The following is a 64405-nucleotide window of genomic DNA, read 5'->3' as shown; positions in this document are numbered from 1 at the left end:
GAAAATTTACATCCCTAACCACAACAGAGCGGTGCTCATCCGTTTTCTCAAGTTTCAAGATCAAGGGAGTTTGTTTTTGCAATATCAGCCACGACGAATCCAAACTGTTCTTCGCCCAGGATCTTTCAGCAGAAACGATCTGACTGAGACGTGAGTTCAACAACGTTAAAGGATTAGTTCACTTTAAAAAAAACTTTTGCTGATTTACTCACCCCCATGTCATCCAAGATGTCCATGTCTTTCTTTCTTCAGTCGAAAAGAAATGAAGGTTTTTGATGAAAACATTCCAGGATTTTTCTCCATATAATGGACTTTAATAATAATAATAATAATAAAAATAATAATTCATTACATTTATATAGCGCTTTTCTTGGCACTCAAAGCGCTTTACATAGAGGGGGGGGGGGGGGGGGCAAATGGGCCCCAAACGGGGTTCAAGGTCCAAATGACAGTTTCAGTGCAGCTTCAAAGGGCTTTCAACGATACCAGACGATGAATAAGGGTCTTATCTAGCGAAACGAGCGAACCCCCCCTTCTATGTAAAGCGCTTTGAGTGCCAAGAAAAGCGCTATATAAATGTAATGAATTATTATTATTATTATTATTATTAAAGTCCATTATATGGAGAAAAATCCTGGAATGTTTTCATCAAAAACCTTAATTTCTTTTCGACTGAAGAAAGAAAGACATGGACATCTTGGATGACATGGGCAGGGGCGGATTAAGGTTGTCAGGGGCCCCTAGGCTGCTCTTTGTGTGAGGCCCCCCCCTCACTAAAAATGTATTTAGTGCCATATATGGTCCATACGCAACTACGGTGAACTGGCATACACACACATTGAGACAGCTAACACGTTCGTTTCATCTTCTTATGGAGCCGATCACACGCGTTGTTCAGGTTCGATAACACAGAACGAGCACTGCGCTGCGTTTTTATGTTGCTAGGCAACCACCGAAACAGCTGTCCTGTCAGTCAAGTAAACGTCAAATCAGCCTTTTAAATTTCGCGTAGTAGCCAGCACCCAAATATATTTTTAGGTCGCACAGATTATATTGCATTAATGTTAATTTCGAGCCTTGATGTTTCTTGTAATGTTAGCCATAGTTATTTATTTCTAGATTTTTGGTCTCTGCGTTTTTTAAAGCCATCTCCCGCGGACGCAGTGACATTTTTAAGCGCGAACCCGAATCGCCGTTGCTAGGAGGGCGCCAGCGCCTCTGCCTCTCAGCGCCTCTGCCTCGTGAGTGGATGATAGCCCTGAAGACACCTAGCACCCGAATCTTCCCGCGAGCTGTTCGTTTAATAGTCGACTCGGAAGAAAGCGAACATTTTGACAAAAATAAAAAGCGAGGCGGAAGCTGCAGCCTATGTACGCCTGTGCATTAATCCGCGCCTGCACATGGGGGTGAGTAAATTATCAGCTTTTAAAAAAGTTTTTTCAAAAGTGAACTAATCCTTTAAAGGGATAGTTCCCCCAAAAAATGGAAATTAGCCCATGATTTACTCACCCTGAAGCCATCCTAGGTGTATATGACATTCTTCTTTCAGACGAATACAATCATAGTTATATTAAAAAGGTCCTGGCTCTTCCAAGCTTTATAATGGCAGTGAATGGCTTTCTGTCTTTGGAAGTCCATCAAAGCGCATCTATTCATGATTAAAGTGCTCCATGCGTCTACGGCCTTGTCCACACGGACACGGGTATTTTTATAACCGTGACTTTTTTTACGCGGTTCGGCCGTTTGTCCACACGGAAACGCAGTATCAGGTCACTGAAACCGAACATTTTTGAAAACCCCTGCCAGGGTGAGGATTTTCAGGAACGTGTGTAACCGGGGTTTTTGCCTTGCAACGTCAGAGTGTGCGCCGTTATCCGCAGTGTTTGACGTCCGAGTGTGTGCCGTTATCCGCTGTGTTTGACGTCCGAGTGTGCGCCGTTATCTGCTGTGTTTGACGTCAGAGTGTGCGCCGTTATCCGCTGTGTTTGACGTCAGAGTGTGCGCCGTTATCTGCTGTGTTTGACGTCCGAGTGTGCGCCGTTATCTGCTGTGTTTGAGGTCAGAGTGTGCGCCATTATCCGCTGTGTTTGACGTTAGAGTGTGCGCCGTTATCCGCTGTGTTTGACGTCAGAGTGTGCGCCCTTATCCGCTGTGTTTGACTTCCAAATGTGCGCCGTTATCTTCTGTGTTTGACGTCAGAGTGTGCGCCCTTATCCGCTGTGTTTGACTTCCAAATGTGCGCCGTTATCTTCTGTGTTTGACGTCCGAATGTGCGCCGTTATCCGTTGTGTTTGACGTCAGAGTGTGCGCCGTTATCCGCTGTGTTTGACGTCAGAGTGTGCGCCGTTATCCGCTGTGTTTGACTTCCAAATGTGGGCCGTTATCTTCTGTGTTTGACCTCCGAATGTGCGCCGTTATCCGCTGTGTTTGACGTCAGAGTGTGCGCCGTTATCTGCTGTGTTTGACGTCAGAGTGTGCGCCGTTATCCGCTGTGTTTGACGTCAGAGTGTGCCCTGTTATCCGCTGTGTTTGACGTCAGAGTGTGCGCCGTTATCCGCTGTGTTTGACGTCAGAGTGTGCGCCGTTATCTGCTTTGTTTGACGTCCGAGTGTGCACCGTTATCCGCTGTGTTTGACGTCAGTGTGCGCCGTTATCCGCTGTGTTTGACGTCAGAGTGTGCGCCGTTATCCGCTGTGTTTGACGTCCGAGTGTGCGCCGTTATCCGCTGTGTTTGACGTCAGAGTGTGCGCCGTTATCCGCTGTGTTTGACGTCCGAGTGTGCGCCGTTATCCGCTGTGTTTGACGTCCGAGTGTGCGCCGTTATCCGCTGTGTTTGACGTCCGAGTGTGCGCCGTTATCCGCTGTGTTTGACGTCCGAGTGTGCGCCGTTATCCACTGTGTTTGACGTCCGAGTGTGCGCCGTTATCCGCTTTGTTTGACGTCAGAGTGTGCGCCGTTATGACCTATGTTTGACGTCAGAGTGTGCGCCGTTATCGGCTGTGTTTGACGTCAGAGTGTGCTCCGTTATCCGCTGTGTTTGACGTCCGAGTGTGCGCCGTTATCCGCTGTGTTTGACGTCAGAGTGTGCGCCATTATCCGCTGTGTTTGACGTCAGAGTGTGCGCCGTTATCCGCTGTGTTTGACGTCAGAGTGTGCGCCGTTATCCGCTGTGTTTGACGTCAGAGTGTGCGCCATTATCCGCTGTGTTTGACGTCAGAGTGTGCGCCGTTATCCGCTGTGTTTGACGTCAGAGTGTGCGCCATTATCCGCTGTGTTTGACGTCAGAGTGTGCGCCGTTATCCGCTGTGTTTGACGTCAGAGTGTGCGCCGTTATCCGCTGTGTTTGACGTCCGACTGTGCGCCGTTATCCGCTGTGTTGGACGTCCGAGTGTGCGCCGTTATCCGCTGTGTTTGACGTCCGAGTTTTGCGCCGTTATCCGCTGTGTTTGACGTCCGAGTGTGCGCCGTTATCCGCTGTGTTTGATTGAGTGTGCGCCATTATCCGCTGTGTTTGACGTCAGAGTGTGCGCCGTTATCCGCTGTGTTTGACGTCAGAGTGTGCGCCGTTATCCGCTGTGTTTGACGTCAGAGTGTGCGCCGTTATCCGCTGTGTTTGACGTCAGAGTGTGCGCCATTATCCGCTGTGTTTGACGTCAGAGTGTGCGCCGTTATCCGCTGTGTTTGACGTCAGAGTGTGCGCCGTTATCCGCTGTGTTTGACGTCAGAGTGTGCGCCGTTATCCGCTGTGTTTGACGTCCAAGTGTGCGCCGTTATCCGCTGTGTTTGACGTCCGAGTGTGCGCCGTTATCCACTGTGTTTGACGTCCGAGTGTGCACCGTTATCCGCTGTGTTTGACGTCAGAGTGTGCGCCGTTATCCACTGTGTTTGACGTCCGAGTGTGCGCCGTTTTCCGCTGTGTTTGACGTCAGAGTGTGCGCCGTTATGACCTATGTTTGACGTCAGAGTGTGCGCCGTTATCCGCTGTGTTTGACGTCCGAGTGTGCGCCGTTATCCGCTGTGTTTGATTGAGTGTGCGCCGTTATCCGCTGTGTTTGACGTCAGAGTGTGCGCCGTTATCCGCTGTGTTTGACGTCAGAGTGTGCGCCGTTATGACCTATGTTTGACGTCAGAGTGTGCGCCATTATCCGCTTTGTTTGACGTCAGAGTGTGCACCGTTATCCGCTGTATTTGACGTCCGAGTGTGCGCCGTTATCCGCTGTGTTTGACGTCAGAGTGTGCGCCGTTATCCGCTGTGTTTGTGTAGTACTCCCTTTAGTGATAAATGAGAGTAAGAGAGACAAAACTGTGTTTTATTCCAGTGGTCCTCTCTGTGTTGTTTTATTTAATCATAGTTTTCAATACCATGAACTCTCAATAAATAAATAAACAAATATACACACTATCAAACAACAACTATAATAATAATACAATAGTTCAGACTCTCTCACAGTTGTTTCACACAGATGATACACTAACAGACTTTTCTATTATAACTATACCAAAATCATTTATGAAACAAACACCCAATTGAACTAATATAGTAGACGCATCTGAATAACTGTTGTTTTCTTAAATTTGATCATTTTTACTAACCTTTAGTGATAAATGAGAGTAAGAGAGACAAAACTGTGTTTTATTCCAGTGGTCCTCTCTGTGTTGTTTGAGGATGCGCCACAGTCGTCATGGCAACACTCAACTCCCAACTGTCACTCAGAATTTAAAAAACGCAACTGGACTGTTCAGTGCAAACTGATATAATTAAAGTAATTTAAATAAAACATATATATACTGTAAATAAATTGAAATAGACATATATAAATATAAAATAAAATATATACAAATACTTAAATATTTCGAGACCCAAATATTCTGGGTGGTCACACTCTCCCCAACAAAATAAGATGTCGTCCCGACATCAATACACACAAAATCATAAACCAGTCCACCCATTTAGTTTCACTTCACACTCAGATAAAAGTAACAGGTCACATATAATAGTTTTGCAATGCATATTTTCTCTAAGAAATGCATATATTTGATATAGGCTACATGTGCCATTTTCCTGTTTTACAGACAGTCCTTGTTGGCTGATTCACAGCTTTTCTGGGTTAAAGTCCAATGAGCTAGTGCCTCAAACTACAGTCCCATAATCAAGGCACTAAAGAAAGTTCATTGAGAACGAAAAAGTCCATACAGAAAACAGTCAAGTTCAAGTCGAAAAAGTATTCCTATCCAGGCCGATTCCTTGCAAAAACAAGTGTTCCAAGGAGTGTTCATTCCAGTTTGTTAGGCCATTAAACAGTCCATGTTCTCTCAGCCTAACAACCGTTTTATCTTGTGTGAGTCCAACAGTCCCTTGTTTGACAAATTAATTGCAATGAATTAAAGCAGTCAGTGAAGGTATGATGGCAGTTTGGGTCATTAGCATCCTGCAATGCCATTGCCCGAGACCTGTTTAAGTGAAAGTTCATTCAGTTTCTTTACTTGACTGGATAACTGAAAACTGGGGGCTGAGAGTAGTAAATTGACATTGGTACCCAAGAATTCATATTTGGTGTCCATGTTTGTATGGTGTGTGGGTTAAAGTAATTTCTCGCATTTTGCACACTGTAGCATGTAGGAGTTCCAAAGTTTTCATATGTGAATCTTTTTGGTGGCCGTCGTTGTCGAGCTCCAGATGGTTCCTCTACAGGATTCTTTTGCACAGTTAAATTTTGATCAGGTAAACGTTGCTCGTCAGCAGGTACGTTTTGTTCAGGTAAATATCGTTCAGGTAACTGTTGTTCTTCAGTAGATGTTTTTTGTTCTTTACTGGGTGACTGTTGTTCAGGTAAGTATTGTTCAGGTAACTGTTGTTCTTCAGTAGGTGTTTTTTTTCCTTTATTGGGTAAGTCGACATGTGCTAGTACATCTTGTTCCGATTCAGCTAGATGTGGCAACTGAGTCGAGTTAAACATTTGTTCTGACTGCTCTGATGATTTTTCACAGGTGTGTAACAGTTGTGGTGTGGTTTCCACTTCTATCTGGTTATGACTATTTCTTTGGGCCCTAAACTGATAGGGCTTTACTTGGACATAGTACTCATCGTCACTTTCACTGTCGTTCTCTAGCTCATGTTCCTCCCTTCTCTTGGAAGGTGAAGCTGCATGTTTTTGTTGGTGTTTCCGCTTCGGTGTAGTGTTTTGAGTCTGTGTAGTAACCAGAGGTAAGTGATCACAGGGGAGAAGATGATTTCGATGCAACACTCTTGCTCTGCCTTTGCCCTGTTCTGGTTTCACTTCATAGATTGGAGTATCCTCAGCAGCCTGACGGATGACAATATGGACTTCATCCTCCCAGTAATTTCGAAGTTTCCCTGGACCCCCCCTTGGAGTCATGTTTTTCACGAGAACTCTGCTGCCAGGATATAAATTTGTACACCTTACTTTTTGGTCATAATGTCTTTTGTTTCTCTCAGTACTCTTTTTCACATGTTCTCTGGCAATCTCATAGGCCTCTTGCATACCCTTTGTCCACCTCTCCACATATTCACTTTGGCTCATGGAACTGTTATCTGAATTGAGGTCAAACAATGCGTCAACTGGAAGTCTTGGAGAGCGACCAAACAGAAAGGTGAGAATCCAGTCACTTCGCTTTTAGTACAATTGTAGGCAAAAACTAACTTATTCAATGCCTCTTTCCAATTCAATTTCTGTTTCTCTGTGAGAGTTTTGAGCATCTGCAGGATAGTCCGATTAAATCTTTCTACTTGTCCATTTCCCTGCGGGTGGTATGGGGTCGTCCTGGAGGCAGTGATGTCGCTGTATTTTTGGAGCTGGTCGAAGAGCTGATTTTCGAATTCCCTGCCTTGGTCATGGTGAATTCGTGAGGGAAACCCAAATCTCAGGGCAAAATCATTGAACAAACGGTCTGCTACAGTTTTTCCTGATTTTGAAGTTGTAGCATACACCTGCACGAATCGAGTGAAATGGTCGATAATAACAGGATATACTCGTAACCCCCCTTGCATTTATCCAGGTGAAGGAAGTCGATGGATACTAACTCAAATGGATGGGTTGTCTTAATGCTCTTGAGAGGTGCCCTTGTCTCTCTGCATGGTTTTTTTTGTTTTATGCATGAACAGGTTCTCAGCACATAGTTTTCGATATCCTTTTGCATATAGGGCCAGAAAAAACGATCTCTAATGAGGCTAGTTGTGCGGTCAAGGCCTTGGTGGCCCATCTCGTCATGCAGTTCTCTCAAAACAGTTCTCTTAAACTGGACAGGCAACACTAGCTGCATTCGCTGTGCTGTTTTGCGGTACATTATGCCATGCTCGTCCAACACCAGCTTGTCCCACTCACGCATTAGACCTCTTACTGTAGGATTGGCTGACTGGCACTGTTTGGAAGAAGGTCTACTTTCTGACTGTAAGTAGTCTATAATTTCTTTGACATCCTTGTCGTCCCTCTGTGCTTGTCGTATCTCCTTTTTTGATAGTGATTTGTAGGGTTCATCACCCATCTCCAGACATGCTTGTGTACACTGACAGACTAATGTAAGGGGTGGATCTGGGTCATTCTGGACCTCCACAGCTTGGATTGTGGCTCCCACACACTCTGACAAGAGCTCCTCTGTACATTCCCTCATTACTGTCTCTACATCTGTTGGCATTCTGGATAGTGAATCAGCATCCACATTCTCTTTACCTGGGCGATAGCGAATGGTGAAATGGAAGTCTGCAAGTTCAGCAACCCATCTGCATCCGGTGGCATTTAACTTTGCAGAGGACAGTACATAAGTGAGGGGATTGTTATCACTGAATACGGTAAAGGTAGGTGCATAATAGAGGTAGTCTCGAAACTTTTCTGTGATAGCCCATTTGAGGGCTAGGAACTCCAACTTTCCGCTGTGCAAATGGTAGTTTCTCTCTGCAGTCGTCAAGGTCCTTGAACCATAAGCTATCACTCTTAGCTTGCCATTCTGGTGCTGATATAAGACAGCACCCAGGCCTTGGTTGGACGCATCCGTGTGAAGCACAAATGGTTGTGAAAAGTCTGGGAACCCCAGTACTGGAGGCTGTACCAAGCAATCAATCAGTTTTGACAATGTTTCTTGGTGATACTCCATCCACACAATTTGCTTACTAGATGGCACCACATGACTTTTTCGGCTGGCTTCTGTTCTGCCTCTACTCTTCTTTGGACCCTCTTCTCTTTCAGTAGTGACTTTTAAAAGGTCGTAAAGGGGGTTGGCAATCCTTGAAAAGTCTTTGATATACTGGCGATAATAGCTCAGTAGGCCTAAAATCTTCCGCAACTCTCCCACAGTGCTTGGCCTCTTATCCTTAAGTGCTGTTATGGCAACAGTGTCAGCGGGGTCTATTCGACTGCCTTCTGCAGAAACAATTCGACCTAGGTAACGCACCTCATTCTTGAACAGCTCACATTTCCGTGGTTTCAGCTTTACTCCATGGGCCTTTAACCGTTGCAACACCTTTCTTGTCGCTTCAAGATGTCTGTCAAAAGTCTTTGTGAAAACCAGGATGTCATCCAGGTAAGGTACACAAATTTCATCCCTTAGTCCTTCCAAGCACTCCTCCATGAAATGCTGAAATGCCGCAGGTGCATTCATGAGGTCGAAAGGAATACGAACCCACTCATATAAACCCCAAGGTGTACTGAATGCTGTCAAAGGTCTGCTTTCTGGGGACATAAAGCCTTGGTGGTAAGCCTTGCCCTGATCTAATACAGAAAACCATGCGTTACCTCCTAAACTGTCCATAATGTCTTGTACTCTAGGGATAGGCTGGCGATCAGGCAGTGTCTTCCTGTTGAGATCTCTATAGTCGATACACAACCTAAGGCTGCCATCCTTCTTACGAACACATACGATTGGCGAAGAGTAGGGAGAATGGGTTTTCTCAATCCAGCCCTGGGCAATCAAGTCATGCAGGTAGTCCTTCATTTCCTGATACAGTGGCTTAGGAACTGAAGTGTACATGCGGACAACAGGCGTATTGTCAGTCAGGGAGAGATCTAACTGAAGACCCTTGATACATCCAATATCGTCATCTGACTTCGAAAACGAATGACACTCTTCTCGCAGCAACTGTTTAACTTTGTTTTGCTGGTGCATAGGTAAGTGGCTTACATCAACAGGTGGGTCCCACAATTCTTCACTGTCACCTATGTAGCTGGTGGCTTTTTCACCATCACTGATAATTGCAGTTGTTGCACAATGTGATGCTGCAGCTGGTAGTACAGACTTTATTGACTGCATTGTCCCAAGCTCAGTTTTTCCTGCAAGCCTAATATCATGGTCTGTGATGTTCTGCACACTGATCGTAACTACTGGGTGACTTCCTTTTTTCAGAGTTAGTAGAGTTTCCATGGGTTCAAGGCCATCTGGACACTGTGGATCTACATGTGGTTCGAACAGGAGAACACTGTCTTGCTTCATATATGACATTTTAACTTGACACTGTATCTGCATAATTGTGTGTTTTGGTATGTTCACCGAGTTTTTTGTCGTTTTCACCAAGAATTCACTCGGATTCTCAGCAGTCACAAGATTAATGAAGCTCTGTATCTTATTTTTCTTCATGCCAGGGAAGGCATACTTAACAGTCTTCTGCAAATAGTCTTTACTCACTTCACTGTTTCCATTAATTTCACTCTGCCTCATTACTTGTTCAATCACGTTGTAGCCAATGATTGGCTTGGATAACCTTTGATCTTTTAAAACAAGGACAGGAATGATTAACTCTTTTGCATTGTCAACAGGGGAAGCCAATTTGAAGGTTATCTCTACCCATCCAACATAAGGCATATTGGTCCCGTTGGCTGCCACAAGCTGAAGGCTATCTGGAGCATCTGTTGCCTCAGAAATGTCTTTCAGTTTCACCTCAGGTATGTACTTGTTCCTCCATTGTTCGTCTACAATACATACTTGGGAACCTGTGTCCCATAATGCCTCAGTTTTGTGTCTTTGTAAGTAACAGCTTACCAGACATTGTTTGCCGACAAGAGAAGTTACCGGTGAGTATTTGTTAACTTGACATGTAGCTGTTAGGATGTTATCAAGTGAAGGAAACTCAGAGTGTTCTTGTGAATTTTCCAAGTGTTGCCTTGAACGTTGGTGGGACATCTTGGCTGTCTGGGTCACTCCCTGTCCCGTGGAGGCAACCCGTTCCCGTTTAAAGGAGTTCTATTTTGAAATCTTGTCCCTCTGGTTCTGCAGCCTGCTGAAAAGTGCTCACTGCTACCACAACAATAACAATGAGTACATTGTTCCTCTGGTCCCCTTTGCTGGCAATGGAAACACTGTCTTGTCCGTAGAGGACGTGACTGTCGAAACTGCTGAGGGTACTGTGGTGGCGGTATTGTTGAGGTAAATTGCTGGGGCACTGTGTTTAGCTGGGGTGGGTAAAACTGTGGTGAGGCATATAGTGATGGTTGAGCCGCATACTGTTTTGAAACTGGATGTTGCTGGGGCTGTTGTAATGATATAGAATATGGTTGCAGACTGCGAGACTGTGAAGTATGTTGTTGCTGCGGAGCAGAATTCTGTGGGGGTCTAGGATGACGGAGCTGCAATGGATACTGATGGTGTTCATGTGTGGTGTGACTTGTCCCCCATGTTTGATTTGGTAGCTCTTTTCTCCACTCTGCTACTGGCTGATAACTTTGTGAGAAATCCTGCAACGGCTGGTGAATCGTCGTCATCGTCACTGGAGTCTTATTACCGACTGTAAAACACTGAGAGACAGGTGAGGGCTGTTGAATTGTTTCTTTAATTTGCATTATTTCCTCGCTTAAGCTTTTCAGTTGTGATATTAGGTCAAATCTTGTCTGTTTTGTTTGGTGTTTTGGTTCATGGACAGGTTCATTTAACTGTGTGACATGAACAGCAGCAATATGTTCGGATTTCCTTTTGCTTTGTCTTTCAGACTCATGGGAACAAGCGACATTTAATCTCTCCAACAACACTTCATCTGAAATTGTGGGGTCAGACAGAAATGGCTGAAGGTCGCTCTGAATGCGGTCATTCTGTAAGCCAGTCAGAACAGTATGAAGGAACATGTTTTGGACTAGAGCTGGGTCATATTTTAAGCCGGACTCATCTTCTTGTGAAGCGAACAGGATTTTCTGTCTTAGATCAAGAACACGAATGAGAAAGCTTTGTGGTGATTCTTTAGCACGCTGGGCCTCTGAAGTAAGCTGTTTGTATAGTTCTGTGGCATTTTTCTCTTGATAGTGAGAGCGGAGAATTCTTCTTAATGTTGGAAGCGTGAGGTCTGCTTTGCCCTCAAGATAGCTACGCAACTGAAGCCCAGGTGTGATCGCTCGAATGACCGAATCCATGATGTCTTGCTCGAGGTAGCCCTTATTCAACCCACTCTCTATTTGACGTGCAAGACTGGAAAATGACAATCTGTCTTTCTGACCTGGCTCACCAATGAGACCTGAAATTTTTAAGTCTTTGTGCCATATTGCTGGTGCAATTTGTCTCTGTGATGCGTGTGGAGCATCAACCAGTGTATGATTAGTTACTTCTTGTCTTGTTGTTGTACTCTGTGAGACCTCAGGGCTTAAATACATGGCAGACTCAGTCATACTTTCAAGTTGTCGAAATGGTCTTTGAGCTACCTTTATCTCCATTTCAGGTGGTCTTAACTCTGTCCTCTGCTCAGTCCCATTTACATTAGTCATTATCATATCACTTAATTGCTCATTGATGCTGAGAAGCTCAGCCATGCCTCCATCCTCCAGCTCTTCTAATTCTTTTCTTAATAGATGATTACTGAGGAGATTTACTAAAGACAGGCGTGTTGCATTTCCAATGTCCTTTGAGGAAATTTGTAAGAATCGGCAGAGTTCTATTAGCTTTCCTCTTGTTAGTGTGCATAGTCGTTCACCTATTTCTTCTTGAAGGCTCTGAAGTGTTTCCATCTCTATGCGTTGGCTGACAGTATGTGGAAAGTGGACGTTTACCTCACTGACTTGACTTAGGCTGCCTTTAGTAATCACTGTACTTCAAGCACATGCGCTGCTCAATCAGTTTTGTAGTAACTGTTACCACTTCACTCACTCTGCTGCTTGTCCAGTAGGTAAGTATGAATGTTACAGGATGGGGCTCTGCTGGTCAAGAAGATGAACCATCCTATAAACATCCCAGCGGGGCCTCCAAAATATGTAGTACTCCCTTTAGTGATAAATGAGAGTAAGAGAGACAAAACTGTGTTTTATTCCAGTGGTCCTCTCTGTGTTGTTTGAGGATGCGCCACAGTCGTCATGGCAACACTCAACTCCCAACTGTCACTCAGAATTTAGAAAATGCAACTGGACTGTTCAGTGCAAACTCATATAATTAAAGTAATTTAAATAAAACATATATATACTGTAAATAAATTGAAATAGACATATATAAATATAAAATAAAATATATACAAATACTTAAATATTTCGAGACCCAAATATTCTGGGTGGTCACATTTGACGTCAGAGTGAGCGCCGTTATCCGCTGTGTTTGACGTCTGACTGTGCGCCGTTATCCGCTGTGTTTGACGTCCGAGTGTGTGCCGTTATCCGCTGTGTTTGACGTCCGAGTGTGCGCCGTTATCCGCTGTGTTTGACGTCAGAGTGTGCGCCGTTATCCGCTGTGTTTGACGTCAGAGTGTGCGCCGTTATGACCTATGTTTGACGTCAGAGTGTTCGCCGTTATCCGCTGTGTTTGACGTCCGAGTGTGCGCCGTTATCCGCTGTGTTTGACGTCAGAGTGTGCGCCGTTATCCGCTGTGTTTGACTTCCGAGTGTGCGCCGTTATCCGCTGTGTTTGACGTCCGAGTGTGCGCCGTTATCCGCTGTGTTTGACGTCAGAGTGTGCGCCGTTATCCGCTGTGTTTGATTGAGTGTGCGCCGTTATCCGCTGTGTTTGACGTCCGAGTGTGCGCCGTTATCCGCTGTGTTTGACGTCAGAGTGTGCGCCGTTATCCGCTGTGTTTGACGTCAGAGTGTGCGCCGTTATGACCTATGTTTGACGTCAGAGTGTTCGCCGTTATCCGCTGTGTTTGACGTCAGAGTGTGCGCCGTTATGACCTATGTTTGACGTCAGAGTGTTCGCCTTTATCCGCTGTGTATGACGTCAGAGTGTGCACCGTTATCCGCTGTGTTTGACGTCAGAGTGTGCGCCGTTATCCGCTGTGTTTGACGTCAGAGTGTGCGCCGTTATCCGCTGTGTTTGACGTCCGAGTGTGCGCCGTTATCCGCTGTGTTTGACGTCAGAGTGTGCGCCGTTATCCGCTGTGTTTGACGTCAGAGTGTGCGCCGTTATGACCTATGTTTGACGTCAGAGTGTTCGCCGTTATCCGCTGTGTTTGACGTCCGAGTGTGCGCCGTTATCCGCTGTGTTTGACGTCCGAGTGTGCGCCGTTATCCGCTGTGTTTGACGTCCGAGTGTGCGCCGTTATCCGCTGTGTTTGACGTCCGAGTGTGCGCCGTTATCTGCTGTGTTTGACGTCAGAGTGTGCGCCGTTATCCGCTGTGTTTGATTGAGTGTGCGCCATTATCCGCTGTGTTTGACGTCCGAGTGTGCGCCGTTATCCGCTGTGTTTGACGTCAGAGTGTGCGCCGTTGTCCGCTGTGTTTGACGTCAGAGTGTGCGCCGTTATGACCTATGTTTGACGTCAGAGTGTTCGCCGTTATCCGCTGTGTTTGACGTCAGAGTGTGCGCCGTTATGACCTATGTTTGACGTCAGAGTGTTCGCCGTTATCCGCTGTGTATGACGTCAGAGTGTGCACTGTTATCCGCTGTGTTTGACGTCAGAGTGTGCGCCGTTATCTGCTGTGTTTGACGTCAGAGTGTGCGCCGTTATCCGCTGTGTTTGACGTCAGAGTGTGCGCCGTTATGACCTATGTTTGACGTCAGAGTGTGCGCCGTTATCCGTTGTGTTTGACGTCAGAGTGTGCGCCGTTATCCGCTGTGTTTGACGTCAGAGTGTGCGCCGTTATGACCTATGTTTGACGTCAGAGTGTGCGCCGTTATCCGCTGTGTTTGACGTCAGAGTGTGCGCTGTTATCCGCTGTGTTTGACGTCCGAGTGTGCGCTGTTATCCGCTGTGTTTGACGTCCGAGTGTGCGCCGTTATCCGCTGTGTTTGACGTCAGATTGTGCGCGGTTATCCGCTCTTGACAGCACTTGATAGCGTATTTTTTCGCTTTCATGTAGACAGAGATTTTTTTTAAACCGAGCATGTGTGGACAGGATTTTTTTCAAAAACGCAGGAGGAAAAACTCCGGATATAAAAATACCCGTGTCGTGTGGACAAGGCAAATGGGGGAAAAGCATAGAAGGGGCAGCGGGGCCAGACCTGGGAGAAAAACTTCGGGCATTGAGCGTTCTCTTGAGACGCGAACAGGTCTACCTGCGCTCTGCCTAATGTCTCCCATAGCAGAAGGATCGTCTGCGGGTGCAGAGACCATTCCCCTGCTGGAACATTGTTCCTGGACAATCTGTCCGGTCCCAAGTTCAGGTGACCAGGCACATGTGCTGCTCTCAGTGAGCAAAAATTGTGCTGGGCCCATGCCAGGAGGAGTTCCGTTAACCTGCAAAGGTTTCGGGATCTGACACCGCCCTGGCGATTTATGTAGGCCACCACTGACATGTTGTCCGAGCGGACTAGGACGTGATGGCCTTTTATTCGGGGACAGAAGCGCCTCAGCGCGAGATCGACTGCCATCATTTCTAGACAGTTTATGTGTAGGAGCTTCTCCCGTTCTGACCACTGGCCGAAGAACGGTCTGCCCTCGAGCAGCGCTCCCCATCCCGAGGTGGAGGCGTCTGTGGACACCACCTGCACACTCAAGGAAGTCCCCAGGTTTACACCTGACTGGTACCAGTCGTTTGCCTCCCAAGGTTTCAGGGCTGAGACGCATTCCTGATTGACCCAGATGCGAAAACTGACCGGAGGCCCAAGCTCGAGGCGGCACTCGTGCTTTCAGCCACCACTGCAGTGGGCGCATGCGAAGCAGACCCAGCTGGAGTGTTGATGACGCTGAGGCCATGAGGCCCAGCATTTTCTGAAACCTCCTGAGCGGGACTATAGTGCCGCAGTGGAAGGATTTCGCAAAGCGCTGAATGTTCAGTCTGCGCTCTGGCGATAGTCGCGCTGTCATTGACAGCGAGTTCAGCTCTGTGCCCAGAAAGGATATTTCCTGGCTGGAGAACAGCGAACTCTTTGCCCAGTTGACTGTGAGACCAAGATTCTCGAGGTGTTCGAGTAGCATGGTCCTGTGTTCTATGAGCTCAGAACGAGATCGAGCTAGAATCAGCCAATTGCCCAAATAGTTCAAGACTCGCATGCCCTGAAGTCTCAGAGGCGCGAGCGCCGCGTCCATGCACATCGTAAATGTACGGGGTGCAAGGGACAGGCCGAACGGTAGGACTGTGTATTGATATGCCTGGCCCTCGAAGGCGAATCTCAAAAATCGCCTGTGACGTGACGCTATTTGTGTCTGGAAATATGCGTCCTTCAGATCTATTGACATAAACCAGTCCCCTTGGCAAATCTGCGCAAGGACTTTGCTGGTTGTGAGCATTCTGAACTGGCGTTTCATAAACGCTCTGTTCAGATGTCTTAGATCTAAAAAGGGTCTGAGACCCCCGTCTTTCTTTGGAACCAGGAAATATCTGCTGTACAGACCCCCTTCGCTCTGAGCTTGAGATACGGGCTCTAATGCCCTTTTGCTCAATAGTGTCGCTATTTCGGCTCGAAGTAGATGTGCTACTTCTATTTTCACCGTGGATTCGACGCGCGCCGTGTAACGACGGGGGCGTCGAGCGAACTGTAGCGAATAGCCTCTTTTTACAGTGTTCAGCACCCATTCTGATACCCCGGGAAGCTGTGCCCACGTTTTCGCGAGAAAAGCTAGGGGTAGAATGAGATTTGGGCTCTGGCCGTGACATAGTGATGGCAAGGGAGCTCCGGCGTGCTGTAACGCAGACACAGTGTTTACAGTGTGTGAGGCGGGCGCGCCGATCGCGACGGGCAGCCTGGCCGAGCTCAAATCCCTTATAGCAGTTTGCTGAGGGAGAGAGAGCGGGGCGAGCCCCGTGGGGCTTAACATGTCTGTGAGTGAATGTGGGCGCGGGACAGCGGGGACATTTACTGCACTGAAAACACCGTCGGCCTGAGCTGACTGAATGTGTGTTGGTTTCGTTTTTACAGAAACCGTGGGACATGTGGTGTGTAGTGTTTGTGGGCACTGAGACGTGGGCACATTCACTACATTTGCACAATCGACATGAGGCGATTTTGTTTGTACGAGCCCTGCATTTTTGCGGCTGTGTTTGTGTGTAGAAATGAGCACTGGGTTGTGGGCATTTTTATTACACTCATAACACCATTGGCTGTGGCCGGAATACCAGAAAATACACTGCTTAAATGATTTTTCTGGGTCGCCGTGGAAACGGCATTTGTGTGCAGGCAAGCGGGCCGTGGTACCGGCTTGTTTACTGCAAAATACACTGGAACAGTCGCATTTTCTGGAACTGTACGAGCGAAAATGTTTCGGTGGAAGTCTGGCCACGGCGAGACTAAATTTGTATCTGCTGCGAGAGCCGGGATCGAACACGGGTCTCTCGCGCGAAGGCTTTGTGTTCCGCCACTGAGCCACAGGGAGGAACAACATTACCTCGAACAACATTAGGCTCGTTGCTGCAATATTGACATTTACAGCCGCTCAAACTAAGAGGAGCTGAGAAATGTTTGAGAAATGGAGATTAGTCCGGCCTCGGCGGGACTAAAACACACTCTTTCCTCATTTTGCGGATGACGCACGCCCATGGGGGGGCGAGGGCGGGGTAGCTTTCTTATAACGTAAAGAAAGCTAGCCGCGGTCTTGATGCTGGCCCGTTTCCCTGACGACTCGCGGACAGAAGGAGTGGAGGTCCACAGAGCTCGCCCAATCCTCACCGTCCGACGCCAGGATAGAGCAGCTGGCCTTCTCTACAGATGCAGCTATCTCGTCGTCATTAATGGCGGATGCGGTGGCGCGCGGCGGCCTTTATCCGTCAGTGAGCGACTCGAGTAAAGCCAGTGAAGCTGGCGGGCGAACCGGCGAGCTTTCACGGGCTGGAGAAGGCTCGGGGACCCGCTGAGTACGGCGCGGCACTGTAGCGGGTGGAAGTGCAGTCTCGCTGAAGTATGCCAGGCGAGTCCCCGGAGTCACCATAGGCAATAGCTCGCAGTGAGGGCAGCACAATCCTCTCCCAGGCGGGAAACGCATAGGAGAATGGCATCTTTAAAAAGACGCGGCTCTTTTAGATGATAGACGTGTGAGTCGCGGGCCGAACACACACACACACACATACAGAGCAGAGTAAAGGATATATAGTACGCCGGATAGCGTAGCAGGAACGGCGGCTGAAGGCGGCGAGGTGAAGGCCAGCGACTTCAGTTGCAGAGGCTCGTCCCGCAGAAAGCTGTTTCGACGGCGCGGCTTCTCACTCAGGATCCAGTCGGTGCGAACGCTCCGCTGAAGAGATGAAAATCAGAGTGTATCAGCCCATCGAGCCGTATTTATAAGGCTAGGCCACGCCCGTTACGGCTGGGTTGCTGGGAGGTTTCTTTTAACGTAGGACGGGAGTAGGTTGGCTTGGAGTTGGATGGGTGTGCCTCTTGGGTGGAAGGTTGTAAATGGTGCAGGGACGGAGGAGGATGGTATGGCTGATACGGTGGAAATAAGGTGGATGGAAAAGAAGGAGAAGACACCGCTGCGGCAGTGGATCGGACTTCTTTGGTAAACGGAACTCCTGCGGGAGAGGAGTGCACGACACTGCTGCGGCAGTGGACCAGACTTGCTTAGATTAATGGAGCTCCTGCGGGAGCGGAGTAGATGACACTGCTGCGGCAGTGGAGCAAGTTTGGAAGGAGTAACGGAGCTCCTGCGGGAGCGGAGTAGATGACACTGCTGCGGCAGTGGAGCAAGCTGGATGGAGTAAAAGAGCTCCTGCGGGAGCAGAGTGTACGACACTGCTGCGGCAGTGGACCAGACTTGCTTTAGGTTGGTGGAGCTCCTGCGGGAGCAAAGTAGATGGCACTGCTGCGGCAGTGGAGCAAGCTGGATGGAGTAACAGAGCTCCTGCGGGAGCAGAGTGTACGACACTACTGCGGCAGTGGACCAGACTTGCTTTAGGTTGGTGGAGCTCCTGCGGGAGCGAAGTAGATGGCACTGCTGCGGCAGTGGAGCAAGCTGAATGGAGTAACAGAGCTCCTGCGGGAGCGGAGTGCACGACACTGCTGCGGCAGTGGACCAGACTTGCTTTAAGTTAATGGAGCTCCTGCGGGAGCGGAGTAGATGGCACTGCTGCGGCAGTGGAGCAAGCTGGATGGAGTAACAGAGCTCCTGCGGGAGCGGAGTGCACGACACTGCTGCGGCAGTGGACCAGGCTTGCTTGAAATAATGGGGCTCCTGCGGGAGCGGAGTAGATGACACTGCTGAGGCAGTGGAGCAAGTTGGATGGAGTAATGGAGCTCCTGCAGGAGCGGGGTAGATGACACTGCTGCGGCAGTGGATCAGACTTTGGTCGAGTTAATGGAGTTCCTGCGGGGCGGAGTAGAGGGTGCTGCTGCAACGATAGATGGACTTGCCTTTGGCTTGCTTCCTGGGATCCTATGGTGGGTTGAGAGGAAGTTAGCTGAGTAGGGATCGTTGGGCTTCTTTGGTATGGAGGTGGTTAGAACGGATGTAACTCTTAAAGACCTCCGACGACCAGCGGCCGAGCTCTTGGATTTGCTGCTGGGAAAGGCTTTTTTGGGCAGCTGTGGTTGCTGCACCTATGCGGAATGAATGGCTGGAAAAATTATTTGCTGGGATGTTTGATTGGAGTAAGATGGATTTGAGATGTTTTTGGAACCAGAAACGTGTAACGGGGCGATTGAAATCGTTGTTGAAGAGTGGGTCGGAAGGGGACTTGGTCTGAGAGTTTATGGATTGTGAGTACGCGAAGAGAGTTTGGTATGGTTGGATTGGTGATTGGAGATTGAAGATGTATATGAAGTGGCCTTTTTTCATTTGATCTGTCTTGCTTTGTTTGATGAAGTAAGAAATGGTTTCGTTGTCTAATACTGAAAGATCTGAGATTGTGGGATGGACTTTAGGGTTGAAGTTGGAGGTGATGGTGAGTTCTGAGCATCTGAGGAAACCGAAGAAAGCCAATATGAACATGGCATCCAGTGTGCGGGCGGTGTTGGTGGAGTGGTAGCCTCGGCGGAGGGTAGAGATACATTTGGTGAGTATGTCCAAGGTTATTGGTTGTCTGGCATCTGGACGGGTTGGTTGGGTTTTTTGGATGCCTTTGATAAGCATTGATGTCTGGGAATTTGCTATGTCTGCGGAGGGTGAACCAAAAAGGAGTTTGTGGAAGAACTGGATTCCGCTTAGATAGCCCTTGATGGAGCGGGCTTTGAGGTTCTTGGTGCTGTCCAGATAGGATATAAATGAAGTGATGTTGAGCAGAGAAAAACTGGGAAAAGGCTGGTTGAATGTGAAGTGGAAAGACTTAAAACACTTCCATGCGGTTAGGTAGGAATGGAGGGTGCTGGGTGAAACGGCTTGCAGAATGGAGTTAAGAGAGGCATCTAGAAGTGGTTTCAATGGATGGTTTATGGGAATATTAACTCTGAATAGTGAGGTACTGGGGTTGGGCATGGGTCCGCCTCTGGTGCCAACAGCCTGAATTTCTGGAAAGCAAAACGAGAGAGAGAGTCAGCTATTTGATTTTTGGACCCAGGAACATGTTTGCAGTTAAGATGAACTGGTCACAAGCTGCGATCCAAATGAGGCGTCTTAGGAGAGGCATTAAAGCGGGGGATTTTGAGCGGCCTTTGTTGATGCAATGCACGGTTGCTTCATTATCACAGTGTACCATGATGCTGTTAGTCGACCATTCTTTGCCCCACAAGAAGGCTGCTACCACTAAAGGATACAACTCGAATAATGCTGAGGATGTTAGTGATTGTGGTAAATCTAACAACTGGGCTGGCCATGTAGACGCGAACCAACGACCTTGGTAGAAACCTCCGAAACCAACGGAAGGAGCTGCATCTGTGAACAGTTGGATATCCGTAGGGAGAGAAATCAGATTATTATAGAAAAAAGACAGGCCGTTCCATTGTTTAAGGAATGTTATCCATAAACTGAGCTCGTTGCTACATGAAGTAGTTAGGGAGATTTGGTCCTCTAGCTCGTGAACTGATGATGCAAGGAAGAGGAGATGTGAGATGAAAGGGCGACCTTGTGGGATAATGCGCATCGCAAAGTTTAAATGGCCGAGCAGAGATAGAAGCTCTCGTTTAGAGCAATTTGGATTTTCTAGAAGGGTGGATGCGACCAGAATAATCCTGTCGATTTTTTCCTTGGGTAGTGAGGCCTGGAAGTTGATTGTGTCCAATGTAATGCCCAGGAATTCGATGGATGTGGCTGGACCCATGGTTTTTTCTTGGGCGATTGGAATCCCGAGCTCGCTGAAGACTTTTTGGACTGTGAGAAGATGTGCGGCTGGGATGGATTCAGGCGGAGAGATGATCAGGAAATCGTCTAGCAAGTGGATTAGGTAGGGTATCGAGTAGTTATTGGAAAGAATCCAACAAATAGCCTCTGATAGCATGTCGAAAATTTTGGGGCTACTTTTGCAGCAGAAAGTTAAACGGACAGAAAAATAAAATTTTCCTTGCCATCGTACGCCGAACAAATGCCACGAATCCGGGTGGATGGGCATCACTTTAAAGGCAGAGGTGATGTCAACTTTAGCAAGCCAAGCGCCGTAACCTGCGTCTTTAATCAATGTTATGGCTTGATCAATGGTGTGGTAATGAAGAGAAAATTGTTCGAGCGAGATGAGGCTGTTAATGCTTGGAAACGGAGAATTATGGGGGGCTGAAAGATCGATTATAAGGCGTTTTTGAGCCTGAAAATTTCCTGGTGGCCACTCCAATTGGGCTGATACGGAAATGTTCGAAAGGAGGAATGTCAAAAGGACCAATCATAAAGCCCGATTCGATTTCTTTTTTAATCAGGGTGTCGACTGTGTCAGGTTCGGCGAAAGCAGATTGGAGATTATCACATATGATACTCTGTGTGGGGAGGCTTTCGACGCCCGGATTAAAGCCATGCTCGAGACCAGACAGTAAATAGTCCTTAAAATCAGTGTTAGGGTGGTGGGATAATTCAGAAGACAGACGGGAAAAATTCACAGGAGTCGATAAGTAGTTTTTTGAATCTTTATTTACAGACCTTTTGACAGGGCATATAGTGCGCGCGTGCGCGCCGCCACAGTAGCTGCAAATATGTAAAAAACGGCAGCATTGCCATAGGCAACGCCCCGCATTGAAATTATTGCAGGCTTGGTTGTTGGATGGGAATGAGATTTTTCTTCTTTGGGAATCCGTAGCTGAGTCGTTGGGATTAAAGTTTATCCAAGGACAAGCTGTGGTGGAATGAGAGACAGATCTGCAAACTGCGCAGGATATGTTGCGGCAGCCTAAGAACACTCTGTTGTGTAGCTCTGTGTCAAGGGCTCCCCAGTAAGGGCACTGGTTCCACTGAGCTACACGGACGGCGCATTTTGCTGAGAACAATTTGTGGTAAGTGTAAAAATGTGTTCCTCCATATGACAACGCGAGCTCTGCAATTATCGCGAGATAGTCGTTCAGTTCTCGTCTTCTGTGGGGGAGTGCGGCGCAAATGATTTCGCTATACCGGCTGAAAGCAATTGCGAATTCGGAAAATGACAGGATGCGGGATGAATTGTGAACTGGGTTTTTCAAGGTGACTGCAAAATCGCCGCAATCGATTTGCCTATTTGAAACAGAGGAAGGGAGGATAGATAGAAGAGAGGATAAATCAATATCCGTACCTGTGAGTATCTGGGCTCTGATGTTGTTGGTCACGGGGGGCGGTTCCATAGCTGCAGCGTTCGGCGGGATGGGCATCGGCGTTGCGGAAAATAGGGTGAAAGAAGAATGGTTTTGGGGAAAAGTATTAGGAGGGAAAAAGCCCGGGACCGAAGCCGTTTGTGGAGGCAACCTCACACTTGGGTCGGTCCCTAAAGCTTGGGGGGGGGGAGCTGGAAAAGTTGGGAAAGAAGAGAGCTGGAGAGGTAGGAAGTGTGTGTGGGCCTGCGGCTCTAGCTGAGGCAACCTCGCGCTAGAGACTGACGGTGGGACTGCAGGCCAGGGACAAGAAAAAGGGTTGGAAAAGGTTACGGGAGGATGGTGGGGTGGTTGGGCTTGAAGCGTTGGCATACTCACGTTTAAAGAGCGGCCTGTTTCGCATGAAACTGGCAAAGTGGCGTGAGGTGCGGTGCTGGAAAACGCCACGGTCTGTAGCTCAGCAGAGCGGAGAGAGGAGTGGGGCCTGGCGGCGGCGGAATCTGGGGCGCGGCCCAGGCTAGCTGAAGGCCTGCTGTGGCCTGGCGCTCGCGTAGAACTGGGCCCTGCGGCGTCGGGAGAAGGAGTTTTCTGAAAACGTGAGTTTGATGTTTTGTTACTTGCCTTTTTTGCTGTTTTTGAAGGTGGAGTGGATTTCGGAGAAGGGAAAGCTGCCTGGAGAGAAACATACAAGTTGTACAGTTGTGATTTGTTCATCCTCCTTGAAAAATGAACGTCAGCGCTGATTAGCGCTTGTCTCAGCCCCAGCACTGTCCATTTCTCGATTGCCGAAATATTGGGTTGTGCTGAGGTGTAGGAGGAAGCTGGAGATGGTGGAGGTCTTGATGAGAGGCCGCGCCGTGAAGCTGGAGGTTCGGGAGCGGTATCCTGTTGAGCATGGGAACTCGTAGCGGTGATAGGGAGCTGAGATGGAGCCTGGCTGATGAAGGAGTCGTCATCGGAAGGGTAGAGTTTGATCTCTGACATTGTGGCAAAAGGGCGGGACCAAATGCTGAAACTGTCAAGGAATGTTAGGTGAGTTGACAGTGGATATTTATATATGCTTCCTCTCGTGCTGATAGGGTAGACATGTAATAGTTTGGTGACGAGTTGATTGGAATGATTTATTTGAACGTGCTCCTCCCGAACCTTGTTTATAAAACATCATAAAATGTCGTTTACATATTATAGCTATGAGACTCTTACCTCAGCCGGTAATCGGTTGCTTGGCATGATGATGTCCGTAGTGACGATCCAGGCTCACTGAAAAAGGGCGCGTTATTTCCGAACGGACTGACTAACACCCGGACTGTAACGTTAACATAACTCATGTGTTCAGTGCTCCTCCTGCTTACGGCTGCTCCTGATGAATACGATTATAGCTTTGAACCACTGTGATCGCAAACAATCCACTTCACAACCGTAGACAAAATTCAAATCTCCCGCTTGCCCTTGACACAGGTCCAAACAGCTAACCGCTGTGGTGGGCGGGACTAAGCAACGGAAAATAATTGGCGGATAATTTGAATCTGCGTCGCGAGCACACACACACACACACACACACAGTCGCACGCACACAAAGCCACGCAATTTGTGCAGCAACGCAGATTTGGAAAAATATTCATAAAACACATAACATGAAATTAGGGGAGAATAATACAAATGATTATCAAAATGAGCACATTTGCAAGACAAGATTAAAATACGGTCTGAAAGATTTGCAAGACTTTATTGCTATACGACTATAAAGATTTTATATTTGCAAGACAAAATTTAAAAGACGTATTTGTATACAGTAGGTATAGCTACATACAAATTATTTAACCTTAAAACTCACTTTGACACCCACATGCTTAATGATCTTCAAGGACAACATGTTAAATGACTGCTGATTTCTGCAGTTATACATTCTTTTCTTTGTTTTCTAATTTCACAGAAATAATCTGTAAAATATTACTGAATATTTAATGTAAAATTACACATAAACCTGTAAAAATACAGACAATTTCCTTAAAAAAACTGTAAAATTGATGTAAAACCAAAATACAAACAATTACCTGTAAATATAATAGTGGACCTTTAAATTACAGCAAAAATCTGTAAATTAACAGGTATTCACTGTATAATGAAAAAACGGCAAAATTCTGTAAAACAAATACAGGGCGTTACCTGTAAATTAACTTTTTTTTTTTACAGTTTTGTTAATGATTGTTAGACATTTAAATTTACTAATAACTATGATTTTGGCGATGTGGAAAATGCAGATGGAATCGTGGAATCAAGCGTTTTATGCAATTATTTGATTACCACCATAATTTGTATTAAATTCATACATATTTAAATAAAAAATTATGATTAAAAAGAAGAAATGCTGTATCACTGATCTTGTGGATGCTTGTGAAACGTTTTATTTGGGTTTCAAAATAGATTTTCTGGCAGTGCAATATATATATATATATATATATATATATATATATATATATATATATAATTGAAATAGTCAAAAAAATTGTTATTGAATTTATCAAAACATTAATTTTAATGTTTGTATGTGTTAAATCATTTTAATTAACCTGGTTGCTACTGTCTGTTGTACACTAGGTTGTGATGTAATGCCACTGTCTCATTTCATACAAACCTTATCCATTATCTGATCATTTTTTTGGAGAGAAATATACAACTAATATACTTTTTATTATTATACAATGCATTACATAACTTTATTATATATTTTACATCTGTCAGTATTAAATTTAAAGTATGATTATATAATAATGAGTGTGTTCTGACACGTGTAGTTTAACCAATAGTTTAAAATGTCTTCTTTTTAAAATCTTTTTCATTATCTTCATGGATCAAGAAACAATTAAGACTTTATCTGCAGCCAATATATAACTCATAGAAAATCAATAAATTCTTTCATAAAGTCTTTTTGGATATTGATATCCATGTCAGCCATTGAAAAAGATGTATTGATCATCCAGTATTCTTGAATGTATCCATTTCTTGTTGAATTTATAAATCAGCTTAAGCAACTGAAAGCTTCACGGTAAAATCTGCCACATTGCGTCCCATTAATCCATCTAGCCACCTGTGGACATCTTCATGCCACTGTAGTACTAGGTCCTTGAATATTGATTTTGCAAGATAAGGTTTGTTAGATAAGATTTAATATCTTTGCACGTACTGAATCTATTGCTATCTTCTGTGATCTCCTTTGTGTGTTTGATAGGCATAACTTGTGGATGTCACAATTACTTCACAAGAAATTTGTTTCACAACAAGTTTGGCATAAATGGAAATGATGGATTTCTTTAAAGATTAATGCAGAGGCTGTTTAAGTGAGGACAAAAAAAAGTGTTTGAGACTTGTTTCAAATGTTCGTTGTGAATCCATTGTTTAAAAAAAAAGAAGAAAAACACTTGCCATGTTTGGTTCAATTAAAACGACCCTGGTTCGATTGCTCTGTTATTGCGGTTTATTTGATAAATCGTGAACACTGCCATCCGAACCCCGGTGCCACCAAACAAGCGGACCGAGACCGCTGAGAAGATGGGTCTCATTCCTCTTCCAAACGAACTCTGGTGCGGTTTGAATGAAACATGAACGCAACACAGATCAAAGACATGTAAACGTACCAAATACAGGACATGATGCCACAAGATGCGACCCTAAAAAGGACAGAATGCTCAAGCATAACTGTTTTTTTCTCGTCATAGTCGTGATGTTACCCATCACAGTTCGGTACAGGTTTCAGAACAGCTTCTCGTCACAGCAGATCTTTTGATAAGATCACAGCAGATCAGATGTTTGTGACGGAGGGATTCCTGCCGCATTTTTGACTCTTTACACAGTTTTCTCAAAATCCCATTATATGCAAGCTACGCACACACAAGGAGCGCATTTATCCCAGCACACAGCATGGTTTTGGATGTTTGGTAAGATCAAATGCAAAATATACGTAATAAAAGCCGACCAATCAGGTTGTGAACATATCCCTATGCCTTTAGGTTCGGTATCTTTAGGTTCTGTGTTAAAACAACTGTGTGACCAAGACTACACTTTAATTAAAAAAAATTGGTCCGGACCAAACAAACCAAGCAAACCGAACTACACGTGTGAACACACCCTTAATGACTGCCATAAACTGTATCACTAGTAGGATAATGTATAACTGATATGATTGTTTAAGTGACACTCTTGTATAACTCTATAACTGATTGTATAACTGACACTCTTGTATAACTGATTGTATAACTGACAAAACAGCCGTGGTGGTTATAAAGAGCTTTCCCCACTCTTCCCCACTTGCAACTGACACGATGAAGGTCCTAGAAGGATTTCTTTCTATTGGTTTGTTGGCTGTTTTTTGTAGCTTCAGTAATGCAAAGCCACGGAAGTTCAGGATTCCTGTCCATCAGAAATCAACTTCTGCAATCTCATACCAGAAGGTCTGGGAGAAATTCAGTGGTCAAAGCGAAGCTGAGCGTGATGAGTTTCTGAGTGGCTCTTTCCCAGTTGATTTTGAATGGTCCGTCTCCAGTGAGAGTTTCAAAGTGGAGGGTGGATGGGCTGAACACAGGAAGGGTGAGACCATATGGGATCGTTTTAGCCATGAGGGTCATGTCTTTGACAACCAAACCACTGATTTGGCCTGTGATAGTTATCATAAGGTGGACTATGATGCTTATCTGCTTAGGGGAATGATGGCACCTAATTATCAGTTCTCAATTTCCTGGGCTCGCATTTTCCCCACTGGACACAGAGAAAGTTTGGTTGACGAGGGGGTTGCTTATTATGACAAGATGATTAACACACTTCTACAATCCGGTATTGAGCCCACTGTTACCCTGCATCATTGGGACCTTCCCCAAGCTCTGCAGGACTCAGGAGGCTGGGTTAATGACTCTATTGTGGAAGCTTTCAAAGAATTTTCGGACTTTTGCTTCTCTCGTTATGGAGACAGAGTCAAAACATGGATCACATTCGGCAGCCCCTGGGTAGTGAGCAACTTGGGGTATGGAACAGGGGAACATCCCCCAAGTATAAATGACCCAATAATAGCCTCTTACAAGGTGTGTTTGTCAATCAGAAAAAGTACCATCTATTTTATGATTTTATAAAGTATATATTTGCAATGCTTTGCTTGTTTTCACAGGTGACGCACAATATTTTGAAATCTCATGCTGAAGCCTGGCATATTTATAATGATAATTACAGGAAAATGTACAGTGGAAAAGTGGGCATTGCTCTTAACTCTGATTGGGCAGAGCCAAGGAATCCCGTAAGTAATCAGGATGTTGCAGCAGCTGAGCGTTATTTGAACTTCCAGCTGGGCTGGTTTGCTCACCCCATATTTGTAGATGGAGACTATCCAGTCGTGCTGAAGAAACAAATAGAGCAAAAGAAAGGTGAGTGTGTTAAAGAGCTGGCAAGACTCCCAGTCTTCACTGAGGCAGAGAAACAAAGAATCCGAGGCACAGCTGATTTCTTCGGACTTAATCACTACACTTCCCGACTAATTAGTGAGAGCATGGGTAGATGTGATGCTGGACCCAATAATGTTGGGGACTTCGAGGCTTATACGGACCCCACATGGCCCTCCACAGCTTCTGACCAGATCCAGTCTGTTCCATGGGGGCTTCGGCGGTTATTGAACTACATCTATTTAGAGTACACATCCATCACAAAGGTGCCCATCTATATCACAGGAAACGGAATGCCCACTGAGTACTATGGTGATCTGCTCAATGACATTCAGCGTGTCGACTATCTCAAAGCTTACATTAATGAAGCAATGAAAGGTAAGTATTTTAAGGGAATTGGTCAATGCTTAAAACTATGATTATACTAATCTTTTTAGTGATAACAGGTCAGTCTGTGTGAAATCAGAGGTGGTGACCTTAATCCAAATCTGTAAGGTATTTCTTGGAGATTCTAACATTTTTATATTTGAAGTAATCATTATTTTGAGGCTCAAAATGCCTTGTAGGGAAGCTGTGTAAAGGGTATCTGATATCTCAAAAAGTTTGTTGGCCATACTTTCATATCAAGATAGCTGAGGACAAATGTCTTTTTGCACAGAAACAGGGCTCATGTAGACCTACTTCTAAGCCACTTTCAAGATTCTCCTAGGTAGTCAACACTGATAAATGATACAAAAATATTGTACTGTCCTTTTGATCATTACAGGGACATCACATTTGAGCTTTTAAGTTTAAAACATGTCCTTGTATTTTCATGGATGTAATTAAGGCTCCAATGTCACCCACATCTACAAATGTTTTTTTTTTTTTTTTTTACAACTTTATGGGCCACTTATAAAAATATTTGCACCCTGAGAAGACTTTTAACGGTGCAGACTTGAAGGAATCAGGTTTGTCTATCCAAAAATCATAATTATTAAAATATACACTAAACATGGTGTTTATTGGCTTGGGAATAATTAGTCCTTCAGGGAGCTTAAAATATATGAAACTGTTAAATAAAATAATTTTACAGACACCAACAACATCAGATTTGACACTGACTGACCTTAAAAAAATCTTCTACCAATGTAACAAAACCCTTGCCAAACTTTAACATCAGACTATATATAGTAATACAAGATCACTATCTATTAACTACTTCTTTCTACTACAGCTGTGCATTTGGATGGTGTTGTCATCCAGAGGTTTACAGTCAAGTCTCTGATGGATGGTTTTGAGGGTCCTCAAGGCTACAGTCAACGATTTGGATTGCACTATGTGAACTTTGAAGATCCTGACAGGCCAAGAATCCCCAAAGCATCAGCATATTACTATTCAAAGGTGATTGAGCATAATGGATTTGCTGAGACTCCAGCAAGCTCTAAGAGGCAAATCTATGGAAATAAAATTGAGAGCACAAAACTTCCTAGTCTGCCACCATCTGAAGTTCCTTCAAAATCCAAGGTTGTTTGGAAAAAGTTCTCCCCTCAAACCAAGTTTGAGAGACAGCTTTATCACTATGGAACATTTCCAGAGGGATTCCATTGGGGTGTCTCTTCTTCAGCATATCAGGTTGAAGGTGGCTGGAATGCTGATGGAAAAGGACCAAGTGTTTGGGATACTTTCACTCAAAAACCTGGTATGATCCCAAACAATGACAATGGTGATGTTGCATGTGACAGCTACAATAAAATTGATGAGGATCTATACATGTTGAGAGCCCTAAAACTGAAGACTTATAGATTCTCCTTGTCATGGTCTCGAATTTTTCCCAGTGGGAAAAAATCTTCTCTTAACCAGAAGGGTGTGGACTACTACAACAGGCTCATTGATGGTCTTTTGTCAAACAATATCACACCTATGGTGACTCTGTACCATTGGGACTTGCCACAGGCTTTACAGAACATCAACGGTTGGGACAACCCCGAATTAATTAACATATTCAATGAATATTGTGACTTCTGTTATGCAACATTTGGAGACAGGGTGAAGTTTTGGATCACATTTAATGAACCCCAGACAATTGCATGGTCCGGATATGGACTAGGTCAGATTCCACCTAACGTAAACCAACCAGGAGATGCTCCATACAGGGTTGCACACAACCTCCTGAAAGCTCATGCACAAGCTTATCACACCTATGATGAGAAATACAGGGCAGCGCAAGGAGGTCTGGTATCCATTAGTCTAAATGCTGAATGGGCAGAACCCCTGGACGTCAACATCCCTCGAGAGGTGGTTGCAGCTGATCGAGCCCTTCAGTTCCAACTAGGCTGGTTTGCACATCCCATATTTAAAAATGGTGACTACCCTGACGCCATGAAGTGGCAGGTTGGCAACAAGAGTGAACTTCAAGGCTTGACAGAATCCCGCCTGCCTTCTTTTACTGATGAAGACAAAGCCTTTATCCAAGGAACAGCTGATGTATTCTGCATTAACACATACACAACCAAAATCGTGCGCCATGTGACCAGCATACTTGATGTTGAGTCTTATCAGACTGACCAGGACATTGAGAAGGACTTTCCAGATGGCTCTGAAAATACGGCTGTTAATGACCAGAAGACTGTTTCTTGGGGACTCAGGCGACTTCTTAACTGGGTAAAGGAAGAGTATGGAGACCCTGAGATTTATATTACAGGAAATGGTGTGGCTACAGTCCCTGCCATGACAGTTGATGACACTGATCGAATATTCTTTCTTAAGACTTATGTTGATGAGGCTCTTAAAGGTATGTTAACAATGATTCTCATTCACTGATGGTATTTATCTGCTTATAAAGGTTTTTATGCAGAAATTATGAAATGCATTACAAATATATATATATATATGAAAAGCGTCTCAGGTTACAAATGTAACCTTTGTTCCCTGAGAACAGGGAATGAGAAAATACGTCATTCGACGCTATGGGGGAACGCCTCAGGCGTGACAGGTGTCTGAAATCACTATCAAATCACGTCAATCATATTGACCGGCGACAGCCCGTGAATCATTAGCGTGAATGATTAACGTGCGACCTGGAAGTATATAAGGGCGCCTTGCAAACATGACAAATCACCTTATCGTCTGAAGGGACTGTACGGCAGGCAAGCCCCGAGGCATGGCAGGGAGACGTATTGTCTCGTTCCCTGTTCTCAGGGAACAAAGGTTACATTTGTAACCTGAGACGTTCCCTTTCGAAGGGAACTCAACAATACGTCATTCGACGCTATGGGGAACGAAATACCCACTCCGCCATGCTGAGGGAGTGCATGCCCAAAGGCAGTGACAACTGTCAGAACCAGCAATTTCAAATGAAACGCTAGAACCACTCACCGTCAGGTCACACTGGGCTGTCAGTGACAGCATTCCCTACGGTCATAGCCTAAGCTATAAGCCACACAGGAAAACCTCCATAAACATAGTTAAATGAAAGGACTACCTGGGCCTGCTCAAAGGCCTAGGACCACAACTTCAATTAGAAGGGGTCCCTTCTAGGGAATGTGGCTAGGGAACCCGAAGGAACCCCAGCCAGTCACTATTCAGGGGAACGTACTCACCCCGAAGTGCCACCAGGACGGCCTGACCTGGCGTCAGAGCATAGACACTTAGTCTGGCCACTTCCTGTCTGTCCGAAGACAGAGCCTCTGGACACTTGCCTTAAGTAAGGCATCCAACCCGAGGGACTGCGAAGCTGGCAGTGAACCACTCGGCCCGGATCTCAGAGACGGGATATCCCGGAGAGTATGACTCAGCAAGTGCTTTCCAACCCTTACCAGCGAGGGGAGTTTCTCTACTCGATCCATGGATCTACCCAGTGCTTGTGTTACAAACACTGAGGAGGCCTGTGAAGGCCTAAGGGCTGATCTAACTGGGAGGCCTCACGAGAGGCCTACGACCGTCTGACCAGACTCAGGAGTCCGCGTGCTCACAGCGACCCTCAATGAGGGGAGCATATGGTCCCCCTGGTAGGCAAAACCAGGCTGTAGGCAGGAAAGAGGTTCCGAGAGGGAACCAGTAGCAGAGAATGAACACTGTAGTCGAGCCAGGGCGCAAGCTCGCCTTCAGCAGCTGCCTGATAAGGCAAGCTGAAATGATAGCAAGAGGCCACTAGCTTCCTGAACCCAGCACCGCTAGGGAACCACTCACAAGGAGGCCTGGTGAGGCCTACTACCTGATAGCAACAGTATGTGGTCACCTACAGGGAGGCCTAGAGAGGCCTACTACCCGATAACGATAGTACGTGGGGAACTCACCCTCAGGGAGGCCTGGTGAGGCCTACTTCCTGACAGCCATAATATCTGGGAGCTTTTTCTGCTACCCGATAGAAAGTCAGGCTAGCTGTCCAGTTGTCTGTCCTTGGGCTTGTCTCCAGGGAGGCCTGGTGAGGCCTACTACCTGATAGCCAATGTAGGTGGGGATTCGCCTTCAGGGAGGCCGGGTGAGGCCTACTACCTGATAACCATCTTAAGTGGGAATTCACCTTCAGGGAGGCCTGAGGGGCCTACTACCTGATAGCAACTGGTAGCTGAGTCCGGGTGACAGTTCCAAGGCGGCCTGCTAAGGCCAGCCAGCTGGGGACTCGCCTATCAGGGAGGCCCGGTTGGGCCTACTAGCTGATAGCAAGTCAAATCTGCAACAAAGGAACACTGTTGAGAACCATACTACACCAATGTAACTATTGGGCCCACCCACAGGAGGCCTAGTACGGCTAGCTACCTGTAGCGGCATTAAAGCATGTCCCACAATGTAGGGACTCACCTCCGAGAAGGCCTGTTTAAGGCCTACTACCCACCGGTGAGTCAACTGCCCGAACCACCAAGGCCAACCAATCCTCTCGAGAAGTAGCCTATAGCGCCCTCTTGGGGGCTGCTCATACAAGGAGGCCTGCTGAGGCCTACTACCTGATGGCGCAGCCTTCGTTGGCAGATAAGCTGTTTACACAGCGCCTACAGCATCCTGGTGCCTAATCACATTGCCCATGGCAGTGTACTCAGCATAGAGAGCTAATACCCTTAGAACAAGGGGAGTACAACATTCGCCACTCTGCCTCAGTGGAGGCCCCAGTTAGTCAGGGGCCTACCATCTATGCATGGGCGTCAGCACAGGGCAATGCTCTGGCTTCAGGGGAGCGAACTTCGACCAAAGAAGAAGTGAAGGCTTACTTCATACTCGACCCGAGCCATAGTAGTGCGAGGTAGGATAAAAACAGAACTGGGAGTGAAGTGCTCAGACCTACCCTGAATCACAGGGGAATACTCACACCTCACCCTGAGTTTACCAGGGTGCGGGCCTGCCAGCGGCTCTAGGGGTAACAGAAAAACATCTGTGCCCAACCTAGGGGAGTGGGGCTTGAATGAAAGCCAACCACCTACAACCCAAAGCCTGAGCAGTAGCTCAGCAAGGTATTAGTGAAGCCTACACTGGCGGCCTAAATCCGTAGGCCAGTTCTGCACGGCAGGGTCGGGCAGGAGACTCAGTCTTCTTCGTGAAGCGAAAGACGGCCTAACCCTGCTCAAAAGGACTTATATACCACGGAGGCCTAACTGAGGCCTACCATGTCCTTATAAACCATCCTCTGCACCACGCTGCATTACTCTAGTCACCCCAGAATGCAGAGAAGGGGGTGGGCCTTGGCCTAACGACTCCCATGGGAGGAGGCTGATTATACAGGGATGCCAAAACCTACATTCACAAAGTGAAGGGTCAGAGGAAGAAATGCTAATTTTAGCAGAACGCCTCTAATATCCCTGGCACAGCCTAGGCCAGCTACAGAGGCGGCCCTGGTGAGGGCCAACCTGTAAGCATAGATCTATCTGAGGGCTCAGAGGAGCCACAGCCTACTAAAGAATATAGTCTGTATTATTCCATACAAAGGGCTGCAGAACGCTCAACCTAATGAAAACTCAACAGAGCTCAAGGGGCGAAATACTCAGAAAAGTCAAAACGGTCCCATGGGCCGGACATAAGATCTATCTGAAGCTCTAGCGTCAGTCAACACTCTAAGTAAAACATACTATCAGAGAGAGACCAACTACTCTACCCTGAGGTGGCTAACAGCCCAAAGGCTAACATAGTTATCATTCAGGCCACCTAACGGGGAACTTCAGGGCCCTAATAATCCAATAAAGTTACCTTACCTTTATTACCTTGACATGACCCCATAACTCTTTATACAGGGAACGAGGTCTGTAAAGAAAAATATGTTATTTTTTATCACAAAAAATATACTCCTTGAAAGACCAGCAGCTCACCTGCGGCGTGCAAAGTGAAGACTCGCCAGAAGTTCTATACGAACCTGGGAACCGCCACTTTACATGCCTGAAAGGGGCGTTTCCACCAACCAGGCCCGGGTGGGCCATCAGAACATAGTTCTCATCATAGGCCCATCCCCAGGCCTGATGTAATGAACGCCTGGGGGTCAGAAGAGAGAGGGCAGAATGTCGTGACCCTCCGGGGAGGTTATCCATTACCGACGCCGTGAGCGTTTGTTCTGGATAACCTCCCTCAAATCTCTTCTGTGGCGGGAGTCACGCCTCCTCTGCGACCTGCTCCTTGAGGGAGGGGGCGCACGAGAGGCGACACTGGCTCGCTGGCCCTGCCTACGGTCCTCAGACTGTGAAGGGCCAGGCTCTCCCGCCTGCCTGGGTGCGGACGCGGATCTCAGCGGTATACATGTTTTAAATGCTGCTGAGCGCGCCTTCGCCTCCCTGAACTTCCTCACCACCGCTTCTACAGAGGTGCCAAAGAGTTCGGAAGGCGAAACTGGTGAATCGAGGAGAAAGGTTTTTTCTTTCTCCCCGATGCCAGCTAGATTTAGCCACAGATGCCTCTCCGTGGCCACCATCGCCGCCATCGACCGACCGATCGCGGCAGCGGTTTGCTTGGTAGCCCGGAGAGCCAGATCTGTGGTGCGGCGCAGCTCAGCCACCGCCTCAGGGGACAACCCTGCCCCCTGGTCGAGATCCCTCAGCAGGTCGGCCTGGTACGCCTGTAACACCGCCATGGTATGAAGTGCAGCACCGGCCTGACCTGCTGCCGTGTATGCTCTGCCATTCAAACGAGCCGTCGTTTTCAGCGGTTTGGATGGCAGGGTTGGAGCTTTTAGTGTCGCTGCCCGCCCAGACACGAGATAGTTCGCGAACGTCTCGTCAATGGGCGGCATTGACACATACCCATGCTCTCTGATCCCCTCAACATCAGCGAAACTGGCCCGCTGATGTTGGTGAATACGAGCAGAGCATGGGTTCTTCCATGCCCTCTCGATCTCCATGTGTAGATCAGGAAGGAATGGAAGGCTCACCCGAGCTGGTGGTGTATGGCCAGGGAGAAACCGATCATCGAGCCTTCCGCGAGCGGCCCCTCCTCTAGCGCGCTGCCAAGGCAACTGCAGCCTGTCAGCAGCGCGCTCCATAACATCCACCAGCTCAGCATACATGGGACAGGGTGGCTGAGGAGGTTCAAGATCTTCCTGATCATAAACCTCCCCAACCATCTCCTGTGCGTCCGGAAGAGCCGCAACTGCAGGTACAGTCGGTGAGTAATCTTCCCCATCATCGACCTGCAGTTCGCTCTCGTCAGCCGTCGAATCATCTGAGAGGTTTACAGCCCTCTCAAGGCGATCGACGAGCTCCATCTGAGAACCCCATGATGAAAGTCGCCGCTCTGCCTCAGCACGAGCGGGACCTGCACCACGAGGAAGATGCTGAGCCCCCTTCACTCGAGAAGAGGGCCAGACGAGAGCGGAGCATTTTAAGAGAAAAATGCTCGCAGTTCGCACAGAAGGTTCCCTCGAGAACCTCCCGTGCGTGCTCTTCTCCCAAACAAAAAACGCACAGCTCGTGTGTGTCAGCCGGTGTCAGAAACCTCGGACACGGGTCGGCACACTTACGAAAACAATCCGCCTTTGCTGTGCGTTTCATTTCTCTTACCTTTTTCTGACGTAAGTTTGAATAGCGTTTCATAAAAACAGTCCCTGAAGACGATGAGATGATTTGTCATGTTTGCAAGGCGCCCTTATATACTTCCAGGTCGCACGTTAATCATTCACGCTAATGATTCACGGGCTGTCGCCGGTCAATATGATTGACGTGATTTGATAGTGATTTCAGACACCTGTCACGCCTGAGGCGTTCCCCCATAGCGTCGAATGACGTATTGTTGAGTTCCCTTCGAAAGGGAACTCTTTTTTGGACATGGTTTGGGCATAATTTATTCATACTGCTAGCTGTGTGAATGCACTCCCTCATTTAGAAAAATCCAGATTCAGCAACATAGAGTAAAAAAAAAAAAAGTTATGTGTATTTGCACCTATGACTCCTGTGGAAATTTTGCATGAAATTCTTTGCTCATGAATACACAAATTGTACAAAATGTACAAGTAAAAATGGCTTAATGTTTGCAATGGTGTTAAATTGTACATTTGACATATTTACATGTATTGTCTTTTTAGCAAACAACCTGGATGGAGTACGTATTAAGGGTTATATTGCTAGCTCTCTGATGGACTCCTTTGAGTGGCTAAATGGCTACTTTGTTAGCTATGGACTTCACCATGTGAACTTTTTACTATCAAATCGGCCAAGAACTCCAAAGCGCTCAGCTCACCTCCTTTTTGATATAATAAGAAATAATGGCTTTCCACTGCCAGGGGAGGAAGAAATGTTATATGGACATTTTCCAGAGGGATTTATGTGGAGCACAGCAACAGCTGCATATCAGGTACAATCCATTTCAACAAATACATTTTTGAATCATATATTTGCTTAAAATTATACATGTTTCATGTTATGCTTTAACACCACAGATAGAGGGAGCCTGGAGAACAGATGGAAAAGGTCTCAGTATTTGGGACAAATATGCACACAGTCCTTCAAGAATAGCTAACGACGACAATGGTGACATTGCCTGTGACAGCTACAACAGGATTGCTGATGATGTCGATAATGTCAAAAAACTGAAGGTCGGCCACTACCGGATGTCTGTTGCATGGCCCAGAATTATGCCTGATGGAACAAACAGGAACATTAATGAAGCTGGACTCAACTACTATAATAGGCTTGTAGATGCACTTTTGGCAGCCAATATCCAGCCTCAGGTAGACTATTTTTGAAAGAATTTGCAATTTCTTTTAGGCTTCCAAGTCTATTAATCATTTTGATCTGGCAGGTGACCTTATACCACTGGGATCTCCCACAAGCACTCCAGGATGTTGGTGGCTGGGAGAATGAAACGATAGTCGATAGGTTCAGAGACTATGCTGATGTTGTGTTTAACAGTCTGGGGGACAGAGTAAAGTTCTGGATTACTTTAAATGAACCCCTCAATGTTGCTTTGGCAGGATATGGCTATGGAACTATGGCACCAGGTATCATTTGCCATTAAAATTATACTTTTAATTTTTGTAAAATATGATTAAGCCCACCAATTTCCACGTTCACAGCTAATAATGCAAAATAAGGATATTGATGAGGGTTTATCTGTGTCCAGGTATAAATTCCAGACCAGCCACTGGACCATATGTTGCGGCACACAACCTCATCAAGGCTCATGCTGAGGCCTGGCATCTATATAATGACAAGTATCGTGCAAAATATGGTGGCCTTATTAGCATCACTCTAAACTCTGACTGGGCTGAACCAAGAAACCCATACAAACAGGAAGACGTGGATGCTGCCGTGCGTTATCTTCAGGTACAGATTTGTGATTCAACTATACGAATAGTGTGTAACCATGTGCATAAATCAACAATAAGCCACTCCTCTTCTTGAAACAGTTCATGCTGGGTTGGTTTGCTCATCCTGTGTTCAATGGAGATTACAGTGATATAATGAAAGACAGAATTCGAGAGAGAAGTTTAGCGGCTGGCCGACCTCAATCAAGGTAATTCATGTAATTTTGAAATTTATAGCTTTGTACTAAAAATTTTCAGTTCTTATAAATGCTTTCACATTTGCATTTCACATCTATCAGACTTCCAGAATTTACCCCTGCTGAAGTAGCGAGGATTAATGGTACTTATGATTATTTTGGATTCAACCACTACACCTCTGTCTTAACCTATTACTTGGACTACAAAGACTTCGAGGACTATGATGCAGACAGGTAGCCTTTTGGTTTTATTCTGTGAGATTTATTTGTATAGCACTTTTTACAATACACATTCCCATAACGCAGTTGAGATTTACTATCTAATATATATCGCCCTAAGAGAGCATACTGTATGTATGCAGATAAAGTATTGACATACTTTTTCCAACTTTTTGTAAAGAGTTGGGCAATAATTTTGTTGCCATCTATTCCAGGGGTGTAGGAGTTGTATCTGATCGTACATGGCTGGAATCTGGATCCTTCTGGTTGAAAGTAAATCCTGCGGGATTCCGAAAAGTTCTTAAGTTCATTAAAGATGAATATGGAGACCCTGCTGTTTACATAACAGAGAATGGTGTATCAGAACGAGGGCCAATAGATCTGAATGATGTCCCCCGTATCCACTACTATAATACCTATATCAATCAGGCCCTGAAAGGTAATAAGATCGAAAAGGACAGTATTAAACAGCATTACATTTCTGTGATGCTTTTTCATGCATTATTAATATTATTGTTTGTTTTCAGCGTGTTTGCTAGATGGTGTGGACATCCGTGGCTACACTGCCTGGTCACTAATGGACAATGTGGAATGGGCGGCGGGTTTTGAAGAAAGATTTGGCTTTTTCTATATAAATCGATCAGATCCCAGTTTACCACGTATTCCTAAGGAATCTGTCTGGAGCTATGCTAAAATAGTTTCCTGCAATGGCTTCATTAGCCCAGGAGAAAGTCCCCACCAATGTCAGATCCTTGAACCTGAAGGTACAATCTATCTATCTATCTGAAGTACAATCTATCTATCTATCTATCTACTAGGGGTGTAAATCGGACAGTTCATCACGATAGGATACGATATTGATTCTCTCAGCCAGCGATACAATGTTTGCCGATACGTCAAAAAATTCTGCGATACGATTATGATTCGATTCAGGGCTATATCAATTGATTTAGCAAAATTTAGATAATATAATATATATATTATATTATGTAAAGTGTACACAACCAGTTACGTGTGTCAACTCACAAATGCATCCAAAAATAACAGGAAAGTTTAATTAAACTCTTTGAAAATTGCACACCCTCTCCCAACTGGGACATTTACAAGTTGTTTGTTATAAGTTACAAGTAAAAAAAAACATGATATATGAAAATGAATAAGATCGGAGTTATCTGTTTTTGCAAATTAACTCTATAACAGAAGAGTTCGAGTTAAAACAGATAACTCTGTTCTTGTTATTTTCATATATCATGTTTTTTTTTTTATTATTGTGCATTTGAATATCAATCAAACTGCAACTGGGTTGTTTTGATTAAGTAATACTAACAAAAAAAATACAGGTATCTTATCAAATTAAAGTTCATTGAAAGTATTTTTTTATATATATATATATATATATATATATATATTTGTGTGTGTGTGTGTGTATGGCAAAAGCAGATAACTCCACGTTTAATTTTTCAGAGTTAAACAAAGCCAATTAATTGCTATGATACATAATAAAACACTTAATCCTACAAGTAAATCCTCAGCTGACATAGACGTCAAACTTTGTTGTTGTGATTAACGTACACGCAATACAGAGAGCTTTTCCCTCACCACTAACCTGCTGTTTTAGCAAGAGTGCGTGAAAAAGTTTCAGCTTATATTTTCCTTTTACGCCCCGAAGAAGAGATCACGGGTTCATCAAGTTCGTTGAAATCCATCCTCGATCACTTTTAATCAGCTTTGACGAAACTCGTCTCAGCTAGCACGTCTTTTCAAAGTGACTAAGAGCCTTGTCACCTGACATGAATACTGCGCACTGATTCACTAAAACAGACTTTTCGGGTTGTGTTCACAAACAACAAGGGTGCTTGTCGTTTCTGCTGTAAAACATGAACTCGCGATGCCTTGACACTGGAAAATACTGGCTTTTGTGACAACGGGTTCAGTCAATCTTGTCAGGCGTCTATTTCAGCTAAGAAAAGTTACGTGAGGATGTGGAGAGTGTCAAAATAAAGGTAACGTATATCGATATTTTATGTGTGGCATCGTATCGTTAGACGTTTGATCGATGCATCTTTACACCCCTACTATCTACTATATGTCTGTCTGTCTGTAAATAACAGAGTCATTTCTGGTTTACAGAAACTAATCCTGCACCACCTCCTGGTGAAGAGCTGTTGGACAGTTTCTTGGATTTGGAAGTGTCAGGTCCTGATGCTGACACAAGAAACAAAAAACGTCCAGTAGAGGAACACATTAACCTTGATAAAACGGACAATTTCTGAACATAATGTGCTTTACAAGTCTTTCAATTTACAAGTTATGTAAATATAATCAAGTACAAAATTATCTAACTCATAAAGCTGAAAAAAAAAATTTAAAAACGTTTTCGTAATCAAATGTTACTGGTAACTTCAACATTAACTCATGATTAGTGAAGATATGAACCAATTAAGAGCTATCCTTAACTATGACTGGAGTCATAAGGATTTCAACCGTTTTCTGATTTTTATTGTTCATTTATGTTTAGTCATAACTACTTTTCTTTCCAGGATTACAGTATGTAGGGTTTGTTTCTGGTGGGACACTTATTAGTGGCTCTCACTCGACGCATAAGTTGTGCTGCTACGGTAATGCTGGCATTTTAATCTAATTAATGTTGACTGCTTTGGTAAACCGAATTAATAATTAAAGACATGTTTGTATGCATGTTGTATTGGGATTTTTCATGAAGTTATGTACAGTAATGAACTATTTTTTGTTGTTACAATGTATATGCTTCTACTAGCATTAACTTATGGACGTGCCCTATTTTACATTTAAAAATGCATCATGTTTGTCTTTACAGGTGTGTTTGGGCTTTATTTGAGTCCATATATGTTTAATTGTATAAATAAAAATAAAAGAACTACAAATAATTTGTATCTTTGGTTTTTGTACCGGTGGTGTAAAGGAATAAGGATGGCACTCTTAGTGTATGTTTATTCATATTTTAGTTAATGATTTGTAAGTCCATCATTGTGTCATTACTTTACTTTGAAGGGCACATCATTCTTAACTCATTATCAACCACACACTAACATCATCTCATTGTTTGTAAAAGGGTAACTAAACCCTAAAACAACATTTTTTTTTGTTAATGATCTGTTAGACTGGGGCTTTATTAATGCTGTTCATTGATTTGACTAAATGTTTTGACATTTGGGTATAAAGTGTTTTAATTCTACAATATATGGTGTAAATACCAAAACTCTAAAATAAACTCTAACCAAACCTCCGTCAGTGACAGAATGGAGAAAAAAATGCTTCCAGGGGTGCGGTTACGTTGCTGACCCTGTGTCTCACCGCTACTATTTTTAACATTATTAGGGTTTAAACGTTTTTAGTGTTTTAGTTTGTTTTTAGACTTCACCCTTAGTGTTGTGTTGTTTAAGCGTTTCGCGCTTTATCGCCATGAATCTCTCCGCTGTCTGTGCCGTCCTGGCAGTTTTGTCAGTAATACCTGGAGGCAACGCCGTCAACACGGGCATTACCGAGGTTTGGATTACACCCACTATTACCTACTCTCAGGAGTTTTTGCTCTTTCTAAGAAAAAATGCAAACAGCTTGGAAATAGGGACCATCTTCAACAGTTGCCCCTTGAAGGAGGGAAGAATTAAAAAAATTAAAAGGCGAGGCTCCAGAGGAGGAATCAGAAACCGGCTAAGGAGACGGAGAAGTCGTCACCCTCTTCCAGTAATCACTCTATCAAACGTGAGATCACTCAACAACAAGCTGGATGAGGTGATACTTCGTGTCAAACATGAGGAGGACTTTCACCGAGACATGGTTAAATAAGGACCATAATGTGAATATAGAAGGATATAACGTAATCAGAGCGGACAGAGATAAGGTAAAATCACGAAAAACTATCGGTGGGGGGCCCTGCATGTTTGTTGACAAAACGTGGGCAACACAATTTACCATGGTTGAACAGACATGCGCAAGAGACTATGAGATCCTGGTGGTATCTTTTAGACCCTTTTATTTGCCCCGTGAATTTGGGCAGCTCACAATTATTTTAGTGTATGTTCCAGGTCCCAACAACAAAGAGGCAGCCGAGTGTATTTCGGACAGTTTGAACACCGTGCTCTCAAGATCAGCTGATCAACCAGTGTTTATTCTTGGGGATTTTAATACATTGTCTTTAGCAACACATCTCCCAATGTTACAACAATATGTTGACTGTCCTACTCGCTCATCACGCATTCTTGACTTATGTTATGGTAATATCGAGGATGCATATAAGGCAATATGCAGACCTCCCATTGGTAAATCAGACCATAATGTCATTCATTTATTGCCGAAGTATAGACAACGCGTGAAAAGGGAAAAGCCCATTGTCAAGACAATTAGGGTCTGGGACAGAGAGAGTGAGGACAAGCTAAGGAGCTGTTTTGAAACCACAGATTGGGACATGTTCTTTGACTCATACAGAGATCCACATGAACTGACAGATTGCATCACTTCATATATACAGTTCTCTGAAAAATCCATAATTAATACCAAGTAAGTAAGAGTATTTCCTAATAACAAGCCCTGGCTGAAAAAAGACATGAAGAGATGTCTTAATGACAAAAAGATGGCTTTTCTGAGGGGAGACAGTGAAGGTGTTAAAAATAAAAGAAAGGAGCTCAGAGCCAAGATACCAAGGGCCAAAATGGACTTTAAGCATTAGGTAGAGGAGCAGTTCAGGGAACCCCAGACAAGCATGGAAGGGGCTTAACACAATGATGGGAAGGATGTCCAAAGGAGGAGATGGCGGCGACTTACTGGACACTCCCTCCCTTGTGAATGATCTTAACCAGATAAAAAATCTGGGGATGGCAAATGCAACGGTGCGTTTTGGCAGATTTTTTTCACATAGCAGAAAAATAGACTTAAACTACTCCATCATTTCTGGTCATACAGTGTTAAGACATTAAAAAATAAACTGTTAAATATGTACTTTTTTATGTGCCCACCTACAATCGAAATAAAATATTGTGCTTTTGTAAAATAAAGAAAATAAACAGGGTGTGCGTTCTGCTTCTCCGTGTCCGTGAACTTTTTTTCTGGAGCACGTCTCTAAACTTAAACAAAACTCAGCTAATACTATTCACCCAGACATGAGCAATATATGTTTATGATCATTTAAGTTTGTACTTTTAAATTATCTAATTTAAAACTAAAATAAATATTCTCTGTTTATGTAATCTATATAAAAAGACAGAGGTGTCAGCCGTTCTTATTATCGTTTTTAGCATCTCATTTTCCGCTAATGTGACACGCCCACGGAGAGCGCGCGCTATTCAAACGCTAATGATCTGAAGCAACACATAGAGACGTGTAAACGCCCATATAAACTCTGTAAACACACTATATTTAGTCAGATTAATGTACTGTCGTCTTGCGCTGAGAGGAATAATCCTGGGACATTTACCTACCTCAGAACAAGTGCTGGTTTATTTTCACTTCGAGGAGCGAGCTGAGCTGTAAGTGTTTTTATTCTTGTGCTTTGTTCTAATCGCGATGTATAATAACGTTAGTGTCTGTAAACGCAAAAATAGCCTACTGTTTAAATTTGAATCATGTTTCTGTGTGTGTGTTTGTGACTAGTTTTGGATAGATTATAAAGTTTTAACTCTAAAATAGACATCAAATAAGCTTTTGTTAGCAGTTTCTGCTCATATGTTAAATATATAGTATGTTTTGTCAATAAACTAATCAACTAAGAATAGTGTTTGTATCAATGCAAGCTATATCAAAATAATGAATCCTTAACTTTTAAATATATATGATAAAATGTATTGGCCTACTAAGACATTTATGGAAAAAGACTATTTTCTTTTTAAGATGTTTCCAACTCTAACTTTGAACAAATTCTGTAGAATGGCCCATATAACCTATTTGAACAGGATTTGTTTCCAGGTATGACTAAAAATGTGCTTTTGACTTTCATTTATATTTTGATTTGATATATATACAGGTCCTTCTAAAAAAAATCATATTGTGATAAAGTTCATTATTTTCCATAATGTAATGATAAAAATTAAACTTTCATATATTTTAGATTCATTGCACACCAACTTATTTACACCAACAACACATATTTCAGGTCTTTTATTGTTTTAATACTGATGATTTTGGCATACAGCTCATGAAAACCCAAAATTCCTGTCTAAAAAAATTAGCATATCATGAAAAGGGTCTCTAAACGAGCTATTAACCTAATCATCTGAATCAACTAATTAACTCTAAACACCTGCAAAAGATTACTGGGGCTTTTAAAAACTCCCAGCCTGTTTCATTACTCAAAACCGCAATCATGGGTAAGACTGCCGACCTGACTGCTGTCCAGAAGGCCATCATTGACACCCTCAAGCAAGAGGGTAAGACAGAAAGAAATTTCTGAACAAATAGGCTGTTCCCAGAGTGCTGTATCAAGGCACCTCAGTGGGAAGTCTGTGGGAAGGAAAAAGTGTGGCAAAAAAACACTGCACAACGAGAAGAGGTGACCGGACCCTGAGGAAGATTGTGGAGAAGGACCGATTCCAGACCTTGGGGGACCTGCGGAAGCAGTGGACTGAGTCTGGAGTAGAAGCATCCAGAGCCACCGTGCACAGGCGTGTGCAGGACATGGGCCACAGGTGCCGCATTCCCCAGGTCAAGCCACTTTTGAACCAGAAACAGCGGCAGAAGCGCCTGACCTGGGCTACAGAGAAGCAGCACTGGACTGTTGCTCAGTTTTGCATGTCATTCGGAAATCAAGGTGCCAGAGTCTGGAGGAAGACTGGGGAGAAGGAAATGCCAAAATGCCTGAAGTCCAGTGTCAAGTACCCACAGTCAGTGATGGTCTTGGGGTGCCATGTCAGCTGCTGGTGTTGGTGCACTGTGTTTTATCAAGGGCAGGGTCAATGCAGCTAGCTATCAGGAGATTTTGGAGCACTTCATGCTTCCATCTGCTGAAAAGCTTTATGGAGATGAAGATTTCATTTTTCAGCACGACCTGGCACCTGCTCACAGTGCCAAAACCACTGGTAAATGGTTTACTGACCATGGTATTACTGTGCTCAATTGGCCTGCCAACTCTCCTGACCTGAACCCCATAGAGAATCTGTGGGATATTGTGAAGAGAAAGTTGAGAGACGCAAGACCCAACACTCTGGATGAGCTTAAGGCTGCTATCGAAGCATCCTGGGCCTCCATAACACCTCAGCAGTGCCACAGGCTGATTGCCTCCATGCCACGCCGCATTGAAGCAGTCATTTCTGCAAAAGGATTCCCGACCAAGTATTGACTATTGAGTGCATAACTGAACATAATTATTTGAAGGTTGATTTTTTTTTTTTTTTTTATTAAAAACACTTCTTTTATTGGTCTGATGAAATATGCAAATTTTTTTAGACGGGAATTTTTTGAGAACCTGTATATATATATATGTATATATATGTATATGTATGTGTGTGTGTGTGTGTGTGTGTGTGTGTGTGTGTGTGTGTGTGTGTGTGTGTGTGTGTGTGTATTGTCCTTGCATTCTTTCTTGTGTGACACACCTGAATGAAAGGCTCATTAATATGCGGGTCTTACTCTTTATCTTCTCAACCACCTAATTATTCACAATGGGGTTGGGCCGTTCACGCCCATTCGCATATTGCCTTGGCTAACAAAAAATGTTTTTCACAATTTAAACTGGTGCCAGACTAAAATGTTATGAAATGAGATTGGAGTGAATATACATGTACACACAAGAATGTTTTTATCTTCGATAATTAAACACAGCATGATACAAAGTATGCTTATTCTTCAATGGTGAATATTATAATGTTTAGACCCGTGTTTACTGTTAAATACTGTGTTTGTGGAGGATGCCAAATAATGTAACAATAATGTTTCATAGTTTGGAGCGGCTCGATCGCTTCAGTAAACGTTCTCTGCATGCGCTGAGTTTGAGTCACTCGCGCTTTGGGTTTGAAAAGCAAAACACACCAAACATTAGGCTTCATGTTTTTCTCCAATCTCATTTCATAATGAATGGAAACGTTTGAAGTAACATGATAATCCATATATTTTTGTCTAGTGTAGTGTTACTGAAGTGTTCATTTTTAACGATATAGGCCGCCTGCAATCCATCTGTTATTATTTTATGCAGCCCTATACATAGGCTATAACAATGCACAACAAACGTGGTGTTTTTATATATATTTAATAATTTTAACCAGAAAAATCTAAAATGAATTCCCAAAATCGTGCAGCCCTATAGTTTCTCTTGATATCAGCATGTTCACATGTGTTTATTTTTTATTTTATTTTTTACAGGGACCAGATGCCACTGATGAGTCCTGCTGACTTCAATATTCACATGAGACTGTACATGAACATGGTTAAGTGAAAAATCAAACACCTTGGAAATGACAGGTATGTATTATGTTTCAGGAATGGCACAAGTTGTGTGAGTTCAAACCTGAGTCTTTAGATCAGTGTGTTTACTAATGTGCTTTTTTGTCCTTTGTTGTGTATCTTTGGATTATGTTGTGTTGTAAATAATTCCAAACAATCTAAAAGCCATTCTTTTTTAAATCTCATTCTTTGTGCAAGGCTCCTCGTAATGATGGGGCCTGATAGCACCTAATAGGGCCATTAGGGGAGGGTCTTTGTCTTTCTCAGGTGTCAAACCCATCAATATTAATGGGTGGTTAAGGCCTACCCGCATAAAGCTTTCTTACACAAAACACGTCATAAACATTTTAAAAGACTTTATTGACTTATCTGAATGAGTAGTCAGGATGATTTTCACATAGTTTTGAAGCAAATATTCTAGGTTGTGATACAATTTTCAAAAGTCTTGTGAATAAATGATTAGTATGGGTTTCATGACCTTATTTCAGTGACAATGTTTTTTAGTTTCTTCACAAACCATGCATAAACGTCATTATCTCAAAACTAAAAACTTTTACATACATGCTGCTGACATATTACTGTAGCAGAGTTTGTGCTGAATACAGTGTAATCAGACTCTAGCCATTAAAATGTCACAAGTATCAGAAAAAAGCATAAATGTCAGAGCATGTCAGAACACCTCCAGGGCCCAGAAAACACCTCAGACCCCAGAGGGTTAAAAAGAGGGAGAAGTTAGACCAGTAATTTCTTTGCTTCCTTCTAAAGTGATTTAAACATTCTTGTATTGATGTATCAAAGAGATTACAAATTCTACAAAAGATTCTAGTTTAAGTTGGTATTTTTTTTATATATATATTCCAACTACAAAAACACTATGTAAAGTCCGGCTCGATTGGTCCAAATGCGGCATCCAATCAGCGGAAGAAGGTTACTCTGCGTATTTCTTGCCTTTCCTTTCACGCAACACAACAAGATTAAATACAATATATTTTCTCAAATGTATTGACTCGTTAATTCATCTGACTCCATAAAATGAATAGGTTTTAATGATATCCGTGCATCATTAAACGTTAGCGAATGTTTGATTATTCTTTTCAACACTGATTTTAGTTTATCCGCAATCAGGAAACTATATCGCTCAGCAGTCCTTCTCCGAAGGCCGCACGACACACTCCCGTCAGTTCCAATAACCAATTCAGAGGTAATTTGACTAAATATCTAGGATCTGCCGTATTCACACGTACAACCAAAGATATATATACAAGTCCCCTTGAACGCCTCCTCTAGAAATTAAATTAATGTGTTACTTTAGTAGGGACGATTGACCACCATAAAAGGAAACAGTTCATCAACTCAACTTCTCTTAACCCTCTGGGGTCTGAGGTGTTTTTGGGGCCATTTGGATGTTCTGTGATGCCCTTACATTTGTGCTTTTTTCAGTTATTTATAAACATGTTAATGGCAAAGGTGTAAATTCACTCTATATAGCACAAACAGGGCTACCATAATCTGTGAGCAACTTGTATGTACATTGTTTGTATTTTTAAGAGAATATTGTTTATGCGTGGTTATTGAAAAAAATTAAAATGAAAGCTGCTGAAATAAGACCACAAAACAAATACTAAATATGTGTCCACAAGACTTTTGACAAATGGATGTTGACGCTTCGAGTTCTGGCTTCAAAATGATCTGAAAATCATCCTTCCTAATCATTCACATAAACCAATAGATTGTTTTAAATTGTGAAAAACATTTTTTTGTTTGCCAAGGCAATATGCAGATGGGCGGAACGGCCCAACCCCTATCATGAATATTAAGTGGTTCTCAGACAGTGACCCTACATAATAATGAGCCTTTCATTCAGGGGTGTCACACAAGAAATAATGCAAGGACAATATATATATATATATATATATATATATATTGTCATTGCATTCTTTCTTGTATATATATAGCCTAAATATATATATATATATATATATATACACACACACACACACACACACATATATATATATATATATATATATATATATATATATATATACAAACAATCAAAATATAAATGAAAGCCAAAAGCACATTTTTAGTCATACCTGGAAACAAATTCTAGTCAAATGCTATATGGGCCATTCTACAGAATCTTGAAAAGAAAATAGTCTTTTTCCATAAATGTCTTATAAAGTATTATTTTTTAAAGTAGACCAATACAATAAAAATAAACCAGTCGCATTTCAAAGTCGTTCGCGAAATGACCGCCAGGTGGCGCAAAGGGACATTTATCAAAACGTAAGTGGGGCTAATGTCAATTAACAGTAAGGATGAAATTCTACAAGTTATGGTAATTTGCAAATAAGCCTACAACAAACATTTATTTTTAAACAAATATTTTTAAATATGCAACATGCACGTTTAAACAACAAACAATACAATCTGAACCAGCGCTTCTGCTCCTGTATTGAGACATGCAGCGCGTTGCAGTTACGATCCGGGTTCCAGTGGCCTTAATACATTCACGGCTTTTTAAAATGTCACAAAGCGTTTTGAGATGGTTTTGAATGAAATATTGAAGTTTATAATTAGGGTATTTTGGCACACCACGCCGAGTGGCTATGCATTATTCTAAAATCTGGCTTTATTCTGGCATGTTGAATTAGAGTTTGACAAACGCGGCGGCGCGTTCATTTGAATTTATTTTTCTCATAACAGCTAAAAGAACTTACTGCGTAATTGTTGGTCATACAGATAAGATATCATCTTTTAAAACTGTAAAAGGTCTACTTTTATTCATGTAGGCTAAAGTAGGCCTACACTCACAGGCTAACGACAAAACGTTTTCTCGCTCATGACAAACAAACGTTTGGGCATTTCTCAGTGAGAAAATTCATAGCCGAGTGGTAGAACTTACGGTTCGATCATCAAGATGACACGGGTTCAAATCCCGAACAAACATGGTCTATTGTAAATTTTATATTTATTAATGCAGAGAGATTTGTGTAGCTCTAAAACTCTGGTACACCATACAGTTTTTTGCTTATATTTATAAAATAAAATTACCATGCATTTCCATTTTACACTAAGGAACAATAGTATCCAACAGAACGACTTTGCATCTGTACCAATCGTATGAGGCCAATCTTAATTTCAAAAGCAGTTCTGTAAAAAAAGTAATTTTATATATATAGCCAATATATATATATATATATTTTATTAGGCCTATTATTATTATTTTTTTGATTCCCTACAACCTAGAGTTTTTAAAAACATGGTTTTAAGTAAAGTGTGATTTGCCAGGGGGACGGGGATTTCCTTCTGGTCTAAACATCCCTGCTTCTGCTGAATTATTTGAATCCCCACACCCCTCCCTCCACAGTAATCAATGCTATAGGCTACTTCACCAATAGACCATATCAAATATAAAATAGAGATATGCAACAGAACAAGCACGTTTAAACAACGATAAACAATAAAATCAAAACCAGCGTTTCAGTTGTCCATAGTTCAAGTGGCCTTAATGCATGCACGGCTTTTCAAAATTTCACAAAGCGTTTTGAGATTATTTTGAATGAAATATTGAAGTTTATAATTAAGTGTTTTGGCAGACCACGCCGAGTGGCCCTATGCATTTTTCTAAAATCGGGTTTTATTCGAACTTTTGCTAACGACAAAAGTTTATCTGTCGTCTCTGTCTCCGGGAACTGCGCGTCACAAAAATGAACCGAAAGCCACTTCAGCTCAGTCACTATAAGAAATCGGCTCTGTCTAATGCCTTTAAATGTCTAAATATTCAGGCTAATAAATGTTATCTGATTATGTAATCCATATGAAAACGAGAGGTACAGAGGATCTACTCAAACATGTAGCCTATGTAAGCGCTTCCCAATGAGAAAATGACAAGGGTGAAAATCTCGCTCTAATGAAATGTAGCAGGCTAAATCGCCCTGAATTAAAATGTAAAAACAGATCAAATAATGTATTTGTCGAAATGTTGCGATATTGTTTCATTTAAGTTCATAATTATTCTATAGGCCTACATGTTATTTAATTTAGCAGCATTACCACGAAGCACCGTGGTTCGATATTTATTTGAATAATAAAAAAAATAATAAAAACTTAATTCACAAATTGCATGCCTGGTTGAAAGGATCCAAAGATCCCTGTAGAATTTAATATTAAGTTGAACATTTTGTTCATGACAACAAATGAACATGCGTTTTTTCAGATTATATTTAGTTTTGCTTGGAAAAAGCTGGCCCAAACCAGTTTTATTTCATCAATTATTGAAATAATGAAATATTTAGTAATAAACTTTTATGACAGAAATTTCACTAGGCTACATGTAACTTAAATCATTTAATTCCTTCATTATCAACACTGTCTAGAATAGCGATTTAAGTGTGAATTACGACTTCTCTTTGTGTTAAATCAGCCTCAGACTCCGATAGCCTGTGGGGGGTTGGGGGACAGTTCAGTGCTGTGCGCGCAGGACAATAGGCCTAGGTGTTAATGTTCCTCTTTCATATGGAGAGCGAGGGAGACTAAATAAACTTGTTAAAAAGAGATTCAGCGCGAGAGAGGCAAAGAAAAACGCATGTTTTAATTTAATTATGTTGCTTTGGACAATTTTCGTTTTGTAGGCCTACTGTTTTAATTGTTTAATGTCATTTATTTGGCAATACAAATTTAAAATGTCGCAAGAATAATATTAGCCTAGTGTTTCTTATTTTGCATCGCAAAAGAAATAAACTCTAAACCCGATGCAACCCTGTTTTAAATAAAAAAAAACACTTTATTTAAACCTTGAAATGTTCGAACTTGGTTTCAAACTTAAGTAATTTTAGTGTTCTTTTACATTACACAATAATTTAGCAGACTAAAGACGAGCTTCTTCATTTTCATTTTCTGATGCAATCGGCTGACAATCTTCCTTCATCAGTTTGTGTCCTTTGTGCAGCGGCTGCGGTTCTACTGGAATGTAGCAAATTTATGTTGTAATGATAATTAAACAAAACTCTTGACTTTAAATAAGTAAACAGTTATAAACAGTTAGCTATTTAAGCATCAAGAAGGTAAAATATAAACGCTGTTGGCCAACATCGGTTAACAACATGTATGCCACATTGAGATTCGATCTCGGGTCGATTGAAGCTCCCTGAAGCTCGTGTTGATGCGTTGATCACTGAGCCACCGTTTGTACGCTGTTAGAGTTAAAGTCTTATGCTTTTGTAAAGCTTCATTGATGTAGCCTAAATGTTTTTATTGCAATGTTTTATGTTTTCATTATTTATTCAATTTCATTTCAGTATTTCAGCCTAATTTCAGTATTGTGGTAATGAATTATTTTAACTACGTTTCACTTGTTGAATTCATCTGCTACCAGCTTTCAATCGCTCTGAATGAGCAGCAGATTACGCATTAGAGAGAATAAACGAACACTTTTCAGAGTCTATGATTGTAGCGCCTCTTAGCGGTAAAAGGTAGCAAATACACCCCACATTTTACCGCCGCGGTGGAACGGCTGATGTGGGCGTTGTCATGGCTTTCCTCTACATTTGCGTTTGAATAGCGCGCGTTCTCCGTGGGCGTGTCAGATTAACGCGTAATGAAGTGTAATGAGCTGGGGAAAAAAATTCTGACAGCACTCTCTTTTCATACAGATTACATAAACTGAGAATATTTGTTTTTTATATAAATTACTTCATTGAAAAGAAGAGAATTCAAGCTTCATAAAGAAAAATCTCTCGTGCCTGTGTGACAAGTATTTGCAGAGTTAGAGTTAATTTTTCGGACGCGTTTCAGAATGGACTGCACTGACAGAGAGAAGGCAAAACTCGCATCATGTTTATTTTTCTTCATTTGACAAAAAGCACAACACTTTGTTTTTATTGTGAGTATACAGAAAAATAATATACACTAAACAGGATCGACTGATGTATAACACTTACATGTAAGATTAAAATCAACAGAGTATTTTGAGTCTCTTTTGCACTGATAAGAAAAAAAGTCTGCCTATCGCGCCGGCGCGATAGCCGACCCCAGGGGGTTAAGATGGCTTCAGGTCAAGCCCGTGGTCTGTAAACCACGCACGTTTATCCAAAGTAATCACTAACTTAAAACAGTGGATATGGACACACCCGAACCTAGGTTGATTAAAACAGCGTTTGCTGGTTCCAGTCGGAAATAGCTTGCCCCCTCGTTCAAGTACACGTAAAATGGTATCGGAATATTAGCCGTCGCTAAACTGACGCGAAAGATGTGGAAATATACGAATCCAATAATCTAGGGAATAAACAGTCTTTCGGAGTCACTCAGAATAAAATCAAACGTTTACAATTTATTGATCAGGTAATGAAGCAATAATTCAAAATCCAATTCAAAAGGATAAAATCGTCAGTTAAAACATTTCATCACAATGATTCCGAAATCACAGAATTTGTAGAAATTATTACCTGTCAATAGAGTTACACACAGTGATTGTGCGGGCAGTCAACCTACAGACTCCCCGAACTTTTCTGCTCTTTTCCCCTATATACCCAGATAATTCAATTGTTACCAAATGGTGATGTCTGTCATTATAATTAGATTTTGGTTGTCTATTCAGGGGCTCACACTGTGAGGTCTGCCTGATTTTACATACAGGAGGTAGTCTGAATGAGGCTATTATGGGACACATCACTTTTCTCACATTTCATAACTTCTTTTAGCTTTTCATCATAGTTGGGAGAATGAGACCATGTCACCAGGCGCATTGTGATACATCAAAAGACACCAAACATGAGTAGTCACATTTTTGTACACACATAACATTGCATAAGGTTTCAGTGTATTTCAGGTGAGGAGGAGGGGGATGTGGGGGAGATAGTGTGGGTGAAGTGTGAAATGCACTGTGTGCTGCGTCTCCAAAGTTCCTGTTACATATGCAAGAGGGAGTTACATATTCAAGGGATAGTTCAAGTGTTAATTCCCAGGAGGGCCTTTTGTCACATTGAGGGGTCGATCAGACATACCGGCACCAGCCTTACAACTATTTCAGCGAAAGATCATTAGCCAAATGTGCATATAAAATATTTATAATGCTTATCTTGGCGAAAGCCGAGTACAAATCAGCATTAAGTTTTAAGATCTACTCTCGTGTAATGGAAATCATTTAGTAATAAAATATTCATAAATCTAATAAAAACTCTAGGTAACAATTTTTACATTTTACAGTTAAAAAAAAACATTTTAAAGTGTCATTGTTACACATTACATGTAGTTACTATAGTATTAACAGTAAATGATGGATAATTGTAACTAACCCTAAACCAAATCCTAATCCTAATACATGTAAGTACATGTAGTTGCTTAATATTACCCGGTACTTAAAGGGTTAGTTCACCCAAAAATGAAGATTATGTCATTAATGACTCACCCTCATGTCGTTCCAAGCCCATCTTCAGAACACAGTTTAAGTGTCGTCGCCGACACAGACCAGCAAGCTGTATTCATTGTACCGTTACTCTTCAACCGTTCGCACTATCAAAACCATTCAAATTGTTAAGGCAATATACGGCTTATTACGGTAATTCCGTCAGCAAATGACAGCAGCTTTCTGGCAGAGCGGGAAGGAAGGATTTGAACAGAGAGATACGAAGCGCGGCAGGTTAGAGTGTTTTGGATTGCATAAAATAGTAAAAGAAACTAACAAATACATCGCGAAAGAAGTGTTAGATAGCAGAAGAGGGGATTGGGATGATTTTTAAATAAACTTGGGAGGCGGGTGGCCGTTACTCTTTCACGTATCTTTACATGTGGTGTATGCATGTGGTGTGTGCGTGCCTATGAATGGACGCATTTGTATGTGTGCATGTATGAAAAAAAAGTGTCCTAAATGAAAACTGTGCAACCCAATGTCACAAAAAAGACTTGTATCTGATGTATTATACTTCATTTTTCAACTTTAGTGTTAGTTCCTTTCGTTTGTGATTTTTCTGTTTTTTTCTAAATAAAAATCAGAAAATGTATTCTCGTTTAAATTTTTTGTCTATTTAAATTCTATTTACAAACTCACCACACACAATAATGGTCAATAACTGTAATTTGTTGAAAGCTAATCTTTTTCTGAAAAAGATGACACCTTGCACATGAAGATAGCACATTATTTTAGAAATTGTACAGTCAAATAATCAAAATGTGTGAAAAACACCTATTTTAGCTTCAGGTTCTAAAGGGTTAAGATATTTTAGATTTAGTCCGAGAGCTTTCTGTCCCTCCATTGAAAATGTATGTACGGTGTACTGTTCTTGTCCAGAAAGGAGATAAAGACATCATCAAAGTAGTCCATGTGACATCAGTGGGTTAGTTAGAATGTTTTGAAGCATCGAAAATACATTTTGGTCCAAAAATAACAAAAACTAGGACTTTATTCAGCATTATATTGTCTTCCGGTTCTGTTGTGGATCCGCGTTCAGTGCCGCTGCTGACGTAAGACACTGCTGACGTGTGTCTGGTGCGCCCGAGCTTCGTTTACAGTCTGAGGGAGACGCACGCTGGAAACAAAACAATCTTCACAAACATGTCTAAGGATTTCCACACAGAGGAAGACTTGCATTTATTTGCCCAGTCATATTTATTTGAACCCGAATACACGGACGCATCAGACACACGTCAGCAGCGGCACTGCGGACTCGTGAACGAGGATCGACAACAGAACCAGAAGACAATACTGAATAAAGTCGTAGTTTTTGTTATTTTTGGACCAAAATGTATTTTCGATGCTTCAAAACATTCTAACTAACCCACTGATGTCACATGGACTACTTTGATGATGTCTTTATTTCCTTTCTGAACAAGGACAGTATAGGTCGTACGGGCTTGGAACGACATGAGGGTGAGTCATTAATGACATAATTTTCATTGTTGGGTGAACTAACCCTTTAAATGTAAAAGTGTAACCAAACTCTAATACCCTTTTCACACATTCAGTACACATTCAAACCCCAAAACAGTAAACAACAAAACTATTAACAGCGTTTAAAATGCAATGAATGATACATAAATTAATCAAATAAATAAGAAAATAATATAAATAAGAAAAAAAAAGGAAGAAAATAAGTCTAACCCCCCCCAAAAAACGCAAACTTTTACTTCACCCCATCTGCTTTTTATTCCCTGTTCCTTCTAATGACTTTTTGACTCAGAATGTGTGTCTTCTTGCTTTTTGAGATGCAAAGTCCTCTATAATGTCATCATAGGACATCTTGCTTCCAACCTGGTGGTTGACACTGATGATTGACAGACCACTGAGGCGTTCTTGTGCCATGGAGGACCTTAGGTACGTTTTTATAAGCTTCAGCTTTGAGAAACTCCTTTCTGCAGAGGCTACTGTCACTGGTAGTGTGCAGGCTATTCTCAGTGCAACCCAAAGGTTTGGATAAAGCCCAGTCAGCCCTTTTTGGTGGAGAAAATTAAGAAGTTCAAATGCTTTCATTGCCTTTGGTAAGTTTGGAACTGGAAGACTCTGGATTTCTGCGGTCAGTTCTTGCCAGTCAAGGTCAGTCTCCTCCCCATCAGTTAGTGTGTTGCCAAGTAGCTCACAGTGCTCTCTGAGTGCCTCGTCATCCATGTCAGTGAAACTGAGCAAAACACTGAATTTATCACTTACATTCTTTAGTGACTTGAAGCGATCTTCCAGTGACTGGATGGCAGTGTCAACAACAACATTAAAGAATGTTACCTCCATTCTTTTTACTGCATCATTCACAGTCTCATCTGCTGCCTCATAGCTAAACTGCCTTTTTGAGCTTCGAATCCTCTTCTGTGCCAGCACTGCCTCAACATTCATGTTCTCACATGATTCTCTAGCATTTGACAGGGCATCAGAGAAACCGGTGTCCCTGTAGTTCAACAGAGATTGTTTTGTTTTGTCAATTAGATTGACAGCAACATCAAGCTGCATGTTGGCAGATTGCAGGAGTTTACTGGTAATGTTGATTTTGGATAGGATATCAAACCAGACCACTGTACAGATTTGAAATCTGAATGACCCTATTTCTTCTGCCAATGACTGGGCCTCAATTCTTGCAGCAGCATCATTTGTTTGGTCTCTGACTTCAGTCAAGGCCTCTCTGACTTTGTCAGTTTGGTACCGTAAAGGCTCAATGCTGTTGACTCTACTCTCCCATCTTGTCTCACTCCATGACTTCAGCGTGATCTGGACAAGCTTCTTAAGAATGGCCCACCTCTGAGGAGCAGCAGAGAACAAGTTGTAAAGCTTCTGGACTATGCCAAAGAAGCTGATGGCATCTACTGACTACTTTGCTGAATCTGCAACCATTAGATTAAGGGTGTGTGTTCCACATGGAACATATAGAGCACGAGCATTTCTTTCAAGTAGCCTGACCTGCACTCCTTTATTTTTCCCCTTCATGTTGGAGCCATTATCATATGACTGACCACTGCAGTCTTGAAAACGGATGCTGAGCTGATGAGCTGATGCGTCTGACGTGGGCATTTAAAACTGGATCATACTTTGCAAGAAGTTCTACCTCTTTCAGAAAATTGCCGTTGTTCGGACTGTTGATGGTATCTGCTGATCCTTTGAGAGGAAGGTTTCTTTCAGCCAGTGATTGAATGATGCTGATCAAACGTTTGAGTACCTCTCTCCAGCGATTCTGCTCTGCTTGCAAGAGAGCTATCGCAGTGTGGTCAATTGTTTTCCTGCTTTAAGTCGACACTCTAAATCCTTCCATGCTAACAAATGTTTAACATGATCTGGGATGGTTTCATGGGACTTTAATATTGCACTGATATTGACCCAGTCATTCTGACCCTCTGTGGCAAGCTTTGATGACTTTCTCGAAAACAACTTGCAACAAAAGCAGTAGACTGCATCACTCTGCTTTGAGTATGTTAACCAGTCACGTTTAACTTTCTCACCATTTGCAAGGTTTCGAAACATGTGATGGTAGTGAAAGCTTCTGTGCAAATGGGACCTGGGGAATTCAAAGTCTCTGTCTACCTTTGCAGGACCTCTATAAACTAAGTCATCCTTTACTTGGTCAGACAGTTTTGATGGCCACTGAGCAGGATCAGTTGGTGGTGGAGCAGGGATCCAAGTAACCGAAGAGGTTGGTTGGCTTAGATCAGCAGTTGCAGTTGGAGCTGTGGGAAGATTAGATGGGAAATGTTTAGCTACTTGTGTACAAAACATTTGAGTTAATAACAAAGGTAGAAACATATTCTGGGAACAAACTAAACTTACCAATAGGGCTGCAACGATTAGTCGACGTTGTCGACAACGTCGACAATAAATATTTGTCGACAAATATCTTTTTTGTCGAGTAGTCGTTTGATCTCACGTGACCTAATGTAAGGGCCTGCAATCCCGAGATTTGACCGCTACGGCGCTGTAGCGCTAGAGTGTAGTGCAGCCCTTACAAATGCTATTGCGGTAGAAGAAAACACAGCGCGAATTATGACAGTGCAAACGAATCCGAACTAGCAAGGTTTAGGTTTGGGAAAGTTTCACAAAACTTCAAATCAAGAATGCTGTCGTGTTCAATACATGCAAGGCGGAACTTGCTTTTCACGGGAGCACAACATTCATGTTGGAGTGCAAGAGGAAACATCCCGGCAAAAGAGGAGCCGGTGAGAAGTGAGTGTTCTCCAGCTGGAGCTTAACGTTACTAACCAGCGGTAAATCTCTCTTTATTAGAGAATGCAATACTACTAATAATAGTAATAATATTATCAATAGTAATATAATTACAGTAATGTGATGACTTATTTTGCATAGAATAAAGCTTGATAGAGCTTAGGAGTCAGGGCTGTTTTTATTATTGTAACACTATTAGTATATTAGGTATTATTATAGTCTTATCACTTGCCTGTATTTTGTTCAATAATCATGAAGACTTACAAAACGAGATGTTATATCCTTCCTATGATATAGGAAGAATATCATGGCAGTTACTTTATCATACTATAAATTAAAAGGTGAATGAGAACATCTCTGTCAGCTCAATTGTCATGTAAAAAAAGATTGTAATTTTATTCTTATAATAATTGTTTGCAGATTAATATTTTACCATTCTTTGTGTCCTGAAGTAAATGTCCCTTTTTCTGTTTCAGTTCTAAGAAAAGCAGTGGGCCTATTAAACAATGCTTAGAGAGCATTTGTGTGTGATTTGAGTTGGACCGAAATCTGAAAACTTAAAGAGAATGACCTGTTTAGTTGGCTCAAAGTTCATTAAAACAACTATTTCAAAAGCTGAAGTGATTTTATTTTTTTATATTATAGTTAGAATATGTATAACTCAATGTTTTAACTAATTGGAAAAGCTGAATAATCGTTCCAAACTTACTGATTAGTCTGCGAAATAATCGACGTTTAGTCGATTAATCGTTCTAATAATCGTTAGATTAATCGATTATCAAAATAATCGTTTGTTGCAGCCCTACTTACCAACTGTATCACTGGAACCAGCAGGGATAAACACCGGTCGGGATGAAGATGTTGTATCACCTTTAGTGTGGCATGATAATGATGGGCCTGACATCAACATCATAGTGATTAGGCCTAGTTGTTTTCTTTGTTTTTAAGTGTGTTAGTATTAATCATTATATCGACATCATCATACATAAGGTCAATTTGTTGTAAACAAATAAATATTATTAATTTAGCATTAACAATATATAGCTAACTTACCAGCAACATTATCCATTGTGGTATGCCGCTCGCTGTGCTCTACTGAAACAGCAGTAGAGTCACCTCCTCCAGCTGTTGAGATTATAATATAATCATAAATACACTATGCAGATGATTTCCATTACACGAGAGTATGTTAAAACTTCATGCTGATTTGTACTCGGCTTTCGCCAAGATAAGCAACAGTAAGACGTAGCTTTACAGTTAACGTCTCAGGTTACGACTGTAACCGTAGTTCCCTGAGAAAGGGAACGAGACGATGCGTCACTTGACGCTTTGGGAACGCCCCTAGTGTGCATGCGTCTGAGCATCAATGTCAACTAGTCCAATGGAAAGAATGAGCGTCACGGGCGGGTGACGTCATGACCAGGAAGGGATAAAGGCTCACCCGGTGAAACGCGGCATTAGCTTCAAAAAAGTCGAAGCAAGTTGATCACAGGGAAGCAGGAAGTATGGCAGGGTGACGCATCGTCTCGTTCCCTTTCTCAGGGAACTACGGTTACAGTCGTAACCTGAGACGTTCCCTTTCGAGGGAACTCTCGATGCGTCACTTGACGCTTTGGGAACGAGAATACCCAAAACGCCAGAATTCCAAGTACCTGAGTGTCAGTCTGTTGAAACTAAGCACTAAGCACCTGAGAACCTGGGGCAGCATCCAGGTCTAAGCTGTAAAACCTAACGAATGTGAGCGGTGAGGACCAGCCTGCCGCATCACAAACGTCTTGAAGAGAAACTCCAAATAGTAAGGCTTTAGAGGCCGCCATACCCCTCGTAGAATGAGCTCTGACCGCCAAAGGACACGGCAGGTCAGAGTACTCGTATGCAAGTGAAATAGCCTCAACTATCCACTTACTAACCGTCTGTTTAGAAGCAGGAAGACCCTTCTTAGGTGATCCAAAGCAAATAAATAACTGGTCGGACTTCCTCATTGACGATGTCCGATGAACATAAGTATCCAGTGCTCGCACTGGACACAAGAGGTTCAGCCTTTCCTGGTCCGCAGATGTAAAAGGAGGAGGACAGAAAGCCTGCAGCACAATAGGCCTCGGAGTCAAGGTCGGCACCTTAGGGACGTATCCCTGTTTTGGATATAAGAATGCCTTGACCATCCCCGGTGCAAACTCAAGGCAAGTGGGGGAAACCGAAAGGGCCTGAAGGTCTCCAACTCTCTTAAGGGACGAATTAGCTAGCAGAAAGATAGTCTTAAAGGTAAGAAACTTCTCTGAAACCGAATCTAAGGGCTCGAATGGAGCCCTAGACAGGCCTTCTAGTACTAAAGCAAGATCCCAAGCTGGCACCCTAGTGCGAGTTGCAGGCCTTAGCCTCAAAGTGCCACGAAGGAAACGTGTAATCAGGGGGTCTCGACCCAACGATGTACCCCCCACCAGGGCGTGGTAAGCCGCAATGGCCGCCACGTAGACCTTGAGCGTGGAAGGACATAGACCTGACGTAAAGCGCTCCTGCAGGAACTCGAGTACTATGTTCACAGAACAGTTAACTGGATCCCACTGATGTCGGTGACACCATACAGAAAAAACTCTCCATTTAAGCGCATATAGTTTCCTAGTAGCTGGAGCTCTGGAGCTTAGGATGGTCTCAGCAGCCTCAGCTGAGAGACCACTCTCTATGAGTTGGGCCCCCTCAGAGGCCAAACCCACAGGTTCCAAATTTCTGGTCGAGGGTGAAATAATGTGCCCCCGGCCTGAGACAGAAGGTCTCTCCTGATCGGGATCTCCAAGGGAGGACCGTCTAAGAGATGGATCAGGTCCGCAAACCAGATCCGACTCGGCCAGTGTGGTGCTACTTGCAGAAGGCTTATTCCGTACTGGCGGACTCGTTCCAGAACTTCTGGGAGCAGAGCAACAGGGGGAAATGCGTACAGACATAGCCTCGGCCACGTCTGCACCATAGCATCCAGCCCCAGGGGGGCTGGGTGAGTAAGGGAGAACCAAAGTGGACAGTGCGTCATATGCTGAGACGCAAACAGATCCACCTCTGCTTGGCCGTAAAACTCCCAAATTTTCTCCACCGCCTCAGGGTGGAGTCTCCAGTCCCCTGGCCTCAGCTCCTGCCTCGACAGGATGTCTGCCCCAATATTCTGGTCCCCAGGAATATACACTGCCCTCAGGGAGAGTACCTTCCCCAGAGACCACAGGAGGATCTGGTGCGCCAGCTTGCAAAGCGGACGCGACCGCAGACCCCCCTGACGGTTCAGATAAGAGACCACCGATGTGTTGTCTGTACGGACGAGCACATGATGGCCCCTCAGGTCTGGGAGGAATTGCTTCAAAGCATTCCCCTCGGGGAGAACCCTCTGGTCCTGAGCCACCACTGCAAAGGTCTCATGTACAGCAGGCCAAAAGGAATCACGTTGGACGCTGCCGCCAAAAGACCCAACAGTCTCTCGAACTGTTTTACAGTGCGTGACTGGCCTAGCTTTAGCTCTTTGGTGCCTGTCAGGATAGCAGCTACACGAATGGGCGATAGAGTGGCCCGCATCGTCACTGAATCCCATACCACACCAAGGAAAGTGGTTCTCTGTACTGGAGAAAGCACACTTTTCTTGGCATTGAGCCTCAACCCCAACATCGACACCTCGGTGCCGAACCGCCAACTGCTCTGATTCCGCTAGAATCAGCCAGTCGTCGATGTAGTTCAGAATACGTATGCCCTGAAGCCTGAGAGGGGCTAGAGCTGCATCCACGCATTTCGTGAACGTGCGGGGTGATAAAGCTAGACCGAAAGGAAGAACCCGATATTGGTATTCTTTGCCCCCGAAAGAAAACCTTAGGAACTTCCTGTGCTGAGGGAGGATGGAGACATGGAAGTAAGCGTCCTTCAGATCTATCGTGACAAACCAGTCCTCGGATCTGATTTGAGTCACGATCTGCTTGAGTGTGTCATGATCTGCAACGTGATTCCTTTTGGCCTGCTGTACATGAGACCTTTGCATCTTGAACTTGAGTTTCTGTACTGAAGGATTTAACAGACGAAGATCTAAAATGGGACGCAACCCTCCATCCTTTTTTGGAACAATGAAATAACGGCTGTAAAAACCCGACTCTCTGTCGGGTGAGTACACCTGTTCTATAGCTTCCTTTGCTAACAGGGCCTTTACCTCTTGCTCCATTACCAGAGCCTGCTCGGGATGCACTACTATGGGCAGCACCCCGTTGTAACGAGGAGGACGAGAACCAAACTGGATTCTGTAACCTTTCTCTACAATCTGCAGGACCCAACGAGAAATATTCGGCAGAAGCTTCCATGCTGCCAGAAAATTTACTAAGGGAACCAGCCTCTCGAGGCTGGTCTCTGGTGTTATCGAGACGGCTAATTCCGGAGCCTGAAACATAATGGTAGGAACTACCTGAACTGGCCGCTCTAAGGCCCCCCTCAGAGGGCGCGAAACCGATGCTGTGCCGCAGCATAGCATCAGCGACTCGCTGGAGACCGCTGCGCCCTGAAGCACCGAGGGTGGCAGGGTTGGCAGAACGGTCTCGTGAGGACCCCGAAATGGAACGGGCACCGTATAATGAGGTGTACACCGCTCCACTTCGGTCGGGGCTGTCCTCACAGGCCTGATGCATGAACATCAGGACCTTTTTTTTTTTTTTGGAACCGAAGTCTTCTTCGCCTGAAGAACGGTCCTCAGATCCGGCTTCGACTTAGAAGACTTCGGTTGAGAGGGTTGCGTCCGTCTCCAGTCTCTACGTGGAGGTGCACGAGACGCAACACTCTCTTTCTGATGCACACGATATGATGAGCTCGACGGCTGGGGCTGCTCACGCCCAGCAGCCCCAGGGGGCTGGACCCGGCGAGGGATAAACTTTTTAAAAACGTCAGCTTGTTTCTTTGACTCCTGAAATCTCTCGACGACCGCTTGGACTGCGTCGCCGAAGAGACCAGAAGGTTCAAGCGGAGCATCTAATAAAAAAGCTCGATCTTTTTCTTTAACCCTCTGGGGACCAGAAACGCGCGGGCGCGTTTTGCTCGTTTTTTTTCACATAGCAGAAAAACAGACTTAAAGTACTACCATCATTTCTGTTCATATAGAGTTAAGAAATATGAGAAAATAATCTGTTAAATGTCTACTTTTTTATGTGCCCACATACAATCGAAATAAAATATTGTGCTTTTGTAAAATAAAGAAAATAAACAGGGTGTGCGTTCTGCCTCTCGGTCACCGTGAACTTTTTTTCTGGAGCACGTCTCTAATCTTCAACACAACTCAGCTAATACTATTCACCCAGCCATAAGCAATATATCTTTTAAATCGTTTGAGTTTGTACTTTTAAATGATCCGATTCAAAACTAAAATTAATATTCTCCGTTTATGTCATCTATATAAAAAGAGAGACGTGTCAGCCGGTCTAATTATCTTCCTCTCAGCTCATTATTCTGGTAATGTGACAGGCCCACGGAGAGCACGCGCTATTCAAACGCAAATATGTGAAGCAACACATTGAGACGCGTTAACGCCCATAAACTCTGAAAACACACATTATTTTTTAGTCAGATTAATCTACTGTCGTCTTGCGCGGCTGTATGAGGAACAATCCTGGGACATTTACCACTGGGTTTATTTTCACTGCGAGGATGAACAGATTCAGCTGAGAAGTAAGTGTTTTTTGCAAGTGCTTTGTTCTAATCGCGATATAGAATAACGTAGTGTCTGTAAACGGAAAAATAGCGTACTGTTAAATGTGAATCATGTTTGTGTGTGTGTGTGTGTGTGTGTGTGTGTGTGTGTGTGCGTGAATGAATGAATGAATGAACGCACAGATACGCACTGTTACAGACTAAATAACATTTCGTTGACTCGTTTTGGATAAAGTTTTTACTCTAAAATAGACATCAAATAAGCTTTTTTTAGGAGTTTCTGCTCATATGTTAAATATATAGTATGTTTTGTCAATAAACTAATCAACTAAGATGTTATAGTGTTTGTTCAAGCTATATCAAAATAATGAATCCTCAACTTTGAAATATGTATGATCAAACTAAGACATTTATGGAGAAAGACAATTTTCTTTTCAAGATGTTTCCAACTCTAACTTTGAACTTTGAACTGAAATAAAACCATGTCTATATGGTGAAGGGTGTGTGATAGAAGTGTCCAGACTTATGCACCCTGTATTTTCCTTATATAAATCCAAACAATCTAAAAGCCATTCTTTTTTAAATCTCCTCATTCTTTGTGCAAGGCTCCTGTAATGATATGGCCTGATAGCACCTAATAAGGCCATTATGGGAGGGTCTTTGTCTTTCTCAGGTGTGGAATGCCACACATATTAATGAGAGATCAAGCCTCCTGCATAAAGCTTTCTCAAACAAAACACGTCATTAAAAATGTAAAAGACTTTATTGACTTATCTGAATGAGTAGTCAGGATGATTCTCACATAGTTTTGGAGCAAATATTCTAGGCTATGTGATACAATTTTCAAAAGTCTTGTGAAGAAATAATCAATATGTGTTTTGTGGTCTTATTTCAGCAACTTTCATTTTTATTTTTTTCAATAACCACGCATAAACATTATTCTATTAAAATTACAAACATGTACATACATGTTGCTCACTTATCATGGTAGTCCCGTCTGTGCTATATAGAGTGAATTTACACCTTTGCCATTAACATGTTTATAAATAACTGAAAAAAGCACAAATGTCAGTGCATGTCAAAACATCCCAAGGGCCCCAAAAACACTCTGGTCCCCAGAGGGTTAATTTCAGACAGATTTAACCATAAATGTCTCTCAGTAGCTACCAAGGCTGCCATAGACCGCCCAATTGCTCTGGCGGTCTCCTTAGTAGCCCTGAGAGAAAGATCGGTAGCCCGACGAAGTTCACGAATATCGTCATGACTG

General features: G+C 43.3%; 2 protein-coding genes across 2 annotated transcripts; one reads left to right on the top strand and one right to left on the bottom strand.

The window, feature by feature from the left end:
• Nucleotides 1-18545: 18545 nt before the first annotated feature.
• Nucleotides 18546-20009, bottom strand: LOC130099802 (uncharacterized). Its single transcript, XM_056265607.1, has one exon. It carries the CDS (start codon nt 19688-19690, stop codon nt 18674-18676), a length of 1017 nt encoding a protein of 338 aa, XP_056121582.1. The 5' UTR covers nt 19691-20009; the 3' UTR covers nt 18546-18673.
• A 6202-nt stretch (nt 20010-26211) lies between these two features.
• On the top strand, nt 26212-39718 carry LOC130099787 (lactase/phlorizin hydrolase-like). Its single transcript, XM_056265594.1, has 12 exons — nt 26212-26984; nt 27068-27713; nt 28552-30108; nt 35809-36077; nt 36163-36453; nt 36525-36723; nt 36846-37048; nt 37132-37238; nt 37329-37460; nt 37661-37884; nt 37973-38209; nt 39576-39718. The coding sequence occupies exons 1-12, from the start codon at nt 26232-26234 to the stop codon at nt 39716-39718; spliced, it is 4761 nt and encodes a 1586-aa protein (XP_056121569.1). The 5' UTR covers nt 26212-26231.
• Nucleotides 39719-64405: the final 24687 nt, after the last annotated feature.

Source organism: Rhinichthys klamathensis, unplaced genomic scaffold (assembly GCF_029890125.1).
Source record: "Rhinichthys klamathensis goyatoka isolate OS25496 unplaced genomic scaffold, OSU_Roscu_1.1 h1tg000236l_1, whole genome shotgun sequence".
Lineage (NCBI taxonomy): Eukaryota > Metazoa > Chordata > Actinopteri > Cypriniformes > Leuciscidae > Rhinichthys > Rhinichthys klamathensis.
Note: the sequence above shows the minus strand (reverse complement) of the source record. Positions and strands in the feature narration are given on the sequence as shown.

Excerpts from the sequence above, each read along its gene's own strand:
- LOC130099787 (XM_056265594.1), top strand. The coding sequence starts at position 26,232 with ATGAAGGTCCTAGAAGGATTTCTTTCTATTGGTTTGTTGGCTGTTTTT. Across the intron at positions 30,109-35,808 it reads TGTTGATGAGGCTCTTAAAG|CAAACAACCTGGATGGAGTA; the intron begins GTATGTTAACAA and ends TTGTCTTTTTAG. Across the intron at positions 36,078-36,162 it reads CAGCAACAGCTGCATATCAG|ATAGAGGGAGCCTGGAGAAC; the intron begins GTACAATCCATT and ends TTAACACCACAG.
- LOC130099802 (XM_056265607.1), bottom strand. The coding sequence starts at position 19,690 with ATGCCCAACCCCAGTACCTCACTATTCAGAGTTAATATTCCCATAAAC.